Consider the following 60,435-nt stretch of genomic DNA (forward strand, 5'->3'; position numbering starts at 1 on the left):
TTTTTATAGCTAAGTATTTACTTTAGCCTGCACAGGGCCTTGCCAATCCTCTGTTATTGCAAACAGGGTGTGGTACACTCCTGTCTTTTATCTCGGGAGAGCGGATGCGGGGGGGGGGGGTCACGGGTTCATCCTCGCAGGCACTGGCTGCTCCTGCAAAGGACAGGAGTTTGGTTCTCAGCACCCACATCAAGTGGCTCACACCCCCTGCAGCTCCAGCCCCAGCAGATCTGACACTTCTAGGCACTCTGACGCTCTGAGGACACCTGCACTCATGGCTCCTGTGCACTGATCTGCACAGACACACAAACAAACCCACCTAATTAAAAATAAATAAAAACAAACACATGCGCGGTTACCAGAGCCTTCTATTGAGAGCACACTCAGGCCTAGAGGGAGAAAATAAATAGTTCTACTCATACTGAAGGCTTCAGTCTCTTACGTTTACACTGCCATAGGGTATCACTCTGTAGACCAGGCTAGCCTCTTTCTCACAGAGAGAGCCACTGCCTCCCAGGTGGTGATCTACAACCCCAAGCCTATTGTTGTTGCCTTGGTGTTTTCGTTGTTTCTCTGACTCTCCTTATACAGTCCAATCTGGGTTCAAGTTCACCATCCTTCTACCTCAGCCTCCTGGAAGTTGGGAGACATCACCCCCACCCCCACATGGTTCAGCAGTATATCAGTTATTTTCTTTTACGTTTACACATTTACTGTGTGGAGAGGTGCATGCGTGGAGTCAGAGGTCAGTGCTCAGGCCCGGATCTCTCAGGTCTCTTCATGGGTCAGAGTCTGGTAGAGGAGGCCACCGATATCCAGTCAGATGTAGGAAGCACAGGCAGGCTCCAGGAACTTGGAATGTAAGGAAAGGATGCAGGAGTGGATGAGGTTAACAGCCTGGTGACCTTGGCAGGAGACCACACTGGACCCTCCCTCCCCAGACCCTTACCATGAGCTTGGTTTTCTCAGTAGATAGCAGCCCTCTTTATGGAAGGTGTCACATGTACTTTACAAAGAGCTTCGATGTAATCACACCTGACCTTTACAGCTTTGGTTTACTGTGTCTTTATTGGGCACACAGAACTGAGTTAGTGATCACCAGGAAAGTTTTCCATAAATTGTGCTCATACAGGCCTAAAATAAAGCACTGAGAGTCAGACTCCAAAGTCTGAGCCAAGTACAGAAACACCCTCCCCTGCCCCCCCGAAGATCGTTACTGAGCTGGTCCTGTGGTCACAGAGACAGTCAGCAAGGTGAGAGCCTGACACACATCCAGAACCTCCCATGTGTCAGAGAGGAGCACCTACGCTTCCTCAGGGCACACAGAACATTCTCCAGGGGTGACCACGAGTTAGGCCATAAAACAAGTCCTAATAAATTTAAAAATAGCAAAATCATAGGAAATATAGTCTCCGGTTTCAACTGAATGAAACCAGCAGAAGGCATGGTGGTGCATACCCAACACCTGGCACTTTGGAGTACAGGTAGAAGATCTGGAGTTCAAGGTCATCTTCAGCTACATAGGGAGTCTGAAGCCAGCCTGGCCTACATGAGACCCTGTGTCAAAAACAGAGAGGGTTGGGGATTTAGCTTAGAGGTAGAGCGCTTGCCTAGCAAGCGCAAGGCCCTGGATTCGGTCCCCAGCTCCGAAAAAAGAAAAGAAAAGAAAAAAAACAAAGGAGCGAATACAACGTTCCACAATACCTGAATAGTGCTGTGACACTGGAACAAGGGTCTAGAGAAATCATGAGGTAGATTGGAAAGGATTTAACTATGAATGAAAACAAACTCAGTCCAGGTGTGGTAGTACATGCCTTTATCCTCAGCCTTTGAGGAACAGAGAAGCAAGAGGATCTCTGTGAGCTGGACACCAGCCTGGTCTACATAGGAAGCTTCAGGCCAGGCAGGACTACACAGAGAAACCCTGTCTCAAAAACAGCAGCAACAAACATGTACGTTACTGAATACAAGTATCACAAGTGTTACAGGTGACACGCACAAGTGTTACAGGTGACACGCACAAGTGTTACAGGTGACACGCACAGGTGTTACAGGTGACACAGCACAGATATTAGAAGAGATCTGAAATCTGTGGCCTGACCTGTTATCTAGAGGAAGTAGAAGGAGAACCAGGAGAGAGAGGAGACTGTAAAGATCCTGTGGGAGACACAGCAGAGCCACCCCACAGGCAGTGTGGGGAAACAGCTGTAGGAATGGAAGCCTAGGGTGCCAGGCTCAGGAGGCTGAGGCAGGAGGATCAGAAGTTCAAGGTTATTCCCTTATATACAGTGACAGGGGCCAGGCTGAACTACATCTGACCCTGTCTCAAAAATACACATCAGACAGCTAGACCAGCACTGAAGAGAAGGAAAATGTACAACATAAATTATAACTAGAGTTACAACTAGAGTCATGGAGACAGGGAGCCAGCACTACCGACTCTATAGGTAAGAAAGTGGGAAACCCTAAGACTGGAAGGAAAAAAAAATCAGGATGCAGCAGACACAGCCCTGGAAACTCTTGTTACCTAACAGGACTCAGGGAAAAAGGGAAAGGTTTCCTGAGAAGCTCTAGAAAATAGAGCTGGGATCACAGACCAAGATTCTAAAATGCCAGGCATAGCCTAGTGGCCACGCCTCCAACCCCAACACCCTGGAACAGAGACAGGTGGATCCTGGAACAGAGACAGGTGGATCCTGGAACAGAGACAGGTGGATCTCTGTGAGTTGGAGGTCAGCCTGATTTACATAGAGAGGTCTGGGACAGTCAGTTGCACCCAGAACTCTCTATGTAAATCAGGCTATCTCCAAAACAATAAACAAATAAATAAACAAATCTAAAATCTCAAGGCCTGTATCGAAACAGGGCTGGAGCTGATAAACAAGATCTGAACCCTGGGCTGAGACTCTAACTTGGTTGGTAGCGTGTTTATAGATCAGCAGAGTGCTTGTAGGTCAGTTGGTAACGTGCTTATAGATAAGTAGAGTGCTTATAGCTCAGTTGGGAAAGTACTTATAGATCAGTAGAGTGCTTGTAGCTCAGTTGGGAAAGTACTTATAGATCAGTAGAGTGCTTGTAGCTCAGTTGGTAACGTGTTTATAGGTCAGTAGAATGCTTGTAGCTCAGTTGGTAACGTGTTTATAGGTCAGTAGAATGCTTGTAGCTCAGTTGGTAACGTGTTTATAGGTCAGTAGAGTGCTTGTAGCTCAGTTGGGAAAGTGCTTGCTTCACATCCAGGAGGGACTGCGTTCAATCCCTAACACTGTCTGAGTGTGGTGCACCCTTAGCTACACATTAAGTTCAAGGGCAGCCTGTGCTACATGAGAACCTGTCTCACAGAACAGAAATGTTGAAATTTCAAAAATATACTTAGAGGAACTAGAGAGATCGCTCAGTAGTTAGGTGAACTCACAGCTCTCTCTGGGACCCAAGTTTATTTTTTAACAACAGGTCAGGTAGCTGGCCACCTGTAACTCTAGCTCCAGGAGACCCAGTGCCCCCTCTTGGCCTCTGCAGGTACCTGGGCTCACACATACACACACACATATATATACACAGAATTACAAATCAAGTGAGTCTTAACATTTTTCTAATATCTTGAGATCTATAATAAATAAAGAGCTGGAGTCACTAATCAAGAATCTCTCTGGGGGAAAAAAATCTCAAATAAGAATGGTTTACTGGTGAATTTTACAAAACCTTTACAGAAGAATTAATATCCAGTCTTTGACTGAACTCTTTTCAGAGGGAAACTCAAACAAAGCTGCCACTACCTTTCTTCCTTTTATTTCATTTGAGACAGGATTTCAGCAAGTAGCCCAGTCTGGTCCAGAACTGGTCATCCTCCTACCTCAGCCTTCCAAGTGACCACAGGTGTGGACTGCCATCATTGCTCTTATTTTCAAGCTAGAAGAGAGACAGGGTGGCATGGAGGTGTGGATCAACGCCCCCCACCGCTAGCAATATAGGTTTCCTAAACCAGCCACCAGCGCACCATTGTGTGCTGATTAGTGTGCTTGATTAGTCCCTAGGACCCAGGATCCGTCACCCCAGGAATTCAAAAGTGAGTCACCATTAAAATCAGTTACGATCATGCAGCCCTTAATACCACAAAGGAGAACCTCACATGACCACATTAATTGACGCAGAGAGGTTGGTCATAAAATCCCAAATTGTTTCCTGTTTTAAAAAATGCATCCAACTGGGAAAAGAAGAAAATTCTGTTCATACCAGAAAGTACATTTATGTCATCTGGGGATGGTGGGTACTGATTCCCCAGGACCACACAAACGGGGGAAACTGAGCCGTGACTGAGGCTGAAGCTCACTGGGCAGAGTGCTTGTAGCTCAGTTGTTAAAGTGCTTGTATCTCAGTTGTTACAGTGCTTGTGACTCAGTTATTAGAGTGCTTGTAAGCTTAGTTGTTAGAGTGCTAGTCTGCCTTAAACCCTGGGTTCCAGCTCCAGCACTGCAGATACCAGTCCCGAGGGTGCTCATCAGTCATTCCAGAACTTGCAAAGTAGAGATAGGAGGATTAGGAGTTCAAGGTCATCTTCAGCAATAAAGTGAGTCTGTAGCCAGCTGTCTCACAGAAGGGAAAAAAAAAAATCAGCGACAGGCCATAAAGGAAAGCCAGAGATACTGTCATACATGATGGTAAAAGATTATGTCTCCCTGGAGTAAAAAAGAGTTATTCTGTTTGCTCTAATAAACTGTGAGAGCTTCTGCTCTGGGATCTTCTGGGCACTTTTACTGCTTCTCAGTGGCTCTGCTGACTTCTTGGAGTTGGTGGGAGTCTAGGAGGGATTGAGCTCTCCAGCAGGGAGGGAACTCAGGGCCTGCCCATCAGACTCCTTCCCCGGGGTGTAGGTGACTCAGCAGAGACTCTGGGGAAAGTGGCCTAGCCCCTGTCTCAGAGGCCACTGGGGGACGGTCAGCTGACCCTCCGCAGATCCCCACATGCCTCCTGCTGGAACCCTGAGCAAAGCATTTCCCAACATCAGCCCCCCATTCCCTGACCCTGGTTCCCATGGCCACTCCTGTACTCTTGCTGTGCACCCTGTGAAGTGCACGCTGGCGATGGGCTGTGGCAGATGTATGCTCAGTGGTTATCAGGGAAACTGAGACCCACAGCAGGCCAGACCTGACCTGGGTCACCCCTCATCCCACATCCTCATCTTGACTGACAGGGCTCCTTGAGGTAAAGTCAGACCTTACCCCAGACTTGGTCTGCAGGCAAACGGAGGTTTATAAATGGTGATAAAGGAGAACCCCTGGGTTCATATGAGGTCGGATTTTAATTGGGTGTGTTAGTTAGGTGAGCCAAAGGGGCTTTTGGTTGCTGGACTTCCATATTTGGTAGCATTGACCTTGGTGGTCAGCCTCAGGGGAGGAAGTGGCCCAATAAGGGGAGATAAGGGGAGAGACCTTGGGGGTTCACCTTAGGAGTGGAATCTAACAATTAGCAAGGGGTAACCGACAAAGGCGGACAAGGGCCCCCAGGCTGGCTAGAGCCCTCACTAGGACTGTCACAACCATTGTAACTCCAGCTTGAGTATCCAACGTCCCCTTCTGGCCTCCATGCAGGCAAAGCACCCACACGCATAATACATATATAAAAAGTTTAAAAGTCATGAAATCCTTAAGATAAATGTCTAAGATATCCTGCTGCTCTCTCTGCCTTCCCAACTCTGTCTCTGGCTCGATTTTATTGTGCCCCCCCTCCCGCAACCCCCAACGGCCCTTATCAGTATCGCGCAAGGCGAGGCCAGAGCTATCTGGCCCCAACTCCAGTTCCCGGGCACCTGGGACATGTCTGGGCAGGTCTGAGACACTTGAGGCAGACGCCTGAAGGTGGACTGTGGGGTGGAGGAAGGACTGTTTTAGGTCCATGGGAAGACTGTTTGTCCCGCCTCGATCCCACTCCAGTCAATCACATTAAACAAGTCCCCTTTGTGGCCCTTTCCCTCCCAATGGGGTTTTAAGTGTCATATAGAAGTTTACAGTGTGAACCTGTGTCTGAGAGAGGGTCTTGGCCAGGCATGGTGACACACACCTTTAATCCCAGCACTCAGGAAGCAGAGGACTTCTGTGCATTCAAGAAGAGCCCAGGGTAATTCCAGGCTTTGTTCTGTACTCCATTTTACTGCAAACCCTCAAACCCTGGCCTCTTCTCAGCTTCAGAAAAAGCGCCTCGCCTGCCTCAGAGAAAACCTCTGCCTCGGCAGAGCAGGCTTGAGCTCCCATTGTACACGGTCTCACCCCAGGACTAGCCCTCCATTTACAAATTTCTTTAGTTTACACTTCAAAAGAGACTGCTCCTGCCGTCCAGGCCTTTGGACCTCAGGACCCTAGCCTGTGAGAAGCGCTTCCTCATGGTGAACAGTTGCTTTTGGTTTATCTCTGAGGTTCTATGTCCTTTCCTCATTATTTGTGTGCCCGGTGACCCCAACACTCACTGGGGTTCAAATTCAGATTCTCACCTGTTGGGCCATCTCACTGGCCCAAGATTTATTCCATATGGGGGCGGAGGACACAGAGGCACAGGGCACCCCAAGTTCTTAACGTGAGGCTTTGGGCTAAGCACGGATGGAGAGTGTGCCTGGCCACACGGTGCCAGCCAGACGGACACCGTCCATCATTACTAACCTATCACGCTCAGCTCTTCTCTCCAGCAAGGTGGTCTGACCGGATGTTGGAGCTGTGTGGAAAGTTTGCCAGAAGCAAGTTAAGTTCCTGCTCCGACTGCCCGGGGCTTCACCTTCCTCCTTATAGTATGAGACTCCTGGGGAACTTCTAATGTTTTGGGGTCCCTTGTTTACTCTTCTGATAGAGGCCCAGGTGCCCTTCACACATTTCTACCCAAGTCTCACAATGCCTGATGGCCCAGCTGGGAACGTCAGCAGGCCCCTGTAAACCCAACCAGAATCCTTCCTGTGTCCCTACCACTGACTGTTAGTTTATGACTTCCTATGACTATAAAAGTTTGCAGCGCGTGACAGGGTGACAGGATGACAGGAATCTGTGTTCCCAGGCCAGGGTCACAAGCCCTGGCTTGGCAAGAAACACCCCGTTTCTTCCTTTTTGTCAAGCAGGGATCAGCTGACCAGAGAAATTTCAGTCAGTGAGGACCATAGGATATGGGGAAGCTGAGGTCTGGCTTCCACCTTGGGATTCTCCAGACCCTTAGAATAACGCTAGGTTTGTATAAAGCTGGGGGTCCATCCCAGTCTACTCCAAAAAGAAGTTAGGGGTGTTGGTTCATACCTTTGACGGCAGACCCAGGAGAGCTGAGGTAGGAAGATAGCTTTAGGCCAGTAGTCAGAGTCAGCTATGGTGAACGGTTGAGGGATCCCAGTCGTTTGAACCTGCTGTAAGTCCCCCATAGGTGACACTGGATGCACAATGACAGGTTTCAACAACTTTATTGGTTTCTGGGTAAAGAGTATGGAGTTTCCCCGAGTGCAACCTGGCAGGCCCTTCTCCCTTCTATTCCCAGGGTCCCGGACCCATCAGGGTGTTTGGTGGGTGCTTTGGGGTCAAACAGAAGGCACACTGGGCAAGAAGGGTATCAGAGGGCAGAAGAGCCCCTGCTGAGAGGACAAAATACCTGAGGTACTGAGGGGTCCCATACACCAGCCAGGCCCTGAGGGGAGGGCAACCAGGAAGCACTTCCTAAGGTGTGGCTGTAGCTGCCCTGGGTGGGGCCACACCCACCGGGCTTTGAGGGAAAAGTGCCACCCAGCACTGGTGAAACCTCTTTTATAAAAGAAGAGCAGAGGTGGTAGCACAGGCTAGCCTTCCTCTACCCTGAGGGCAGAGGCAGGAGGGCTTAGGGGCTTCAAGGCCTACAGAGTAAAATCACTAAAAAACTTCAAAACACAACCAAAACCCTAACCTCCAAACCCAGCTCTGTAAGTCTCTGGAACCAGGCCAGGATAGGAAGGCTGTGCTCCAGGGTGACTGGCCACCACTGCCCTGTGGTAGGAGGCAGCTCTCCTTCCACCTGGCTCTTGGGGAATAAAGCCCAGCTTTTAGGTTTGGTGGCAGCTGACTCCCCACTGAGCCACCCTACCCACCTCTTTCTTACTCTCTTCCTGATGTTTTGTTTTTTTAAGACAAAGTCTCTCAGATCCCAACCTGTAGGGGAGGCTGGCCTTGAACTCCTGAGTCTCTGCCTCCACTTCCAGTGCCTGGATGAGGTAATCCTTACAGCTTGTGACCAGTGTCCCTGACACTAGGCACTGGCACCACCAACAGGCATGTTTAGTGGCTGTGGCTGCTCAAGATTTAGCTTCTGAAACCCAGACACAGACATTGAGATGGTTTGGTTCCCCTACTGCTGCATACAAAGAAAGGGAAAAGAGCCATCTGCCCTCTCTCCTCCCAGACACTGTACTTCTTGTGTGTGTGTGTGGGGGGGGGATACCAAACCCCTTTTCTTTGTTTGCTCCCTCCAGCCTGTGGGTGCAGAGAGATGGTGGGCTGGGGAGGGGGGCAACCAGCCTGGGTCTGCATTTGAGAAGCCATTGGCACTGGCATAGGGACCCCCACAGCTCCCACACAGAGAATAAGGCTTTGTCTCTTAAGTTCCCAGAGGAGACTTCTGGGCTCAGACACTCCGAGGGGTAGAGAGGTCAAAGGTAAGCTGTCTAGACAGTGGGAGGGAGAGGGCAGGATGGGGGCACTCTGCTAGCACACAGCAAGGTCATGCCTGGGGCAAAGGAGTGAGCAGCCTACACACACACACACACACACACACACACACACACACACACACACACACACACAGCTGGCCTGCCTTCCAGCCAAACTCCTCACACAAAGCACCTAGAGTCAGCTTCTCTAGCCTTCCCCAGCCTCCTTTCCTGAAGGTTTCCACGCCAGCAAGTGTAGCACACGAGATTCCCCATTTTCGCTGAAGCTATTAATTTAACTTCAAAGATCTGCCTCCAGAGCAGGCTTGGAGGCTTAACCCTGTCATCCCTGGGGCTGACGTGTAGGCAGGGGATTCAAGGTCACCCTCAGCTACATAGTGTGAAGCCAGCCCAGACTACACAAGACCCTGGGTCACCAACCACCCCCCCACCCCCACGCCCACCCAAATCCAAAAGTTGGTACCCACTGTGGTGATTGCAGTCTGGCCCTCCTCATGGCCTTGGGGAACACTGGAGTGGCCCAGGGCACAGCATGTTAGTCTGAAAACTCCATTCCCACGCCTAAGTTGATAGGCGTAAATCACTTTCTCCGGCTGGCTGAGTCCTAGACACCACCTTCGCTGTCCCTGCTCATGGCTTCAGGTTTATGCCAATGTTGCCTCTCTTCCTCTACTGGCCTAGCTTTCTATTTTGCCATTGCTGGTAAGGGTCAGCCAGGCCCAGGTCAGGCCCGCCCACACAGTGATCTACCCCTCGAAGCCCCACCCATCTCACCCCAAAGGTAAGAATGGGAAACGAAGGTCAGGGTTGGGGTGACCTGGACCTTAAGGGTCAATGTGACCAGCCTAGGCTGACACTTGGCAACCACAGACCCTGAGTCCCACCTGCCAAGAAAGAAGGAGAGAAAACAAAGGGTTTTGGGTCAGGGCAAGGGGTGTGTGTGTTTACACAATGCTTAAATAAATACTACGAGCCCAGCCCCCGTGCCCCAGGATCCCTCTCAGATCAACAGTGGGAACTAGAAAATCAATACGCCCTCCCTGTGACCACCCTTCCTGGAGGTCTCTGTCCTTGAGCTGAAGAACATGGTACTCCCAGCAGGGCTGGACCAATGAAAGCCAGAGCTGTGGTGCGGGGTGCAGTGGCTGTACCCTCCAGCCCTCCTGCCTCCACCCCCCTGTCTCCTCTCCAGGGTCCTGCCCAGGACAAATTGAGAGCGGAGCCCAGCCCATCGTCCTCCTGTGGAAGTCGTGCCAGGTCCTGGGTACATCTGAGGCAGGAGGACTCAAAACACAAAAAACCAAGGCATATGGGAACCAAAATCAGACCCATCTCTGTCATCACGGGGAGGCTGAGGCTAGAGGGCCAGGAGTTCAAGGCCTGCCTTGTCTACATGATGTCTCCAAAGCCCAGGGCCCCACAGGCAGAAGAGCCATACTCCTGCACACAGCTAGCTGGGAAGCTGCAGGGCCTCTTCCTCTGGGAGAAGGTGTTAGCACAGGACTGGAGTGGAACTGCTGACCACACCCATGCTGGGATGATAGTTTGCCCCACCATGCCTTATCTTTCCAGTCATTGTTTATACTAAGCAAGCTATTGTCTTCTTCATCCAAAGATTTTAAACATTGTTAGACATTCTTATACTCAGCTTAGTGAAGTGGGGTGGGGGGACATCAAGACATGGGTTCTCTGTGTAGCCCTGGCTTTCCTGGAACTCAGAGACTGGCCATCTCTGTCTCTGAGTGCTGCGATTATAGAGTGTGCCACCACTAACTAGCTTTGCAGTAATTTCATAAATAGTGAAGTTTCTTGTTGCGGTAATATTAAAAAGTGGAGGAACCGGTTCCCGGGAGTCCTCACTCAGCGCAGATCTGTGGGAGCCGCGCGCTCCAGCTGTTTCTCTGCCAGCCGCTTTCACACTGTCCCCTTGGTGAGTAAAGTCAAAGTTCCAGAAACTTGTAATTTAGCAATTAGATTCATATGTTAAATACTCAGTCCACAATAAATTCACACAATAAATTCACTGCCAATTAATAAAGACTTAAACCGCCCACCTAGACAAGGTAAAATCGACCCAAATCGACCTAGTCCGCCTGGATCTGGATCGTCCTGCTCCGTTGTCTCCATCTTGATTTCTCTCGATCCTCCTTCTCCTCCTTCTCCTCCTCTTCCTCCTCCTCTTCCTCCTCTTCCTTCTCCTCCTCCTCCTCCTCTCTCCTTCCTTTTCCTTGACAACCTTTCCTTCTCATCCAATGATAGGCTTCACCTTATCCTGGATCTGCCTTGCTGCAAGCCTTAGTAAGCGTTTTATTGTTGTGAACAGACACCATGACCAATATAAGTTTTATAAAGGACAACATGTAACTGGCTTACAGGTTCAGAGGTTCAGTCCATCATCATCAAGGAGGAGCATGGCAGCATCTAGGCAGGCATGGTGCAGGAAGAGTTGAGTTCTACATCTTCACCCAAAGGAAGCCAGGAACAGACTGACATCCTCAGGCAGCTAGGAGGAGGGTCTCCAAGACCACCCCACACAGTGACACACTTCCAACAAGGCCACACCTTCTAACAGTGCCACTCCCTGGGCCAAGCATATGCAAACCATCACATTCCAGTCCCTGTCCTCCCTAGGCTTGTTTAAACACAGGAGTCTATGGCAGCCATACCTAAACATAGTATAATGCAAAATACATTTAGTCCAACCATCAGTTTCCACAGTCTATAGCAGTATCAACAATGTTAAAAGTCTAAAGTTCAAAGTCTCTTCTGAGATCCATCCAATCACTTAACTGTAATCCCTGAATTAAGACAGGCAACCAGCTGGGCAAACGTCACACTCTGCCATCTCCATGTCTGATGTCAAAGTGGTCTTCAGAGCTTCAACTCCTTTTCATCTTTGTTGACTACAACAAACTTCTTTCTCCTGCACTGGTTCCAGTCCCTGTTAGCAGCTTTCCTCAGCAGATAGCCCACGGCTCTGGCATCTTTAACATCTTTGGGTCTCCAAGGCAGCTTCAATGTTACAGCTTCTTGTTTCAATGTCTGGGATCCACACAGGATCCTCCAAAGGGCTGGCTTCACTTCTCCAGCTCTGCCCTCTGTAGCACTCAGGCTGACCCACTCCACTGCCTCAGCTGTTCCTGGTGGTCATCCCATGGTACTGGCCTCTCCAATACACTGGGGTCTCCCGTTGCAACCAGGCTTCACCAATAGCTTCTCATAGGCTCTCTTCACGGTGCCAAGCCTCAACTCCTTTGCGTGACCCCTTCAGTCCTGGGCCATCAACTGAGGGTGCATCTTCACCAGTGGCCTTCCATGGCCTCTCACAGTGCCCAGCCTCAGCTGCTCTTCATGACCCCTTCATGCCTTCACAACCAGTACCACTTGGGTGACTCTTACACACGACCAAGTCAAACCACAGCATGAGTTACAACCTTGGCATCTCTGGAACACAGCTCTCAAAAAACACTTCCCAGAAGATTTCCCCTCAGTGATGTTGATCTCTTCCTTAGCTCCAGCTGACCAGCATCAGTTGTCCCAGTAGCCTCCTTCTCCTCTTGACTATAAAGCCAGAGACACATGGCTGAAGCTGCTGAGTTCTGCTGCTGCAGGAGCTGGAACAACGCCTCCTTGTTCTATTACATTATCACCAGCTTCTTTTCTGCCTAAGCTTGGCTGTCCTGGATCTTGCTCTGTAGATTGACCTTGAATTAGAGAGCTGTGTGCCTGTCTCCTGGGAGTAAGGGTTTGTACTAACTTGCCTGGAGCTGATTTAGCTGCGTGAGATCTGTCCCCAAGGTCATTACTCCCTTAATTCAATTTAATATTCTTGAACACAGGATTCAGCTGTGTCCCTTTAAAACTCGAACCATATATTTTTTTTTTCTTTCTCAACTTCCCTTTTTCCATTAAAATGATCTTCATGAGACTTAACCAGAGAACAAAGTCTATGATGGGCATTTCTGAGACTTCCTTTGTCAATGTAATTCATCTGATTCTTTTCACCTTAGCCTCAGACAGATTCTTTAGACAAGGGAAAAAAGCAACCATATTTTTCACCAAAATACCACAGAAGCAGTCTTTACAGCACATACCAAAATTCTTCTCCTTGGGGTTGGGGATTTAGCTCAGTGGTAGAGCGCTTGCCTAGCAAGGGCAAGGCCCTGGGTTTGCTGGGGGGGGGGGGGATTCTTCTCTAAAACCTCTTGGGCCAGGCCTGCACAATTCAAATCACTCTCAATAACAAACATACTAACATAACATTCCTACTAAGATAGCCCATTAAGCCCCATTTAAATCGTTCCACTGCTTTCCAAATCCAAAATCCTAAAACCCACTTTCTGCCAAACAGAAGCACGGTCAGGCCTATCACAGAAATACACCAGTCCCTGGAACCAACTTCTGTCTTAGGGTTTTATTGCTGTGAACAGAGACCATGACCAATGTAAGTTTTATAAAGGATGACATTTAATTGGGGCTGGCTTACAGGTTCAGAGGTTCAGTCCATTATCATCAAGGTGGGAGCATGGCAGCTTCCAGGCCAGGCATGGTGCAGGAGGAGCTGAATTCTACATCTTCACCCAAAGGAAGCCAGGAACAGACTGAGCATCCTTAGGCAGCTAGAATGAGGGTCTTCAAGCCCACCCCACAGTGACACATTTCCTCCAACAAGGCCACATCTTCTAATAGTGCCATTCCCTGGGCCAAGCATATGCAAACCATCACAGTGCGTTATGACATCATCCTACATTTTCTATCACTCATTTTAAAAAAATACTTTTGGGGATTTAGAAATACTTTTTTTTCTCCAGTCAGTATAATGGATTCTGTAGCTTTTTTTTTTTGTTTATTTACTTACATTTCGAATGTTATCCCCCTCCCAGTTTGCCCTCTGAAAATCCCCTAACCCATCTATCTCCCTCCCCCTGCTTTTATGAGGGTGCTCCCCATCTACCCATCCACTTCAACCTCACTGCCCTAGCATTCCCCTATGCTGGGGAATCAAGCTTTCACAGGACCAAGGGCCCCTTCTCCCATTGATGCCAGACAATGCCATCCTCTGCAGCATATGCAGCTGGAGCCATGGGTCCCTCCATGTGTACTCTTCGGTTGGTGGTTTAGTCTCTGGGAGCTCTGGGAGTCTGGTTGGTTGATGTTGTTGTTCTTCCTATGGGGTTGCAAACCCTTTCAGCTACTTCAGTCCTCCCCCTAACTCCTCCATTGGGGTCCCTATGCTCGATCCAATGGTTGGCTGCAAGCATCCACATCTGTGTCAGGAGGGCTCTGGAGAGCCTCTCAGGAGACACCCATATCGGGCTCCTGTCAGCAAGCACTTTTTGGCATCCACAATAGTGACTGAGTTTGGTGGCTGCATATGGGCCACAGATGTTTTTGTGGGGACAGCAAGTCACCCCGGGGCACTCCAGGGTGCCCTTACTCCTGAGACTCAGAAGGAGAGTCAACTGCTCAGATCTCCATGTGACGACAGACACAGGATCAACAGGAAGATGACATGAAGAGACCACTTCAGAACAAGGAACGTTAGAGCTTAAAAAGTAGCCGGGCCCAGCAAACATGCTACCATAAGCCCTGCACTGGGTAGGTCGAGGTAGGAGTCAGCCTCAGCTACACAGTGACTTGGAGACTAGCCTGGTATAGGAGACCCAGTCTCACAAACAAAAAGATCCAGGGATGAGAAGTTGCTTCAGAATTCACATCCATCAATCCCATGGGGACAGCGAGGCCTCCGACCACCCATAAAAGAAAGGCGGTGTCTAAAATATTGTGGCTTCACTGGCAGGGACTAGACTTGGTCTTGGAAGGAGTCCAGGTCACATGTCACATCCCACCCTTCCTGAGAGCCCCTCCCTCCTGGCCTGGAAGTTCAAAGTCAGCTGGAGACAAAGGCTGGCAGGCGTCCCAGACACACTTCCAAATGCACTTCACCCAATATCCCTGTGGCCGATGCGACATGTTGGGACATGCCTGGGCACCCCAGCCTCTGGTCCCAGGTCCCTAACAGGATATTAGAGGCTGTCTATCTCAGGATGCGGAACATCCACAGAGCCTGGGTGACGGTTCACTGTAGGTTCTAGGTCCCGGTGGGCCATGTGTGTGGCAAACACCTTCCGACTCCCAGCACTTAGGAAGCTGAGGCCAGAGAATTAGGAGTTCACATGAGGCCGGCCTGGATTACAGAATGAGTTCAAATGGCCAGCCTGAGCTACCTGAGACCCTGTCTCAAAAAGAACAACAAATACTCTCAAAATTTTAGAGTCTCTAAATTTTTAGTCGAAAAAAATCAGAGTTCTGGACGGCAGCACGGGTCCTGACGAACTCCCTCTGCCCCCGCCAGCCAGCCTGATCCCAGCCTGCGATCCCAGCTGCAGCGTCACGGCGCGGTGGCAGATGGCACCTGTCAGGACACGGCCATCGGCCATTGTAGGCTACAAGGATTTGCCCCCTCCATCTGGGCTGCCATCTCTGGGAAGAACTTCGTTAGCATTACACCAGCTGAGTTTGGTCCTCACGGTAGGCAAAGACAGGTCAAGTTTTTTCATGAATAGCTTGACGCTTGGGGGCCAGAAAATGTTCTGTGATCCAGGACTCACTGCTGCAAGTCGGGGAATTTACAATGGGTCTTCATACCAAGAGCACTGGAGGAACCCCCACCTTCAATGACACTGCACCATGACTGCCAAGATGCTCCTGCTGATGGGCAAAGGAGGTGCCCACGGTGGTTGGATCAACAACCACGGTGGTTGGATGTTGTGAAATGGCCTCTCAACTGCGGCACCCCCTTTTTTCCACACACACCATTATTTTTGGGGGTCGTTACCCCATTTCCCTTATTGCTGTCAAAACCACATGGTCTGGGGCTGGACGAACAGGTACTTCCCCCTACCCAAACCCCCTCTCCTGGGTCTGGAATACCCACGCCAAGTTTGCTGACGGACACTCACCATCCGCTTCTAAATACTGAGAATGCACAAAAGCTCAAAACAAAGTTTGAAAAATGCAGGAAAGAAATTGAAGAGAGAGAAAAGAAAGGACCAGGCAAAAACGACAATGTCGAAAAGGCGGCTGAGAAGCTGGAAGCCCTTTCAGTGAGGGAGGCCAGAGACGGGGCTGAAGAGAAGTCTGAGGAGAAGCAGCGAACCACTTTTTCCTTTCCTTTTTAAAAAATTGACCCACCCCTTCAGGCCCCCCGCCCCAGCTGAGGACCGAACCCAGGGCCTTGTGCTTGCTAGGCAAGCGTTCTACCACTGAGCTGAATCCCCAAAACCCCTGCCCCACCCCTTAAGGTTTGTTTTTATTCTGTTTTGTTTCTACAAGGAACTTTATAAAGAACTGAATTTCAACCTTAAGGTTTTGGGTTTGTTGGTTTTTTTTTTTTTTTTAACTTTTTTTTCCTCCAAGTTTTGACACCATTGAACATGACTTCAGAAATCCATTCCCCCGTCATGAAAATGTACTATGCTAACTTTCTTTTCCATACAGGAAACACTTATTTATAGTCATCAAAAATAGTGAATAAAAATGCCTTTGAAAACCTGGAAAAAAAAACTAAAAAAGAGAACAAGAAAAGTCACGGCAGGGTCAGCTCCCCACAGGCACCGGAGGCCACTGCGGCCTGGCCCTCGGTGGCCACAGCAGCCTGCTCCCCGAGCAAAGGGAGCCCACAATGGAGCCCCAAAGTATGATGGCATTTCAGGATAGGAGGCAAAAGAGGCCTCCCCTCCCAGGAGACAGAAAAGACACTTGTTGGTTAGGCCTGAAGTCTTAACAATGGGAATATAAATTACTCTGTTCCCTAATCTAGCACAGATGGGGAGGTGGGGACTACAAAGACAGACAGGGACAGAGACACAGACAGGGAGACGGAGACAGAGAGAGGATAGAAAAGGCTGCCGAGTCCCACGTGGCTTTGGTAGGGACGTCCAGGGTTTGGGGCAGAGATTACAGCCAATCTACTTTATGACACTCTGTGAGGCCCCCGCCACAAAGAATGCTTCAACTCCTTATCCACACAGCTGAAAACGCAGAGTGTGTCAGGGGGTAGCGGCAGGGCAGGTGTGCAGGCCTCTGGTCATCTCACCCTAGCCCTGGCCTTGGGGCACAGCAGAAGTGTCCCCAGACACAGGATGATACCCATCACTCCCCTTGTGGTCCACCAAGAGGGGCAGGTAAGTCAGGACCCTCCATGAGCCCAGTTGTGTCCCCTCTCACAGCATGGCACCCAGATGTACATGGCTGTCAGAGCTGGTGGCAGCAGCTGATGTCTCCCTCTGCCTGCTCTAGAACACCCAGCATCTCTTCAATGATGGCCCGTAGTGCCCGGCCTAGCTGGTCAGCATTGTAAGGCTTGCCCAGGGGGGGCACATGGACAAAAGCTGAGCGGCCGCGGCCCCGGTAGAGCGATGTGTAATATGTGAAGTCACACAGGTATCTGAGAGAAACAGGAGGAAAAGTCCCAGTCAGTGAGTCCTAGCCGAAGCCACCAGGCTTCTGAAAAGCCCTCCAAAGTTCTGTGCTATGGGATGCAGTTGGGAGTGGAGGAAAACCTAGGGGTCAGGAATTTGGGTGCCCCTGGACACCTATTCTCCGTTTTCTTTCTTTTTTTTTTTTTTTTTTTTCGGAGCTGGGGACCGAACCCAGGGCCTTGCGCTTCCTAGGCAAGCGCTCTACCACTGAGCTAAATCCCAACCCCTCCGTTTTCTAAAGACGTATTTTGCTGGACATGATAATCCCAGCACTCAGCAGGCAGCAGCAGGTAGATGTCAATCTGAGGCCAGCCTGGTCTATGTAATGTAAGTTCCAGGCCAATCTGGGCTACGCAGAGAAACCTAAGGTGAAGCTGATGGAGGAAGTTATTACTGTTGCACCCCAGCCCCTGCTGGAAAGGAAACCCTGTGGCCCCTGGAGCCCACCTGCCAGCGTCCTGGGAGATGGTAACAGACACGTCCAGCCCCAGTGTGGTCACCCTTTTGCACACAGCGTCCATGTCGATGATGGAGTCAATGCTCTCTGGACCATCCTCCACGCAGCACTGCGAGCCGGGGCAGAACCGGCAATTATCCAGTCCTTTGTAACCCTTGTTGTGGCCACATTTTTCCAGCGTCACTGTGGTGGCCATGCCTGACACCCCGACATGCACCACGAGCTAGGGACAAGGGGGGCAGTTAGCAGGTGCAGACACCCACCCATGCACAGGGAATAAACACAGTGAATCTCTGTTGTTGCTAAAAGCGAGCTATCACACGGCTACCTAGGAGCCCAGAGCAGGATTTGGCTTTGCCTTTGAGACAGAGTCCCAGTCTTTCATGTGGCCAGGCTGTCCCCGAATTCACGACTGCTGAGATTAGCTATCTGCCACCACTGTGCCTTGCCTGAAGTCTGTTTTGAAAATTATTTTTTATTACTATTTTCTTTGGTGGTGCTGCGTGGACTCCAGGTGGACACCTCACACACTCCTATTTAACTGTAACGTACTCGAACCCATCCTGACCAGTGCACAAGCACAGAAGGCTCGGCGCCCTGCCAGGTCCCTTGGTCTCTGTCTTCCTCTCTCCCTTCTGTAAGAATCCACAAAAGCTTACATGTGTGGTGTGGCACTGGCCTTATGGCGGATGGGGGTGGTGTGGCAAGGCGACTTGAATGAGAATCACCCAGAGGTTTGATTGGGTGGGTCATTTGAACGGCCCCAGAAGTTCATATATCTGAATGCTTAGTTAGCAGGGGGCAGTGGGACAGATTTGGGAAGGATTAGGAGGTGTGGCCTTGCTGGAAAAGGTGAGTCCCTGGGAGTGGAGAGTGTGTGTGGCATTTTCCAAAGCTCAGGCCAATCTGTGTCACTCTCTGCCTGCCTGCCTGCCTGCCCGCCTGCTTCCAGAAATGATGATTGGGTGTGGGCTAACCCTTAGAAACTGAGTATACCCCTAAGTCAGATATTGGCCTTTATGAGTGGCCATGGCTGTGGCCATGGTGCCCACTTATAGTGACAGAACAGTGACCAGGCTGTAGGGAGTGAGGAGTGCTTTAGGGGGTGCACCCGAGGGTTGCTTACCTGGGGGCTGTGTTTCTCCCACAGCGCTGGGATGAGCCTCTGCACAGTTTGGTACTCCACGGGGATCTCATACACGTGCAGGTCCACGCTGTCCCCAAGGCCCAGTTTCTCCAGCTCCTGTGAGAAAACCGGTATGAGGATGAAGGGGCTATGAGGAGCCTTCCTGTCTCCAGACACCAGACAGACAGCTCGGCTGGGTGTGGTACATGGGGGTCACACCACACGTGTGATCAGGAGTTTGAGGTTACAGAAAAACTGAAGGCAGCCTCGGCTACATGAGACTCTGCTCCCCCTCAAAAAACAGCCGTGACTGTACATAACCCACTGAGCACCCCAGTCCATCAGTGGCTTTTCCTTGTGACCACTGCAGGGCTGCCTGGGAAATGCCTTGCTGTAGAGCCCAGGAGCGCAGCAACTGTCTGAGGAGATCAGAATTAACTCAACTCTGCAACGGCGGCAAAGGCCTGGGGTCAGGGCAAGTTACAAAAAAGTAAGTTAAGAAGGGTATCACTGGGGTTGGGGATTTAGCTCAGCGGTAGAGCACTTGCCTAACAAGCACAAGGCCCTGGGTTCGGTCCCCAGCTCCGAAAAAAAGAAAAAAAAAAAGAAGGGTATCACTGTCATACTACTGAGAAATGTCTTAACACTTGAGAGGCAGGAGAATGGCTGCTACATTAAGGACAGCCTCCTGTTCTACAAAATAAATTCCAGGCTAGCCTGGGCTATATAGTGAGACACTGTCTCACACAAACGAGAAACAAAAAAGCAAAAACGGTTTGGGGCTGAAGTTCAGCTGGCCAGCATAGTGCAGCTCAGTTGGGAGAGTGTTCAACCAGCACGCAGGGAAGGTCTGGGTTCCTTCCCAGCACCGTGAGAACTGGTGTGTCAGTGCATGGCTATCATCCCAAACACTTGGGAGGTGGAGGCAGGGGGATCAGGAGTTCAAAGAGACCCTGTCTCAACAAACATACACCCTAAACTCAAACATAAAGACAGAATCTGAAGAAATTAAAAATCCCAAAGGACTAGTTTCTTTGGGTTTGTGCTGGGGCAGGGGAAGTGCGCCACCTGCTGGGTGAGTGGGGAAGGGGCAAAGGGCCAAAGCCATAGCCATGGCAACTGTATCTGCCAGACTCCGGAACTTCGTAATGAACAGGAAAACAAAACAAGCCTCCTCCAGCAGAGCAGAAGTTGTGAAGCTCCCACAGCAGGCATTTACAGGTGCACAATTAAAGTAAAAAAATCAAAATAAAACAAAAGGACATGGGGTTGGGGATTTAGCTCAGTGGTAGAGCACTTGCCTAGCAAGCGCAAGGCCCTGGGTTCGGTCCCCAGCTCCGAAAAAAAGAAAAGGAAAAACAAAACAAAACAAAACAAAACAAAAACAAAACAAAAACAAAAGGACATGCCATACCCTATTAGGTACATGAAGGCGGGAGGCTCAGGAGTTCAAGGTCAGCCTGGGCTACATAGTAAGGGCTTTGGAGGCCAGCCTGGGCTACATAGTAAGGGCTTTGGAGGCCAGCCTGGGCTATATGAGACTCTGTCAAAAAATTAAAAAAAACAAAACAAAACAAAACAGATGTAGCAATGCACACATTTAATTCCAGCACTTGAGAGGCAAAGGCAGGAGGATCTCTGTGAATTTGAGGCTAGCCTGGTCTACAGAGCATGTATAGCCAGGGCTATGTAGAGGGACTATCCCAAAAAAGCACCAAAAGCAAAACAAACAAAAACTAAAATAACTAAATCACTCCATAGCCTTCACCCCAGGTCCCTTTTCAGTGTTTGCCCTGGGGATGCCCAGTCGCTCCCACAAGCTGGATTGAATCGGGGTGTAATCTGTAGTCCAGAAAAGCAGGAAACGAAACCAGAGTCCAGGCACCAACATCCCAACTCTTAGGGATGCACTCAGGGCAGGACAGGGCCACTCCACCCACGGGCACACGCATCAAGCCACCCCAGGTGACCGGCCCTCACCAGCACTAGGGACCACAGTGTTTCACAGTTTGAAGCTGACTGAGCCAACACACACCTGTCATGCCTGCACTGGAGTCTGAGACAGGGCAACAGAGTGTGGGCAGCCTGGGCTATAGAAAAAAACAGTGTCTCCAAAAAAAAAAAGGTTAAATTTTCTGCTAGGGAATAGTTGTTCCTGTTTCTAGCCAGGATTAAGTATGTCCCATGCCAGTGAAAGCTTCCTAGTAGTCTTGCCTCGGCCTCCCTAGTGCTGGGATGGCAACTGTAGGCCACCACACTGGGCTATCTCACCGCCTTTGTCTTTGAGGAGCTCCCCAAGAACAAACTCAATGGCACTGGCTCCCTCAGGAGTCTGTGAACACTGCTCGAATGGCTGCCTGCACCTCCAGAGACTCCTCCTGCTGTTCCCACAGGTCCCACACTGTTCCCAATGGTGGCCTCAGTAAAGTGCCCAAGGCAAGATGGAAGGACAGACACAAGGATATTAATGAAGGTATAGACCTGTCAGCTCATCATCTCTTGTCTTAAAAACAAACAAACAAACAAACAAACAAACAAAATACCAGGCATGGTGGCACACAGCTTTAAACTCAGCACTTGGGACACAGGGACAGAAGGATCTCTGACTTCAAGGCCAACCTGGTTTACATAGTGAGTTCCAGAATAGCCAGGGATATACAGATAAACTGTGTCTCAAAAAACAGACCAAAGACAGCCCCCATACACAAACTTGATGGCTGAGATCTGGCCGGGCGGCTCAGTACTCACCCTCATCCCATGGCTGGCATCTTCAAACAGCAGGACTCACATATGGACAGGGTAAGTGGTGTGGAACTCAGGGCTTCATCTAGGAAATCTTAAGGTTTCGAGCCGGTATTTAATGTCCCTGTGAAGACTAGGAGCTTCCAGAAGACTGGAGCCCTTCAGTGCTGACACTTTTTGTGAGGACTCTATGGCTGAGAAGGCCAGTGTAGTGGGGACCGGTCGCAGATGTGCAGAAAGTCACGTCACCCTTCACCAGGTTCTGCTTTTGCCCCTGCACACCTGGTTCGGACCCTCCTGGAAGAGGGCTGTGAGCCCCAAATCCTACTTCCTGAATCCTGGCTCAGTACCCAGCACCCTGGAAAGCACCAAGCAGGGGTACAGCTGTGGCATTGTCCTCGGTCATCTACCTGAAAAGACCCTGTCTCAAAAGCAGGCATGGCTGCATCTGACCGATTGATTCCCCTGACCCCAGCACAAAGCCCTCTTTGTTTGCTGTACCCTCAGCAGATCTGTCTAGACTTGTGGTGGCAGGCTGTCACCACGTCTGTAGCCCACTGAGGGAGACTGTGCAGAAACAAGGCAGAGTCAGCCTGGTCCTTGATACCCAGCCTAGGTCTCCCAGGAAGCAGCCTGCAACCCCACTGGGGGGCGATGAAGAAAAAGCTGGTATGAAGGCACTCTCTGAATCCCAGCACTTGGGAAACCGAGGCAGGAGACTCATTCAGAGTTTGAAACTAGCCAAGATACAGAGTAAAACGTGATTCATTGGTCAATCAACCAAAGAGGGCAGGCAGGACCATGTACACCTGTCACCTCAGTGCTAGGGAGGCTGAGGCAGGAGAAACAGGTGTTCGAGGTCAGCCAGGGTAAGATCTTGTCTCAAAACGTAAAACAAAAAGTAAGGCTCAAGGGTGAGGGATCCGTGGCTGGGCCTGGTCTCCATGCTTCACCCTGAGGACCCACACCGTGGAAGGAGAGAAGTTGGCCCAGCAAGCTGCCCTCTGACCTCACATGTGTGCCTTCCACACACTCAATAATCAAATACATAAACAAATACAGTATTTTAAAGACATAAGTTGAGAAACAGTCTTGGTCTCTTCACAACATGGAGTTTCCCCTAGCGCCCTAAAGCTCCAAGGGGATATTCGAAAAGATTGTTTAATTGATTTTCTTTCCCATTTACATGCAGATGGTGGTGTCTGGGGCCCAGGAATCCAGACACTGGCTTTGTGTCCACTCAGCCCATGAAGCCTCCTGTCTGTAACTCGCACAAAGCCAGACACACAAGTCTTCTGAGACACACTGGGGCTTTTTGTCTGCTGCTCCCGGGAGTAGATGTGCAAGCAGGGGCCCGGCCACACTCCCATCTGCGAGGTCCCCGGACCCTGGGGTCCTCTATCCGGCCCGCAGAGTGAAGGCAGAAAGAAAGGAGGGTGATGGTAAAGTGGCTGAGACTTCTGAGTGTGGGGAGGGTGACAAGCTGGTGTGTGGGGGGGGACATGGGAGGCTTGGGTGAGAAGAAGAGAGAACCCTTAAATCACACAGCTAATGGGCTAAAATTAATCCTGGTCCGGCCGCCATCTCAGTCGGTTATTTATCAAAGAATCAAACGTCTGTCTCTCTCCACTCAATTGTTCCCTAGTCTGTCTGTCTGAATGTCCCATCTGGCAAGCAAATACAAGTTAGTGGAGTCATTTCTTGGATGGGATTCTGGGAAGAGACACCCCCTGGGGTTCCCAGTAAAGAGACTGGGCCTTTGCCCAGGACGCCCGGCCTGCCTGTTCCCCAGCCTCGGTGGCACCTGCTGGGACACACCCCATCTTTCTTAAATCAGTTTTATCTGTGTTGCAGCTAGGGTCTCAGTGCCTGGCTGTCGAGGAACTTGCTCTGCAGACCAGGCTGGCTTGGCAAGACACTCAGCTATGGGAAAGGCTCCCCTAGATCGGAGTTACCTGGACAGCGATCCAGCTGGCATTCACAGCATGCTCCCCAAAAGGGCCGAATCCTGAAAACAGGAAAAGAGGCATTACTGTTACTTTCTCTCCCTACCTCAGAATTCTGAAATCTCATCCCTGGACACACCCCCATTCTAGTTTCTTACCCAGCCCTTTCCGGTCTGCCCCAGCTATGGGCCTTGGCCTCCACTTGCTGAGTCCTGAGGTGGCAGGCACAGGCTGCAGTGCATGGCTTCCTGTTATCCCCGCAACTCGCCCCTGCCCCCCTTAGGTCCTTACACCTGGGAAGGCCCAATCAGCCTCTCTCTTCACTGCTCTCCAGGCAAACCCAACTATTATCATTGTCTGGGTTGGCCTGGGGTTGTGGGCCACCATGAGTCACCACTACTTTAAGATTAGCTCACAGAGGCTGGGGGGAAGGGGGTGTCTCCAGGACAGGCTACCTGGACACCAGGCTGCTTCTGCTTTTGGTCAGTTCAACCTTCAACCTCCAGGCCCTATCTCTGACCAAGACAGAGCCCACCCCCACCCCCAAGGCACTGTGGCACTTGGCTTCATTCCCTCTGAAGACAGGGCTTCCAAGGGCCTAACTATCATGAGCAAGAAGTGATGCAGAGAGAGGGGACTAACTCCATCAGGTCACACAGCACGACTGTGAGGAGGCTGGGATTTAAATCCACTGGGTTGCCAAGAAAAGTTCAATTGAGGAAACAAAGACAAACAAAAAAAACAGCCCACCCGCCTCCGGGTGTACACCTGCAGACCCAGAGGTCCGAGACTGCTGCAAGAGAATTGGATGTTAGGCCCTTCCACGCCACATGAGACCCTGCTTCAAAATAAATAAACACAGCTGGAAAAATACTTCAGTAAGTTGCCACACCAGGACCTGAGTTCAGCTCTCTAGAACCACATATTTGCACAGTGCAGTGGTGGCACACGTTCCCCCAAGGGCTGGGGAAGTAGAGACAGACAGACTCTCTCAGTCTCAGTCTCTCAGTCAGAGTCTCTCTCTCTCTCTCTCTCTCTCTCTCTCTCTCTCTCTCTCTCTCTCTCTCTCTCTCTCTCTAAGAACCTTGATTAATGTAACTCAGGTGGGTAGGGTCCCACCTGCTGCCAGTGTTTAGAGAGGGCCATCAAACCTCAGGACAGCAGGTAGAGGCCACATGTTGGGGCATCTCATCATGGTGGCGAATCTGCTCACCCTAACATTTGGAAGGTTGAAGCTAAACAATCACCCTGCGTTTGTAGCCAGCCTTGGTCAGAGTAAGTTAAAGGTCGGCAGGGCGGTGCATTAGAATGAGACTCTATCTTAATAAACCAACCAACCAAATCAACACCCCCCCCACCCTCACCCCCTCCCCCACCCCGGAAGGCTCAAAGGTATCACCTGTACTGCAGGGAACAGCGGTGAGAAAGGCCCACCCTCCCTCACCTGTAGGAGTGGGAGTTTTCCCTGGCTCACTCCCTGTGGCCTCTCAGGGCAGCGGCTAACCTGAGTGCCCTCCTCCAAGGCCTAGTGGAGTTGACTAAACCAAGTGGCCCCAGGCTGAGTCTCAGGAAATAAGAACAGTTGGCTTCCGGGGGTGTTAGTGATAGTAGAGCTGGTCCCTGGGTCATTCCGGGGTCAGGTGGACTTAGGCCCAACACCTGCCCCCAACCGGGTTGCAGGCCCCTCCAACAATGCAAGGTGCCAGGAGCAGAAGCTGAGTGGATCATATGTCACCGGGACTTTTCCTGGCCGTAAACCAGCCTTTGTCCCCGGGGTCAGCGGGTGGGGACAGGCAGGAGCTCTGGAGGGGTCAAGAGGGACTGCAGTGTGCGAGGTGACCTGTCTGCACCCCAGTCCCCGCGCACTCCGAACTCCCGGCCGCGTGACCCCGGACTTTTCAGGTTACCCGGACCGAACGGTGCTATCGCAGGAGGCGACAACTGCAAACCTGTGGCAACCGCGAGCACCTGCCCCGCCGCCCCCGGTCAGGCCGCACCTACCGGTCACCACTACCGCTTTCCGCGGCTGCTCCATCGCGGGATGCGCTCTCTCGGATCCTGGCGATGGGGACTTAAGCGGACACCGACCCCCGAGCCCCGCCCGGCCACCCGGCCCCGCCCCCTAACGCTGGGCCTGCGCGAACACGCCCCGGACACGCCCCCGGACCAGCTGTACGCGTCCCTGCGCGGCCCCGCGGGTTCCGCTGAGCCCCACGCACACCGCTACACCCTAGACCCTGGCTCCCCGGCCAGGCCATTTCTAGACCACGCCCCTTAGAAACCACACCCCAGCCAACCCCGCCCCCAACCTTCCAAAAACCCACTTCCAGGTCCTGTAAGGAACCTACCAGGTCCCCAATAATCACACGCCTCGAGCCTTCCAAACTCTCAGGCCCGGGTCACGCTCCAGCCAGGTCCCAAGCTCCCAAGACACTCCTAAACCCATCCTTGAAACAACTGGGCCCAGGTCACGTACTCCGGCCTCCCCCGACGCAAGTGTAGATTCGCCCTGATCCTTCCAAAGCCCCTCGGCCAGGCCGCAGTCCACGTTCCCACCCGCGACCCAAGATATCCCTGGCTTAGGCCACATCCTCCGAAATTTCTTCCTTCTAAAATCTACTCCGTCCCGAGCCCACCTAGGGCAACGACTCCCTTTCCCTGTTTGCCGCTGATACGCTGGGCTAGGCGTGCATACAGAATCTCCATCTAGGCTCCGCCCCCAGTCTATCCCCGCTGGGTCCCCAGTGGCCGCGGGGCTCTCAAGTCTACCTGGAGCCCCGCCCCGCCCCAAGCACGGACCGGCCCTGGTCACCTAGTACCCCTGCCTGGCCACGCCCATTCTCAGCCAGGCCCCTCCCCCTACTTGCTCTTAAGCCCCGCCTCCAACTCGTAAGGGAGCAATGGGAGTGTTCCCAGCCTTCCCAGCCTCAGTTTCTCTTCCTGTAAGACAGAGACACAGAGGGCTGGAGAGATGGCTCAGCGGTTAAGAGCACTGACTGTTCTTCCAGAGGTCCTTAGTTCAAATCCCAGCAACCACATGGTGAGTCACAACCATCTGTAGTGGGATCTGATGCCCTCTTCTGGTGTGTCTGAAGACAGCTACAGTGTACTTATATATAATAAATAAATCCTTTAAAAAAAAAAAAAGACAGAGACATAGAGTAGGGGAAACAATTTGATTCTGTTCACTCATCACCGTTCACAAACAAGGACACTGAGGCATGGATCTAAGTTCTTTTGGCCGAGGCCGGAGGAAGACAGAAGGGTCACTCCAGCAGAAAACTGAGGGAGGGGTTCAAGAGGAAGGAAAAACCGCACAGTGCTTTTGCTCACTGCCAACATGGCTAACTGGCCACTGGCCACAGGGACTGCTTCCTTTCCGTGGCTCCTCGTTGCACATCTAGCTGTTCGTGGCCCAGACTTCCTCCTCCTGTGGTCCTTCTCCGACTGTCACCTCCTTTAAAGGACATTGTTTTTCCACCCCCTACCTAGACATCCTTTGGGCTCATCTTTCCCCTGGCTGCCCCTCCAGCGGGATTTGTCTTTATTTTGCCTGCCAACCCGTTCTCTCGCAGGGACCCTATTTTTTTAATTTGTTTTGTGTTTTTAAAAGTCTTATTCATTACTATGGTGTCTGTCACTTCATCTGCTTTAGGGGTTAGGCTGACAGGGCAGGGCCTTTTGCTGAAGGGTGGTGTTTGGCCTGATGCACCAGTGACCACCACTTGGGCACCTGGGGCATTCCCTGCCTACCTTGTAATCCTTTATTGTGATTTCTGCAAAAACACTAGAAAGAGAAAGCAGAGGCCCGGACTGTGTCCCCAGAGGCTGGGTGGGGCCTTACTGAGCCACAAGCATCTTGTTTCAAGCAGCTGTGACCCCTGTGTTCTAGGACACTGGGGGACACTGGCTCCCATACACCAGCCAAGAACCCTTTCTCTGACTGCACAGCGTATAAACAGACATAACCACCATGGTATGTTCTTGGGGGCCGGTTGGAAGGGAGAGAGAAAGACCGGGTCGGGGGAGAGAAATAGAGAAATAGCAGGGTAATAAGGAGAGTGAGTATCTGGGGCGAGGGCTTCATTGGACTGAGTTTAAGCTCGGGGAGAAGGTGGGAAGGGCTAGCAAGCATGGTGAATTGTTGCTTGTGACCTGGAGGCCAGCATGTGCTTCGGTGTGCTGATAGGTGCCACTGGTAGCCATGTGTCCCTTCTGCCAGAGTAAGAGACGTGACTCCTTTTTGTAGATGAGAAATAATTTCCAAGTTCTTGCGGAATTCTGGCATTTACCTAACTGCCAGAAATCTTCCCGTAGCCCAGGTTGAACCCATTTCTGGATATCTGGACTGCCATTTGGGGTTTGGAGAAGTAATCTCCTTTGGACCTGACAGCAGGGTGTCCTGTGTACAAACCTAGGCTGGAAGCCACACTCATCACAGCTTGTTTGAGCTCCTGCAGCCTCAGGAAGGCTTGGAACATCTGAGAGCTCACACAGTTCCTGGGTCAACTATACAGCGCCCTAATACATCCCAGCCACACTCATAACCCAGAGGTACCCAGAAGGCTGCAACCAACTATAACTTTAATTTTTTTAAACTTTATTTTTAAAGATGGTTAGCCCAGCACCCACCGGAAGCAGTGAAAAAGAACGGATACAGTAAGGGGGGGGGCGTTGGGGCAGCAGTGGCCCTGTTTAGAAAGGTTCTTTGGAGCAAGTCCAGGCTGTGTTGCCTGGAAATCAGCAGTTCAGTTCAAAGGTCAGCAGCAGCAGCTCCATCCACTCACAAACACTTCACGGATGCACCAGCTCAGTCCAGTTCAGTAGAGTTGGGATGGCAGAGTCAGCAGCTGTGGCACAGCCTTGCAGAGACAGCCAGGCCTCAGCCCCCTCAGGAGTCAGCAGGAAGGGCCCAGAGAGACTCCAGAAGTTCTCCACTGTGCCTCTCTCAGGGAAGTGAAGATCAATGAAAACTAGAGACCCACAAGCGTTGCACAGATAGCTCTGTAAGCAAGCCCAGCTCACTCACTCCGTCAGCCTCCATCACTGCTGGGCCTGTTCATACCCTCCAAACCTCACGCCTCCATGGATCTCGCCTCAGCACGGGCATCTGTCCCAGCCAACATCACTCTGCCAATCAGCAGAGTCCGCTGAAGCGGCGAGAAACTGCAGCACACCGCCAGAAGTTTATTGGTGCACTTCTGTGGAGTCCAGACAAATGCAGCTCAACTGTGTAATGTAAGATGGGACAATACATGCGTGTCATTAGAGAGGAATCCCTCATCATGTGTCCTTTCACGTGCTGTTTTAGCAGAACATCTTTTCTCCTGTGTCTGCTTCAGTGGAACGTTTCTTCACTTGTCTTCCCCCTCAAAACACCATCCAACCAACTTTCCAACAAACCCTTAAGTTTCTACTTCAACTAATTGTGGATCAGAACTCCCCAAGGGGAACAGAATACCCTTGGCAGGGAATAGGGAGGCAAAGTTTAGAACAGAGGCTGAAGGAACACCCATTCAGAGCCTGCCCCACATGTGGTCCATCCATATACAGCCATCAAACTAGATAGGATGGATGAATCAGGGGGCTGGAGAGATGGCTCAGCGGTTAAGAGCACCCGACTACTCTTCCAGAGGTCCTGAGTTCAATTCTCAGCAACCACATGGTGGCTCACAACCATCTGTAAAGAGATCCGATGCCCTCTTCTGGTGTATCTGAAGACAGCTACAGTGTACTTATATATAATAAATGAATAAATCTTTTAAAAAAAAATGGATGAATCAAAGAAGTGCAGGCCGACCAGGAACCAGATGTAGATCTCTCCTGAGAGACACAGCCAGAATATGGCAAATACATAGGCGAATGCCAGCAGCAAACCATGGAACTGAGAATGGGACCCCTGTTGAAGGAATCAGAGAAAGGATTGAAAGAGCTGAAGGGGTTTGAGACCCCATATGAACAACAATGCCAACCAACCAGAGCTTCCAGGGACTAAGCCACTACCCAAAGACTATACATGGACTGACCCTGGGCTCCAACCTCATAGGTAGCAATGAATAGCCTGGTAAGAGCACCAGTGGAAGGGGAAGCCCTTGGTCCTGCCAAAACTGAACCCCCAGTGAACGTGATTGTTGGGGGGAGGGCGGTAATGGGGGGGAGGATGGGGAAGGGAACACCCATATAGAAGGGGAGGGGGAGGGGTTAGGGGGATGTTGGCCTGGAAACCGGGAAAGGGAATAACAATCGAAATGTAAATAACAAATACCCAAGTTAATAAAGATGGAGAAAAAAAAAATAACTCCCCAAGGGAGCAGATGTGGGGGATCTAGTTTAACAGAAACAACGCCCCCCAACAAGTATAAGGATCCAAGTTCGAATCCCCAAACCTGCATGAGTAGATATGTATGGCTGTGCACACTTCCCTCTAATACCGCACTAGGGGCGGAGACCAGAAGATCCCTGTGCTCACTAGACAGCCTGCCCAGGCGATTGGAGAGCTTTGTGCTCAGAGAGAGACTCAGCCTCAAAAACTAGGGTGGAGAGAGTAGAAGACCCTATAGTGATCTCTGGCCTCGGTGTGCACATACCCAAAATCACCCAATAGGGAGAGGGCAAAGAGAGCTCAGGGAGGCCCAGGGGATAGGCAGGTCTCTGGGCCGATGGTGGGTGATGGGGAAGGAGAGCAGTTATCCTCAGTGGCATAGCCACCAGTGCAGCCATCAATGCTTCTTTTTTTTTTTTTAAGAATTATTTATTTATTATATATAGGTACACTGTAGCTGTTCAGACACACCAGAAGAGGGCATCAGATCTCATTACAGATGGTTGTGAGCCACCATGTGGTTGCTGGGATTTGAACTCAGGACCTTTGGAAGAGCAGTCAGTGCTCTTAACCACTGAGCCATCTCTCCAGCCCCCCCCATCAATGCTTCTTAAGGATCCTAGTTAAACTCAGTGAGAATGAACAGACAGAAGAAAATGAGCCAGGAGGAAAGGAAATGCAGGAAGGGACTGGACACACCCACCAGTCCTTCCGGAACAGGGCTGGAGGACCGGGGAAACTGCTGCCCAGAGTCACACTGTGTGCCAAGGCACCGGTCTTCAACAAGTCTGGCCTGGGACTCAGAGGGTAGAGTGCTGGCCCATGAGACCTTGTCTCAAAGCGGCAGTCATAACCATAATAAAATTAACAGTACTTAAGTCTGGGTCAGGAGGCAGAAGCAAGAGGATCCCTGGGTTCTAGGACAGCCTGGTCTACAGAGAGAATTCCAGGACAGCCATGGCCATGCAGGAAACTGAGCTGAGATCCTTATGGAGAGCTCTGGTTGTGTGGCAGCTGCCAGGACCACTGTCTTCCTCTCTGCTTTCCAGCTGTTGTTTTTCCACTATGGGCCTTGTCCAGCCTTGCTACAAAACCTGCTATTTTAAAGTAAAATTAATACAGTGTTTCATGTAGCTCAGGGTAGCCTTGAACTCTCTACATAGCTGAAGATCTTCCTGCCTCTCAGGGGCCGAGATGGTAGCTGTGGCCACAGTGCCCATTTTTTGTTTTTGTTTTTAAAAGTTTTTGCTTTGTATTAGATTTCCTATTTTATTTGTTTGTTTGTTTGTTTCCAGTTTTATAGGTTTTTGCCTGGTGCCTATGAGTTCAGAAGACAGGATCGGAACTGCTGGAGTTACAGCCGGTTGTGAACCCCTGTGTGGGTGCTGAGACTCTAAGCTAGGCCCTGAAGAACAGCAGTGTTCCTGACTGCTCTCTCCAACATCTCCCGTGAGTGTGGAAACCGGCCTGTGCTGGCCTGACTGAGTGACAGCCAGCACCTCTGAGGTTGATTCCAGGACAGACTACCATTTCCAGTGTGGGGTTGCTTGGTGACTTTGAGCCTCTTTTCCTGGTCTGATCTGCTGGCTGGTGTGTGCCCATCTTGGGGATATTTAATGGAAGTTCAGACCTCACAGAAACATCAGGTGATGTTTTGGGAGGGGCCTAGGAACTCTGACACCCTCCTGGTCAAAGTCCTTGTGATGAAAGCATCAACCGTGACCGCCTCCTGTGTGTACCAGACTGACCTTCGTTTTCTGTCCAACCAGGTCATTTATGCCTAGACTAGCACATTCCTGGGGCAAGGGCCAAAGCACCCTGGCCTGGGGGTGAGGCAGACTGAGTGCTCAGGCTTATGTGTTTTCTTTTCTTTTGTTTTACTGAGACAGGATCTTTGTGTAGCCCAGGCTAGCCTTAAATTGATTATGCAGCCTAGGATGCCCTTAAACTAATATCACTTTCTGACTCTGGGGTAACAGGTAGGCATCCGCTGAGTCAGGGGGTGTCCCCAGGGTCAGGTCATATCTCTCTTGTTCTTGCCCCCACAGCTAGGTCAGAACTAGTTGACCTGTGAAATTCTGGCAGAGTCCTCAGCCTCCACTCTCCATCTCACCGCAGGAAGGATTACAAATATGTGTTGTGAGTCTGGCGTTTTTTTCTGTGTCCCAGGATTTTATTCTGGTCTACATGGTAAGACTTTCATCCACAAGGGGCTGGGGATTTAGCTCAGCGGTAGAGCGCTTACCTAGGAAGCACAAGGCCCTGGGTTCGGTCCCCAGCTCCGAAAAAAAAGAACCAAAAAAAAAAAAAAAAAAAAAAAAAAGACTTTCATCCACTGAGCCATCACCCCGCCTGGCCCCACCCTCACCCCAACTCCCCTAGAGAATGCTGGCAGGGACCTTTAATTATCTGTATGTGGGAGAGTTTGAGCACACAAGTACAAGTGTCTGGAGTCAGAACAGAGCGTCAGGTCAAACGCCCTGGAACAGAAGTTAGTATAGGTGGTTGTGAGCTGGTATGTGGGTGCTGCTGGACCAGGTTCTCCTCCGTCTTCACCCCTGAGCCATTTCTCTATCCAGGGAAACTTTGGGATTCTGTTTATGCAGGTGTCAGACAACCTGTCTTCAGCTCTCTGTTTTCTACATCTGGGTGTGGAGTGGAGACCACACATGCTTTAAGTTCCCTGTCTAAGCTCATTTCCCGGCAAACCAGTCAGTTGCTCCCTGCAAACCAACAACCAGAACACATCCCTGCTGGATCACACCCCGCCAGGCTACGCCCCCGCCAGGCCACGCCTCCACCAGCACTAGCAGTCTGGAACACTCTGAACACAATGAGGAAACCATTCTAGTGCAGCCAGCAGTCCTGGCTCCCGGGGCTAGGCCGGCCTGTGTGGGACAGTGTGTAACAGATCTTTGCGTGTCATGGACCAAGTCACCCAGTCTTTTTTTTTTTTTTTTTTTTTCCCGGAGCTGGGGACCGAACCCAGGGCCTTGCGCTTGCTAGGCAAGTGCTCTACCACTGAGCTAAATCCCCAACCCCCACGTCAACCAGTCTTGACAGCAAGTGTCTTTACTCACTGGGCTTTCTCACAACCCCCACCTTTTGTTCATTTTACTGTCTGGTCTACTTCCTGAGTCATCTCCCTGACTGCCTATTGCCCAGAACTTGCTATGTAGACCAGGCTAGCCTCTAACTCACAGATCCACCTGGCTCTGTCTTTTGAGTGTTGGGATTAAAGGCGTGGCCATTACACCCAATTCACTTACTTCCTCCTCTGCTTTCAGAAGTGTTTTGCTGGGGGTTGGGGATTTAGCTCAGTGGTAGAGCGCTTGCCTAGGAAGCGCAAGGTCCTGGGTTCGGTCCCCAGCTCCGGGGGAAAAAAAAAAAAAAAGAAGTGTTTTGCTATGCAAACCAGGCTAGCCTCAAATTTGGAGCTTCGGCCTCTTCTCCTGAAGGTGGTAACAGGAGTAAAGGGGTAACAGGCATTGTTAGGGGTTGTTATTTTGGACCTTCCTCTCCTCCCTCTTCCCCTTCCCCTTCTCTTTTCCCCTCCCCCACTTTGCCTCCCTCTCCTTCTCCTCCTCCTTCTTCTTTTTTTCCCCTCCCAACGTGCTCCCCTCCATCCTCCTCCTTCTTGACAGGACTTCTATTTGTGTAGCCCTGGCTGTCCAGAAACTTGCTCTGTTGACCAGGCTGGCTTTGAACTCACAGAGATCCATCTGCCTCTGTTTCTGGAATGCCGATATTATTTTAAAAAAAAAAAAAAAAGGGTTGTTATTTTTGGCTTGGCTTATGTTGAGGCAGTTTTGCTTTTTAGCAGAGGCTAGCCTTTACTTGTGGCAATAACCCTGCCCCTTCCCTGGGTGCTATATTAGTGTGCGTTCAGTCACAGGATGATGGCTCTCATACACTTCTGACACATTCCCATCACATCTCCTCTCCCCCTTTCCTGTCCATTTAGGCAAACAGTAGCTTCCCCACTGGGTCTATGAGGTCCCCAGCCACAAGTGTGGAGCCACAGTCTGTTTGCAGCCACAGACAGGTCTTCCCCTGGTCCAGGACTCCAGTCTACGCAGTAAGTGTTGGTGATGCCTGTAGCGATCGTGCGGCTGTTGCCCCAGTGTACCTGTGGCTGCTAGCCCCACATCTCCCTGATGCCCGTCCCTGCTAACAGTCATGGCGTCAACCTGACACACGCTAGAGTCATCAGAGAGAAGGAGCCTCAGTTGAGGAGACGCCCCCATGAGATCCATCTGTGGGCAATTTCCCAGTTAATGATCAATGCGGGAGGGCCCAGCCCATGGTGGTGGTCCTGGATTCTATAACAAAGCAGGCTGAGCAAGCCATGGGGAGCAAGTCAGTAAGCAGCACCCCTTCATGGCCTCCGTATCAGCTCCTGCCTCAGGTTCTTGCCCTGTGTGAGTTCCTGTCCTGATTCCCTCAGTGATGAACGGGTGATATGGAAATATGAGCCCAATAAACCCTTTCCTCCCCGACTTACTTTTTGGTCATGGTATTTTGTTGCAGCAATAGAAACCCTGACTAAGACAACCGGTATGAGCTGCTATCCCCAGCTACTTGTTTTGTGACCCAAGGGAGATGAACTGGTGGGGAAAAAGCAAATGGATCTGAGTTTAAAAATCCCTATGTAAAAGTAAGGCACAGCCATACATGAGTCAGTGTTTCTGGGGAGTCAGAAACACTGAGGTAGTAGGAGATCACTGGTCGGCCAGCCTAGTCAGAAAGGAAAGCCTCCTCACCTCAACAAGCAAGGCGGAGAGTGATGGAGGAGCACCTGATGTCACACCTGGCCTCTGAGGCCACAGGAAGCCCATGTGCCTCCCTCACACCTACACACGAAGCACAAGTGTTGCAAAACAAAGTGTTAAAGAAAGGAGTTAGGGATTTAGCTCAGTGGTAGAGCGCTTGCCTAGTAAATGCAAGGCCCTGGGTTCGGTCCTCAGCTCCCCCCCCCCCATAAAAAAAGAAAAAAAATAAAAAACTTAAAGAAAAAGAACTTTTTTAAAAAGTTATATTTATTTTAGTTTATGAGTAGTTGTACAAGTAGTTGTCACTGTCTTCAGACACAAGAGGGCATCCGATCTCATTACAGGTGATTGTGAGTCACCATGTGGTTGCTGGGAATTGAACTCAGGACCTCTGGAAGAGCAGTCAGTGCTCTTAACCACTGAGCCATCTCTCCAGCTCAGCTGTTTGTTTTTCAAGACAAGGTTTCTCTGTGTAGCTCTGGTTGTCCTGGAACTCACTCTGTAGACCAGGCTGGCCTCTAACTCACAGAGATCCATCTGCCTCTGGAGTGCTGGGGTTAAAGGTGTGAGAAGCCTCAGTCTGTGCCCGGTTGTTCTTTACCCACAGAGTTTGGAACCTGCCCCTATCTTCTTGGAAGAACAGACACTCAAGTGCACCTCTCATGATGATGCATCAGGTGCCGTTCAGGCCGCACTTGGAAGCTCAGCACTGGCTGCTGTATCACCTGCTGGCATCTGGGAGCTGTAGGCGCAGAGAAGTGAGGTGTGAGGTGCGTTTATTAAGGCTGTTGCTGGGGTTTTCCCCTGGCCATCATGCACACAGGCCCATTTGGCCAATCAGAGACAGCTCCTCTGATGGTGGCTGGAGCCAGGTCAGAGGGACATTTCTCCCTGCAGTGATGGCTTCATTTAATCCTGGATGTCGCCCTGCCTGATGCTTCCCACCCTCCCTGTCTTTTGAACCCAACTGCTGTAACCTCGGGAACTCTCTAAAGGTAAGCTTGTGCAAAACTCACTTAGGTCAGGACAGTGGGGACTGGGGAATGGCTTATGGACAAGGCCCTAGGTTTCATTCCCAGTTGTTGAGGGGAAAACAAAACAAACAAAAACAGGAAAAGAGAAAGAGTGTTGCCATTGCGTGGTGCCCTGAAGCAGAACTTTCAAGCTTGAAAGGAGTATTGGAAATGGGCAAAGAAGTAAGACTCCTCAGAGAACAGTCCAGAAGAGGCACAGAGGGGTGGCCCAGACTGGGATGGCCTCCCTACTCCACAGCCACACTGACACAGATGTTCTTTGTAGCCACCAGGGAGCTTCGACCCTTCACCCAGGTGATGTAAGTAACTTGTCACTGAGCAGCAGGACCTCAGGTTTCAAGGCTCCTGTTCTCGCCCAACCCCCCGCAGGAGTATGGGCTAGCCAAGGTACCCACAAAGGCAGAGGTTAACTTTGCAGGAATTTACCCAGTCTTGCTGTGGGGGTTCAAGTTTCCCATCATAGGGTGCTCCTCCCCTGGGTGTCTCAGTACATCACAAATATAGGTACCATCTCAGAGCTGGATTCTGGGGTGACAGGTGCTCTCTAATCTTAGACGTGACGTCAGCGGGTCCCTTGCCACATTTCCCTTTTGTTTTATTAGTGACAGGGTAAAGTGGATCAGGCTGTTCTTGAACCGTAAGTGTAGTGGAGGATGGCCTCGAACTCATGGTCCTCCAGCAGCACCTCCTCAGTGCTGAGATGGCAATGCTGCCCACTCTCCTCAGGTTCTCCTCGTCAGTATTTACTGATTTTTATTTTATTTTAGTTTTAGCAGTGCGGGGCAGGAGCTCAGGGTCTCCACCCCTCTCGCTGAGCTGCAGTCCTAGTGCAGGAGTCTCACTTCATCACTTAGAAGAGCCCTGGGTAGTGGCGCCCAGGGAGTCTCCGGGGGCAGAGGAACCGCACAAGTGAGCTCATCACTGACATTCTGCACCAGGCCTTCCAGCAGCTTGGTAAAACAGCTGTCCTGCTCGGGACAGCTCAGGGCAGAGCTCCGATTCCATCGCCAGTAGCCAAAGGAAATAAAAATAAATAGAAGGGCGGGGGAGTTGGATCCGTGGGTAAAAAAGGCTGACTGGTGAAAAGGCTAGACTGATTCCATGACAGACTTCAAACTGGCAGTTAAGGAGAGTAGGCCTAAATCAGTTTCCAAGAACTGGGCAATTCCAGGCAAGTCCAGGCCTCAGAAGCTGCCCTGCCACCTGGCCTGAGGCAAGGACAATGGCTGGGTCAACAGCAGTTTCCAGACTTCCTCAGCAGCAGTTTCCAGCCCTCCCCAGTAAGTTTCCAGCCCCCACACCCCAGTAATGGAATGTCCGTAGAGATGGACCCAACAGATTAACATAGAGGTCACCTACCCCAGAATTCCCTAATGTGCTTTAAATCAGACTTCCAAGTTCACTTGGGTGTCTATTCTGGTAATGGGAGACCACAGCATGCTGGACTTCTGCAGAATAAAACATTCATTGCCTTTACATACTATTTGAGTCCACGGTATCATTCTTCGGTGGCGAATCATGGACCCTAACACTGGGCAAGCATGAGAACCTAACTTTGTATCTCAAGACGACAGATTAAAACACACCTGCAATCCCAGCACCAAGATCTCTGGAAGTTCGAGACCAGCCTGGTCAACACTGAGTGTTCCAGGCCGGTTAGGGCTGCACAGAGAAACCCTAACCTCTTCCCAAAATGATAACGATTAAAAAAAAAAACAAAAACAAAAAAACAAGGCGCTGGCTTGGTAGCCTACAGCGGCCATGCCAGCACTGAAGAAGTTGCGTACCAGGCTATTGCGAGTTCATGATCAGCTTCAGCTGCCACAAGAACCCATCTCAAAACACGAAAATTCCAGCGATTTGTTTCCTGTCGCCGGGGAACGCTGGCCCTGACGTTCGCGTTCAAGGATTATATTTGGATTGATAAAGAGAAAGAGCTCCATAAGGGCGAGGACGGATAGGAGCGCGAAGAGGGTATGAAGCGGGTTTCCCCAGCCCAGCGCGATTCACATGCATTAGCCAGTTTCGCCCACAGTGTGGCGCCGAACCAGTCAGGAGTGCACATCTGCGCAGGCGCCATTTCCCAACATACACCCTGAGTGGGCGTGAAGAGCACCGCGGCCTTTTGCGTCACTCCGGTGTCAAGCTTTACGGCCGCTCCTCAATCCCACGGTGGGAATACGACGCGACACGCCGCCGCGTTATGTAGGCACCGCCTTATCCCGTTCCGATTGGATAGGTCCATTTAGCCACTCGCTGATTGGTCATAGTTTCTGCCAGTCTTTTTCAGGCTGGAGCGCGCGGTAGACTGCCGGTGGGAGTGCGAGTGGCTGTGCAGCGGCGGAAGTTATCTCTGCAGGGAAGATGGTGAGGGCCGCGAGGCGGCGGGGCGCGCGCTCAGGGTCTTCGGGCTGCTGAGAGATGGGGAAACCTGAGGCCGGAGGTGACCAGTGTCTCTCTAGGGTCCCAGTCCGCCACCGTTGCGGATTTATCTCTTGAATGGACAAGGTTTTTTGCGGCCGGAAGGACTATGATCGCTTCCGGAGCTTGTCACAGTTTTTGATAGGATTGCTGTGTTTCCGGGAAGTGGGCGGACCTAAGGACTCACGTGGGTTCCATTGCCCACTTGATGCTTATCAAGTGTCTGACCTCAGCTGCCCACGCCTTTGGCCGAAAGTCCAACCCAGATTGAGGGATGTTTCTCTCCCTTGGACACATAGCAGGTCCTGCTCGGGAGGAAGGAAATTTTTTCTCCTAGTTCAGGCTCAGGCCTTCCCAGTTGTGGGACCTGACATGATGGAGTAGAAGAGGCCAGGTTTCCCTGCTACTCTATCGAGGGGCGCGTTGGCCCAAGTTGGGAGAGCTGGACATGCCCATCTCAGTTTTTTTTTTTTTTTTTTTTTTTTTGGTTTTTTTTTTTTTTCGGAGCTGGGGGCCGAACCCAGGGCCTTGCGCTTCCTAGGCAAGCGCTCTATCACTGAGCTAAATCCCCAACCCCCCATCTCAGTTCTTGATGGTAGAATATTTGGTTTTGTTTTTTGGTTAGGCTTTCTGATCTGGACTTAACGTAATCCAGGCTAGCCTCAAACTCATCCTCTTGCTTCAATCAGTGGAGTATGGAAAGGACACGTGTATACCTCCATGTTTGGGTTAGGACGGGAGGCAGATCTCATATAGCCCAGGCTGCTTTTGAACTTCCTTTGTATTCACATATGACTGAACTCCTGATCCTACCTTTACTCCAGAGCGACCCTGGGTTTTGTGGTGCAGGACCTCAGGGCCTAACACATGCTGTGTAAGCACTCCCCACTGGGTGTACCCTGAGCCCCTGAGACTCCTTCAGTCTATTCCCACCATAAAGCACCCGCCCAGCCTCTGAGCCTCCCTGAAGGCTGGACACCCTCTCCACGCAGGTATGCACAGACATTCCCATATCTCTGCGGCCCAGCTGGTACAGGAGTGTCCCAGCCAAACATTTCTGAATTCGGAGCCCAAGGCTTGATCCTCCAGCCGTCTCATCTACACGCTGGATCCCAGAGAGGCTGGAGGGTGGCTGAGAAGGAATTTCCTTTCCTGAAACTGCTCCTCTGATGGGAGGTGCTGGGACTGGAGCCCAGAGCCGGTGGCCATAACACCTGCAGGTGCAGGTGCTCCGTGTAAAGCTGTATCTCCCCACTCAAAAGCCTGTGACTATCCCAGCTCCACCCTCCCTGTCCACCCTGGCCCGTTTCACTCTGAGCTTTTTTTTTCCTTCGTTTTGGGAGGCCTGCCCAGCTGGAGCATGGACTAATTTCTTCTCTATGAACCCCATTCCTTCCATTCCTCTGTATCCCACTGCACACGCAGATCTGTGGGTGGCGGCCTGTCCCTACACCACACTTACCTGTGGCTCTGGACAGGATGCACCTGTGCTGGGTGTCTCTACCCTGCCTGTTCAGCAAGTGTTTACTGCCCCTCCCTGCCGCAGGAGAGCCCACGCCCACACTGACCTTCTGTCTAGCCAGGGAGACTGGTGCTAATCACCCCGTAATTAGAGAGCGGCCCCTGCTGTGGTGGGTGGAAACAGGCTGGCAGCCCAGGGTGGCCATTAGGGGCCTAGCCACAGGAGGGGACATGCTCAGCAGGATTGGGCAAAGAAAGTCTGGGGAAGGGCACCCTGGGAGGTGGCTGGGGCCCGGGCAGGAGGGACAAAAGCTCAGTAGTAGGCTGGACCTTACCATGGCTGCCTCACAGCCAGACTAGCCTGTGCTGGCCATAACAGCTCCGGAAGAGCTGTGTATGTGCGCCTGTTCTTGTTTAGTGATGTTTGCCCCTGAGCCTTTGCTGTGCCTTGTCTTCAGGGGTTTGACTATTCTATTTGTTCCTTTATTGAAACAGGGTCTCATGTAGCCCAGGCTGGCCTCACATTGTAGCCAAGGATGACCATGGCTCCAGCTCCCTGGAGCTTAGCCACAGGCTGCCAGGCTGTGCCTCTTTTTCACTGTTTATTTGAGGGTCAGGCTGGACACCATTGTCACTGATCACCAAGGCCACCCTCCCACCACCCATTTTCACAGAAGCCATCCTCTGCCTCCTACCCTTTCAGGAAGCCTCTGCAGGAAATGGGCTCCAGCCTCACTTCCTGCCACTGAACCCCCACCCCCACCCCCAGCTCTTCTCAGGAAGGGCCTTGTGCTGCAGGCTCCCCCAGCCCTCTCGTGACCCAGAGTCACCAGGCTGGGCACGATGGCCCTGAGGATCTGGGTCCTTGATATTTGTTTCTTCTGTTTTAAATGATTTTTTTTTTTTTTTTTTTTTTTTTTTTTCTGGGGACCCAACCCAGGGCCTTTTAAAAATCCCAGCCCCTTAAATGATTTATTTTTATTTCATGTGCATTGGTGTTTTGCCTGCGTGCATGTCTCTGTGAGTGTGTTGGTTCCCCTGGAACTGGAGTTATAGGCATTTGTGATCTACCATGTGGGTGCTGGGAATTGAACCCAGGTCATCCAGAAGAGCAGCTGTGCTCTCAACCACTGAGCCCTGTCTCCATATTGTTGTTGTTGTTGTTGTTGTTGTTTGTTGTTTGTTTTGCTGTGTGACCCAGCTACCCTGGAACTTAGATCCTCCTGCCTCTGCCCCTCAGTGCAAAAATTAAGTGCCTGGCTGTATTTTTATTTTTGGGTGAATTTTGGAGACATGTCTAATGTAGTCCAGGCTGACCTCAGACTGTAGCTGAGAATAATCTAAAACTCCTTATCCCCCTGCCTCAGCCTCCCTGGTACTGAGGCAACTGGTATGTTGGTCTTTATGGTGCTGGTACTGGAAGATATAGTGTCCCCAGCCTTGCTGTCACCTTGTCCTATAGCAGACCTCAGCCCTTCCCACCTGGGACCCGGGGGACTCAAATCACCCCTTTTGGACGCACAGGGACAGGGTGTGGAGCAGAAATGCAGGTGTGCAGCCCTGGGCATTCAGAAGGCTGTGGCCAGCATAGGCTGTATGACAAGGCTCTGCCTCAGAAAACCTACCAGGTTGCTACCTCCACACATTGGACTGTGCCCCCTTCTGTGTTTCTAGGTGACAGGAGTTGTGGAGAAATGACCAAAATGGTCCGGGATGTCCAGGTGGCCAACACCTGTAGAATGGGATGATGTGGGGTCACACAGCCATGTGCATTGGGTAGCCATGCCCAGGTTGTCCCTGAATTGGGGGGACACTCCTCACACTGACATTTGCCTTCCAGCTTCCCTTGTCGCTGCTGAAGACAGCCCAGAATCACCCCATGGTAAGCAAGGCTACTCTGGGCCACCTCCCTTCATGTGCCCTCATCCCTCCTTTGCAGTTTACGCTTGAAAGCCTGGTATGATGGCTCAGTGGATAGAGGTGCCTGCTGCCAAGCAGCAGGACCTGAGTTCAATCCCCAGGACTCACACGATGGTGGAAGGGAGTCATGGCTTCCCTCTCTGCACACAGACAGAAATGCAATACAAAGTAAAATGTCTAAGGAAAATCTTTTAAAAGTAGTGTCAGGAAGAAACTGGGGCACAGTGCAACCCATGTATTCCTTGTCCCATCCCAAGAGTCCCCAGCACAGACAGGTCACCTGTCATCCCAGCTGCCTGGGAGGCTGCAGCAGGAGGATTGCCACTGGTTGAACCATTTTTTTTGAAAAGGAGCAGCAGTATGGCTGCGTAGTCAAGACTTGGCCCTGAATGCTACGGGACTGGAGGAACTACAGGAGCGCTGCCTCTGATAGGCAGTGTGTTCCTAGACTTCACACAGCCAGAGCCTAGCCTTACACCTGTCAGCACCCATGTCAAGTTCACCCCAAGCCCTGGCTGCTTGTGTCCTGTGACCACTTGCCCTCTGCACCTGCCTTTGCATCTTGTGAACATTTCTGAGTGAGGAGCGTGTGGCTGGCTCCGTGTCACTCAGAGGTTTTGAGTCATCCTTTTCTTGGCTGTGTAATATTCTTCCTGTAGGTGACCAGACTGGGCTTGCCCATTGTCCCCTCACTATCCTCCTGTCACAGCCGCCAGAGTCCTGGAATCACAGGTGTGTGTCACCATGCCCACCTAGTGTGGAGTTTTAATTGTCTCTGTCCACACACTGGGTAGGGAACCTGGGCGGTGCCTGCTCATCACAGCACTTGCAGGTGAATGACAGCCCAGCCTTAAAGGTTGATTAGTTGCACAGAAACTGTAGTTTGGGATGCGAAGCCAGGTGTGTTTGAGCCCTGGCTGCTTGGCCTAGGCTGACGGGGTCTCCTGCAGCTGGTGGAGCTGAAGAATGGGGAGACTTACAACGGGCACCTGGTGAGCTGCGACAACTGGATGAACATCAACCTTCGAGAAGTGATCTGCACATCGAGGGTGAGTGGTTACGCTTGGAGGGTGCATGGTTGGCCTGGATGGACTGTGCCTGCCTGTGACACTTCCCCTCTCCACAGGACGGTGACAAGTTCTGGAGGATGCCTGAGTGCTACATCCGAGGCAGCACCATCAAGTACCTGCGTATCCCGGATGAGATCATTGACATGGTGAGGGAAGAGGCTGCCAAGGGCCGAGGGCGAGGAGGACCGCAGCAGCAGAAGCAGCAGAAAGGCCGAGGCATGGGTGGCGCTGGCAGAGGTAGGGTCACGATGAGGGTGAGGTGGGGAAGGGAGGGATACCTGGACACTCTCCTCTCTGCACCCTGTACAGTCTCCATGGAGGACATAGTGGTGTGGGCTCCTGTTGGGCTGGGGAGGGGAGGGCCCTTTTCCTAGGCTGAGTACAACCTGGAATCTCCCACAGGCCCCTTGCACAGTGGTGTAGGGCATAGAAGGGAAGATCCTTGTCCCTGCCCAGGGAAGCTGGTGTCTACTCTACCTCTTCTGTCCTGTGCAGGTGTGTTTGGTGGCCGGGGCCGGGGTGGCATCCCTGGTGCAGGCCGAGGCCAGCCGGAGAAGAAGCCAGGGCGGCAGGCAGGCAAGCAATGAGCAGTCCCAGCCTGAGCTGAGTCCAGGAAGGTGGGCGAGGAGACCTCCGGGCGCCTTTGCGTGAAGCCCCACTTGGCGTCTGATCCAGTGAAGTCCCTGACTGGCCACTTACTCAGTTTCTGGAAGGTTCCCAGTCTGAGTTGACTGTTAAGCCTTGGATGTCCTTTGAAGGGCTGGCTTCTTCTAGGCTTGTTTGAGTTTCATGTTGGAGCTGCAGGCTCCGCACATGGTGGTTTACCTGTCCTTTCCCAGCCCCACCCCCTACGTTTTCTGTTGGAAAAAATAAAGGCAAACACCACAGAAGGAGCCAGCCATCCCTCTGGTTACACGGACCCGACTTACAGTCCTAATCCCTGAGCACAGTTGTCTCACCAGAGGAAGCCGTTCCCTGGGTGTGGGGCTGTCTGTGTGTCCTGCCAGCAGAGGTGAGAGTGCAGCAGACAACACATTTAGAGGGCAGAGAGGTAGGAGAGCCAGAAGTTTTAGGCCAGCTGGGGCTACACAGCCCTTAAAAAGCCAAGCCTGTAATGGCTGACCCGCGGGGACAGGCAAGAGTGTGGGAGGTTAAGGCCACGGCTGGCAGGCTGCTTCAGCAAGCAGAACAGCTCTGACCCTGAGCAAACCCAGCACACTGCAGGGAAAGTGCACCTAGGGAGAACACACCATGGGACGTGTGTGAGAGTGTGCAAGTGAGAGACTGACTGTGTGTGTGAGTGTCCGTCTGTGTATGTCCCCAGCACATGCATACCTGGTTCCCAGAGAGAGCAGAAGATGCTGTTGGAAAGGAAGTTACCCTGGAATGCTTGGGATGGAGCCCAGGGCTTTACGAATGCTTAGCTCCACCACGTGGGCTCTGTCCGCAGCGTCCACAACTGCTCGTGACCCACATGAACACACGGTGAGGATAAACATCTCAGCATAAGCATGGTGCATGGCAGCAGATGCAGGGCCAGCCTGGTCTACAGAGTGAGTTCTAGATCAGCCAGGGCTACACAGAGAAACCCTGTCTCCAAATACAGAGTGCAAGCCAGCTAGCTGTGAGGGTCAGTGCTGTCCTATGTCTCCTCAGCTGAGCCTGAGTGCCAGGTTGTAGGTGACCCTGGCATTTGGGCCTGAACTTGATGGGGTCTGCCACAGGGCCCTGTAGTTTTAGTGACAGCAGCTCCTGGCCCTATCTGTGAGTACCCTCTAGGTCCCAAGTGTCTGTCTCCTGGGTGCCAGTCCATGCCACAGTCCCACCTAAACCAGTGCTTTGCTCCTGTGGCCCTGCAGCTTCCTGCCAGCTCAGCCTGGTCCTGAGTGCTCATTCCATGCTTGTCCCGCCACCCTCCTGCAACACAAGTCAGAACAGCCAATTCTGCTTCCTGGGCCATGCACTGTGGCTTACGCGCATTGACTTCTAGAAGCTTCTGGGCTGAGTAAGGCTTCTGTGTTCTTCCTAGTGAGTTCCAGGAACCCAACCTCAGCCCCTCACAGAAGAGAGGAAACCAGAAGCCAGACCTAGTTCCTGAAGCTGCCTTCTAGATCCTTCTAAGCCCGGCCTTCAGGGCTGCTATCCACACCCATCACCTGATCTCAGCTGCTGTCCTGTGGGTGGTTCCTCGCCCAGGACTGAACTGCAGGGTGACTCACCTAGGTCCAGGGACTGCAGAGGGCCACTTTCCATGGTGGGTGTCTTCCCACGGTATTTATGTCCCAGTTACCCCTAGCAGCCAGGCCTGAGTAACACAGCTTAAGGGGCACTAGAAGGCCTGGCCACTCACCTTATGGTCACCAGAACATCTTAACAAAGATTGTCCAGTTGTGGGAGGACTGGCACCTAGCCGACAGCGAAGCCCCCGCCCTGCTGCCCTGCCCTTCCCCTAGGGGGAGCCTGCCACTGATAGACCAAATACACCGCAGAAAGAAGGCCAGGGAGGAAGTCAGCTGAAGAAGCAGCCAGAGAAGGGGTCAGGTGACATTCAGGACAAGGAGGGCTGACAAGCTGAGTTTGATCTCCAGGACTCATATGATGGAGTTGGAGAAGAAGTTACAAATTGTCCTTGACCCTCAGGTGCCAGGGAGAGTCATCCAGCACCACTAGTGTGTGCAAAGCCCTGAGTCTGATCCTGAGTACTCGAAGTCTCAGGTTATTACAGGGCCAGCCACCATGTTAGTGTTGCCGGCCCTGTGGCCAGCAGACATGAGCTGCAGGAGTGCACCCTGGGTAAACAGATGAGGAGGTGGTGGGGCTCAGCCAGGGAGAAGGAGGCTCCTCCTTCCCACAGCAAGGAAGAGTAAGGGCAGCCTCACTGGGTGGAGCCTGTCAGTGCCTGAGAGAAGTGCATGGTTCAAACCTGCTGATGGCTAAGCAGCGGCTCCTCCACAACCACCATTCCTCCATCAGAGACCTGAGCCAGGGTCTGTCTGTCCATCCTATCCATGCCCCAGGCTTGCTCAGCTCTGTGGCTAATTCCAACACAGGTCCCCTCAGTACCTCAGATAGAGAAAGGAAGACTCCTGGGACCTACCTGTCCCTAGTGCATGGCCAAGGCTCCTGACACCACCCACAGGAGGCATCCTGTTCACTGCCCAGGAGCAGAGAGAGTAGTTGTTGAACAGGTACTCCCTTTAATCCCAGCACTGGAGGCGGAGGCAAGCCAGCCCCGTCTACAGTGGGATCCCGTCTCAAGACACCCCATGTGCATGTGTACACACACATACACGCACATACAGTGGGTAACAGAACTTGATGTGGTCAGTAGCCTCCAGCCTCAGCTTCATCAAAGGTCAGGAAGGAGCCAAACATTAGCCAGGAGCCGGATTGTGAGGCCTGCTCTTGTTAAGAACTTTAATTCTGTGGGCTCCTCCGCCTGCGTAGAGCTTGCTGGGATTCTCAAAGATAAACTTGGAAAAAAATCCTCCCCTGGGCAGGGGTGTGGCTCCCTCAGCCGGCACGGAGGCCTGGGGTTCCCTCCCCAGCACGACATAGCAAAACAAAGCTCTTCAGCCTAGCCGTGGTACCAGACAGGCTCCGAGGCATTAATTAGGTAAGGCGCTGGACCACTTCAACCCTACCAGGCCTCAGTTTCCACACTGCGCCAGCTCCTCAGTGCATGCTCAGTAAGTGGTGTGCTGATCACCCAAAGGCCAGTCCGCTATGCAGTAAGTGATTAGTAAGTGCACACTGAGGACAATTTACTGGCCTAGTGTCCAGCAAATGTGTGGCACAATGATCATCACTGCTAAGATCAGCCTGGTATGCAGCAGGTGCTAAATAAATGTGTGCTGTGAATAAGCCCTCAATCAGCTCACAGCATGGACCGAGTACATGTGTGGCATGGCAGTCATCACTGTCACCATTTTGGCATATATAGTGTGGCAGACTCCTAGGCTAGCCTGGTATACAAGAATACATGGTGGTCATCCTAGGGCCAGCCTAGTAGAAGGTAAGCATTAAGAACTCAATAAATGCGTAGACCCACCCAAGAGTGCCATCTTTGGAACCTTCATGCTGTCCAGACGTTGCTTTTTACAAGCTTGGGAGTCGATGAAGACCGACTGTCGACTGTTGGCTGAGCCTCCCCTGGGCAGCACCAGCCTGCAAGCTCCCTCCCTCACCCGCCTGGCCTCCCAGCCACCAGGCGGTGACTCACGCCCTCCGTCCCATCCCGCCTTTACTGGATCCAGGCTCCTAAACAGCCACCCAGTCTGCCCTCGGGAGGGGCCAAGGACATACTTCAGAGCTTCGTTCAGCGCCTAAAAATACCCGCGTTCCGTAGACTCCACCGCGCCCTCCCGGCCCCGCAGCAGCCCTCTGTGAGGGGAACCATTTCTGATCTCCTTTGCTCCTGGAGACTTTGCTTGGAGAGATCTCTTCTAGCTGAGGCAGGAGGGTTGCCAGTCCCAGGCTCTCACCGTCCTGGTTGCACTCGGCAGCTCCACGTCCATCCCCGCCCCACTCCCCACCCCCCCTAGTGGCCCTGTCTGCCCTCACAGGCTAAGCCACAGATCTTTCTGGAGGCCTAAGAAACCCGCAAGGGGAGGGACAGGGTGGGGGTGGGAGAAAGCTGGGACAGCCAGGAAACCTAGGCAGCTCCCCGCACGCACAGGCACCGGCTCTTCTGGCAGCCAAAGCAGCACGTGCAAAGGCCCCGGGGCTGGCACGAGTCGCCTGGGCGCTGGCCTCAGCTGCCACTCAGCAGGTGTCCCATCGGGTCAGGCAGTACCCGGGCCCCACCTGCTTCTCCCTGAGGGAGGGTGAGTCACCCTAGACAGTGCAGTTTAAGGAACCGGCCTCCCTGACCCCAGCTTCTTAACAAGGGCAGGGTTTGTTTCATCTCGTTTTTTTAGTTTACTGGGAGAATGCTATTCTTTGATATGCCTTATTTCTGTGTAATTAATCCCTCTGTGTGTGTGCGCATGCACGTGCTGAAGTCATCACACAGTCTCTGGGTCATTCCTCAAGAGGTGTTCAATTTGGTCTTCCTTCCTTTCGTTTTTTTTTTTTTTCTCCAAGACACAGTTTCTCTGGGTAGTCGTGGCTAACCTGGAACTCACTCTGTAGACCAGGCTGGCCTCGAATTCAGAGATCCTCCTGCCTCTGGTTCTGTAATGCTGGAATTAAAGGTGTTCGACATCACCTCCTGGCCACTTTGCTTTTTGAAAATTATTATTTTCTTCTCTCTCTCTCTCTCTCTCTCTCTCTCTCTCTCTCTCTCTCTCTGTGTGTGTGTGTGTGTGTGTGTGTGTGTGTGTGAGTCCCTCCCTTCACCATGTGGGTACCAGGGACTAAACTCAGGTTGTCAAGCTTGGTGGCAATGGCCTGTAGCTGAGGAGTTATCTCACCCCGCCCAGCTTCCCTTTGCTCTACGTTTTCCAGTAAGCTCAGGGATCCGGCTGTCTCTCCCTCCCCACTTCTTCAGTGACCCAGCATTTACAGGTCAAGTTCAGGACCACATGCCCCAGTCATCCAGATTAAGACAGGGTCACTCTGTAGACCAGGCTGATGTGAATCTCAGAGAGACAGCCCTGCCTCCACCTCCTGAGTGCTGGGTGGGTGTGTACCACCCATCGCTTTCATATATGCTCTGACCCTTTTATTGTGTCTGGGACAGTGTCACTGTGTGACCCAGGTGGTTGGCATCAGCCTACCAGGTGCCATCACCTAGGATGGAAGATGATAAACCAAGAATTCAGAGGCCCAGAGAATTCAGAGGCCCAGAGTCCAGCTGAAGAGAAAAGCAGGTCCTGGTGGCAATTGGAGGTGCAAAGGCCCTGGGGCAGAAGTGAGCTGATAATGGCTGCCGGTGGGTGAATGGTGGAAAGGGTGTTAGCTGCAGCTGTTGTGGCTGTGGTGACCTGAGGTGTGGAAATGGAGGGCAGCAGGGGACAGGGACAAAAAAATGAGGAACAGGTGGGGTCTTAGCCAGCACCAGGGATGGGTCCGAGTGACCATGAGGTCACTCAGCACAGCCCCCCACCGTGACTGGGGGTACATTGATGCACAGGACATGTTTTGTAAGTGTGAAATGAAGGAATTGACAGGATAGATGAGGGAAGGGTGGGTGGGTGGGCAGACGTTGCATGTGTGTGCCTCCTGTTGGCTCCACTCACGGTCATTAGAAGCCACAAACCACATCTGTCATCTTCCTGCTGTGACAGGTCAGTGTCTATGGGGAGTGTAGCCCGTGCGCTCTCCCCGCCCCCATAGCGACCTTGTGGGGTGGGTGCTGGGCAGGATGCTGAGGGCTGGCCGTGCAGAGGCGGGCAGTCGGGTACCAGATGCCCCTACCTGCCTCTGCCTGTGAGTCAGCATCACCATGGCAACTGGCTCTGCCGGATGCTCCCTGGGCTCAGCATCATCACTGCAGCCCAGCCACCGTCATAGCTGCCTCCCTGGCAGGGGGCACAGATATTTTTAGCAGGTTTCAGGCATCACCAGAGACAGGAAGTCTGACTTCTGAGCTGTGTCCACCTCAGCACCTCAGTCTCCTGGAACAGGTGGCAGGTCTCATGGGGTGGGCAATCGGTCTGCAAACCAAGAGTAGCCAGGGCTGGGCGACCACATCACAGGGCAGCACAGCTGGGGTTAATGAGCTGAGAGCCCACGCCTTTCCTGGGCAAATGCACACTGGTGAGGAAACTGAGGCAAGGAGAAAATTACGGGATGGTAAATATAGTCTCATCCCCTGCTGAGGAGTCTCTGAGGACCCTGAAGGGTTGCTCCTCCCCTTGTGCGCTCCACCGACTCCAGGTCCCCCACTGAAGTCTGTCACATCCCTCACTTTCTGATCCAGAATCTTTGCTCAGGAATACCTCCCTTTGAGCCTTCTGGAACTATCTATCCACCAATGTCACTGACACTAGCAAGTTCCCTTCCCGAGCCTTTTTCTTTCTGTTCTGATTTTTTGTTTGTTTTGTTTTTTTCCCTAGTTAGGGTTCCTTTTTGTAGCCAAGGCTGGCCTTGAACTTACTCTGTAGACCTGGCTCTGCCACCCAGGTGCTGGGACTAAAGGCATGTGCCACCACTGCTGTGATTTTTAGACTATTGGTGTTACCACCCAACTCTAAGGCCCTGCTTTGTTTTGAGCTATTTCTAATCCCAGGATGTGAGGCTACTAGCTAGACCTGTTTTCCCTTGCTCCCTGGAAGCTTCTGGTCACTCAGCCAGATGTGCCAAGGCAAGGAGAAGAGGTAGGAGTATTGGAGGTCCCTGGCCTCATCCAGGCTACAGGGACAGGTTGGGCTCACTTAAGAAAAAGTCCCCTGGGCAGAAAAAAAAACCCTCCAGGGCAGGTCCAGTTTTAAAGACAACCGACAAGGATAGAAAGACACTCATGCTGAGCATCTCAGGCGAGCGGGGTCCCTGTACACTCCCACACACCCATCCATAGATCTGTCTAAGACACGCATACACAGACAGATACACACAGAGATACACAGACAGACAGACAGACAGACAGAGAGACAGACAGACACACAGACAGATACACACACAGACATACACACACGCACACAGACAGATACACACAGACACACACACGCACCCAGACAGATACACACAGACACACGCACAGATAACAGACAGACAGACACACATGCACACACAGACACACACACATACAGACACATACACAGACACACACATAGACGTGCACACACAGATACACACAGACACACGCACACAGATAACAGACAGACAGACACACACACGCACACACAGACACACACACACACACACACACACACACACACACACACACACACACACACACACACCCACACACACACACACACACACACAGACACACACACACACAGATACACACACACAGAGACACACACACAGAGACACAGACAGACAGACACACACACAGAGACACACACACAGACATGGCACACACAGACACACAAACACAGACACAGACACGCACACACAGACAGATACACAAACACATACACAGACACACACACAGACAGATACACATACACACACACAGACAGATACACATAGACAGATACACAGACAGATATACACACAGAGACAGACAGACACGTACACACACAGAAACAGACAGACAGACACACACACACACACACTAAAATAATTTAAATTAAAAAAAGACCAGGGTCACAAGTCACCCAGTTGAGATGGGTTCGGGTTTTGGCGAAGCAAGCTTAGACTTCTGTGTACAAGTGTTCAGAGTGACCGGGCGCTGGTGAGTCAGCCCTGGGTCATGGCCAGCGGCTTCCCACTGGCTGTGAGTGGGCACAAAAGGAAGATAAGAGAAGGGTCTAAGAGACAGTGTCCAGTGAGTCAGAACTGCAGAGGAAGAACCTGAGAAGTTCAGGCCAGCCAGGCACACACAACAGTCCTTCCTGATGGAAGACCAAGTCCTCACACCTATCTCATTCACAGTCTTCGCATGGTACTCACTGCTTCTGGAAGCTCTAGACTGGGCCACTAACGGGTAAACCAAGTCCGGACTCAAGTTATGACTAAGAGTGTGGGAGAGATTCTTCCTTGTCTTGTGGGCAATTCTCCCAATAGCTGCACGGGCCATGCACCCCGTGCTACTCAGCAGGCTGTACTCTGAGACACGGGGCCCTGGATACAGTCCTGTCAGAAGCTGTGCTGTGTGCAGTGTGTGCAGTGTGTGCACTGTCCGCCAGCTGTGACACAGACTCCATCGTTTTCAGCTAGAACCATAGCTAAGGCTAATCTGTTGCCTGCAGCCATCGGCCTGGTAACCATGGCATCGTCTCGGTACACTTCAGACTGCTGGCTCTAAGAGTGAAATAGCTTCTGTCCATACTACATACAGTGTGTTGATGTCGGCAGCCAGATCTAGGCTGGCTCCAACAGGACTGCTTGCTGCTTGGTTTCAAGGTCTGTGTGTTTGGGACTCCCCAGGACGCTCCTATGTCACCTACCTAATGTGGGGGTCAGAAGAGCCCCCTGGAGTTAAGGGCTCTCTCTTTCGGAGGGGGTTGAGGCATGCTGGATGTCTGAATGTCATGGTGAAAGGGACAAGTGGACTGACATGTGAATCTCACTATAGTCACCAGCGAGGTCTTCAGCAGGCCCCAGACCCACACCAGACAGCTGCTCACAGGGCCCCTGGTGTGGAGGCCTGGCCATTTCCTTGCCAGAGGTTTTGGCGGTACAGAAAAACAGGAAGCACTGAGCCTGTCTTCCAGAAACCCCCTTATACCTGTCAAGACAGGACTCACACCCAAAGACCCCAAGTTCCAAGGTTCCTTTTGGATCCCCAGGGGCACCCCACAAATTGTTCCCCCTCTTTGGTGACATTGCCAGCCCAGATGAAGCACTTAGTTAGCATCCTTGCCCTGAGAGGCAGGTCTTGTAAGCCAGGCTGACCGAAGATATAGACCAGGATTGACAGAGTCACTGACGTGGCCAACAGAGGGTTCAGTGGGGGTCAGGCCCACCACACAGGTCTTCTGGCACATAGGGTGCCAGGTATTTAACTATTCTACTGTTAGTCAATCATTATTGCCCCTTGTTAACCCCTGTCCCACAGTCAATCTGTCAGCCTGTGTCACTGAAATGCCCACAGGCAAAGTGGCCAGCCTGCGATGACCAAGGGGCATGGACTAGATGGTGCCATAACCCCAACATTTGGGTCAGGACCCTCGCTGTGATACCAGGATCATGCTCATGGCAGGCAAACATGGACATGTCCCAGGCTGGGCGCCGCTGATCTGGCATGAGGTTGAAGGAGCCAGCATCTGGCCCACAGCCTGCTTTCTCTCCAGACCAAGTGGAATCTGTCCTAGGGGTAGGTGAAAACCAAGAAACTTGACGCTTCATTGGCAGATTTGTCCCCTTCCTTTCACAGCCTGCAGCCAGCCTCCTGTCGGCCTTTAGGGCTCCTGCTATGGGGTCCATCCCAGGACAGCCAGGGGCATCGCCCTCAGCTCACATCCTACATCCCTCTCAGGGACACTCAGCCGTCCATAGCAGCTGCTCCCTGAGGGTCTCGAGCGTCATTCTTCTTGGAGGGTGCTGAAGGTTGTGAGTGTTGACTCTGGCTTCGTAAAGCCAGGGTAGCGTGTCTGTAAGAGTCACAAGAGGCCATGAGGGCCACAGGACAGAGAGGGATGCATGGTCTATAGGGAAGGACTTCATGGCTGCCTAAAGGACATCTTAGATATGGTACGAAGGGGACACAAGCCTAGTTACCCAGGATGATGCTACTATCTGGCAGTAGGCTCCTGAGCCTGCTGTAGTCCGCTACATAGTTTCCCACAGTGGCCAAAGCAACACCATCCTCAGGGGCCTTGTCATGATGTCCCATGTTGGTACATACTAGACTCAGCGACTCACCCCTGCTGTCCCTATCTGGTAACTCTGTGACCTCAGTGGCCTCTGTGGCAGCAAGCACATGGTCATTCCAATCTCATCTCTGAATTAGGTGGCCCTTCCAGTAAGGTCCTTGTCCTGGCCCAGCCAGGCACCTCCTCAGGAGTGTCCTAGTCTGTCCCCTCTCATCACAGTCTGCAGATCTACTCTCTGTTCCATTTCTCTGCTTCTGTTTCAAGTCCTCCTGGGCCTGGTTGGCAAATGGCTCCAATGAAGCCTCCTTTAGACACTGGCGTTAATGCCAGTGAAGCCTTCAGACGTGTGTAACTTGTGATAGACGTCTCCCTCGGCCTGGCTGACCAAAGGTCATCCTGATCCCAGGGAGCTTCTAATCTGATGGGGGTGTGAGAGTTAAGGACCTCCTGTGCTTCTCTTAGAAACCATTCGAGCTCTGCTGGTCCCTGGAGTGCTTGAGGCCCTCTTCATGTTCAAGACCTTGTGTCCTCTTGGAGGCAAGCGTGGTGGGGCACACCTTTACCCAGCATTCAGAGGACAGAGGCAGGTGGAGCCCTTTGAGTGACAGCCAGGGCAACACAGTGAGCCAAGCAAACAAACACATAAGAAACAAGAAAACCCAAACCAGCCACCACTAGGGTTTCAGCAAGGGTCCTCAGGGGAACTAGTTCTGGGCATCTGTTGTCCCTGCCTGGCAGTGCCCCTCCACCACCTCAACCAGCCAGAGCAATTCCTGATATCCTTCAGTGTCCGGCCATTAAGAGGGGCTCATGACAGTCAAGCCAAGCAGGCCGGAGGGCCAGTCACAGCCTGAGGTCCTCGCACTGGTGGAGGGATGACATGTGACTGTGCGTAGGCGCCCTGCATCTGGCCATCCATCCCTGTGGCAGTACAGGGACCAGGCTTCCCACAGCAGCAAGTACAAGGCACCTAGGCACATGTAGGGAAGGGGTTGGACGGGTCTCTGACTCCTTGAGGTGTGGGTGGTGGCCTCTGGCACAGTTCCTGCCGTACAGGACACACAGCAGAGGAATCTCCTCCCTATCCCAGACAGAGGAAGCTCCATGGGTCTGTGTTTTGATGGGGACGTCACCAGGACCACCGTGATTTTACAGCCACTGTGGTACCTATAGAGGCTCTGTCGAGGTGTCCTGGGTTCTCAGGACTGGAAAGACTCTTAACTAGCTCTTTATTTAGAGGCTCTTGGGGTCAGGGCACCCCACCCTGATAGGGGGAGACAACAAAATAAATTCCTGAACATGTGTTCATAAAACTGTAGTTTGTTTGTTAGTTAGTTTGTTTGTTTGTTTTTTCAGACAGGATTTCTCTTTGTAGCCCTGGCTGTCATGGGACTCACTCTATAGATCAGGCTGGCCTTGAACTCACAGTGATTTGTTTGTTCCCTTAGCACTTGCTGAGGCTGTGTAAACCCCAATGTCAGAAATCCCCCACTAGGAGGGCCCCTCTCACCGTGTGAGCCTTGCCACGGATCCTTGGTCAAACCAGGACTTCCCATCACCCTTCTTTGCTACCTACATTCATAAAAACCCCACCCACCCCTCCCAGTGCCACAGAACCTCTGTCTCTCCTGTGAGACCAGGAGAAAGCTCTGAGAGGGGATCCGGCTTCCCAGAGTCCACTGGTTCTTCCCAGTCACCCTTGGCTGGTTCCCAGGCCTCCCTGGGATCCTGGCCTTGATCTCAGAACTAGTCCCATACAGATCAACCAGTCTGACAGTACAGGGGAAGTTAGGTCACCTCTCCTACAGTGACACAGAGGTGATTTCACAGTCTGTGTTCCCCAGATATGAGCAGCAGAGGAACACTGCAGGATTGTGAGAACAGAGACGCCGAGGCTTACATCCGAAGGGTGGACGCCTTACCCATCCTCAGTTTCCCAAACATGTTATTCCCAGGGTCTCCCCTGTGTGCTGACACACCCCCACCAGCTGCTCTGTGCTGCAGGATGTGACAGAGTCAAGCAGGGGCACACAGATGCTGGCTGTCCTGTGCTGCCCCCACCCCCGGCCCCATCACAGGGCTGCGTGGTGCACACTGCTCTCTCCAGCTGCAAGGCTGGCTCTCTGCTTTCCAGACCCCTCCCCTTTCTGCCCAGATCTCACCACCCGTGGGCACATTTGGAAACAGATCCTTCTAGGCTTCTCTAGCATCCCAAACCCTGGGTTAGAGCACACGATTCCCAGGCTTGGACCAACTGCCTACTTGACCACCTGCCCATCTCTTGCCAGCTGAGTCGCACATCCATCCCAGAACTTCAGTCCCAGAACTTCTAGCTGCACACAGCCCGAGCTCAGTTCTGAGGGGACTCTCCCTTTTGAACCATGAGATCTTTGTTTGATATGCTATGAATTTCAAACAACGGAGTTCTATTTTCTTTAAAGACTTAACATCTCTAATTTAAAAATTAAACTAAAGGCTGGGAATGGTAGCCATGCCTTTAGTCCCAGCACTTGGGAGGCAGAGGCAGGATGGTCTCTGTGAGTGTGAAGCCAGCCTGGTCTACATAAAGATAGCCAGGTGGGCTGGGACTGCATACACCGCCCCAAAAACAAACACCCAAACACACACGCAAACAAATATAATCCTGGGACTGATCAATCTTGGCACTCATGGCCGCCTGATATTTCAGGGTCATAGCATCCCTGAGCCTCTTCCCCACCCTGAGTGACTGTCAATTCAACCCAACAGTTTTTAGTTTTTTGTTAAACTTGGTAGAGGCTAGATTAGACACATGTGGCCAGCTCTGGTGCGCCTGCGCCTGCACACTGGGTGGAGTTGGCTGGGTCCTGTACTTGAGGTTGTCCAGGTGTTTCTGAGTTCTCAGGTCAGGTCCCCAAATACTGCCCCTTTATTAACTGCTGTGGCTCCTTTGACCCCAAAGTGGGTCTCTGTAAAGAAGCAGAAGCTCCAAGCTTTCTAAATTCAGGAGGAAGAGGTCCTTCGCAAGCCCTGCCCCATTCACAGCCCTCATGCTGGTATATGAATTGGACAGCAGCCTCCAGTTTTGTGGGTACTGTTTCTTTGGGGATTGTGTGTGGAAAATTCTCAACAGCGCTTTCCCCATGTTCTTGCTTGGGGTTCAGTGATGGCTGCTATTGGAGGCTAGGTTGGGTGGGTTTCACAAAGGGGCTGTCCCCATGGAAAATGGGGACAACAGGAGGGTCTGCAATCCGAGGTGACGGTCAGCCAGCCAGGATCATTTATGGTCTTGATGTCTGCTTCTGTTTTGTGGTTTCTTTTAAGATTCCTTGTTCTTTCTTATTTTTTTTTGTTTTGTTTTTTTTTAAAACCATTTATTTATTTATTATGTATACATCATACAGCTTTCTGCCTGCATGTATGCAACTTCAGGCCAGAAGAGGGCACCAGACCTGATTATAGGTGGTTGTGAGCCACCATGTGGTTGCTGGGAATTGAACTCAGGACCTCTGGAAGAGCAGACAGTGCTCTTAACCTCTGAGCCATCTCTCCAGCCCTCTTTCTTATTTTTTTGTTTATATTATTTTTGTTTGTGTTTTTTCAAGACAGGGTTTCTCCTGGAACTCTGTATGTAGACCAGGCTGGCCTTGAACTCAGAGACGCACTTGTCTCTGCCTCCTGAATGCTGAGATTAAAGGCATGCACCACCATGCCCAGATTCTTTTAAGTTTTATTACTTTTAATTATGTATGCATGTGTGTGGGTGTGTATATGCACATGCATGGAGTGCCTACAGAATCTGGACCAGGAATTACAGAGGGTTGTGGCCCACCACGTGGGTGCTGTGAACAGAACCTGGACCCCAGCATGTGCTTTTACAGGCTGAGGCAGCCCTCCAGCCCGGCACATTCACTATCTTCCAGCAATAGGGAGGCAGGAAGTACAGCTCACCCTGCTGGTCCTGAAAAGCTACAAGGAAAGCAATCAGAGGGGGTACCTCAGGTCCTCTCCACGCAGGGGCCAGGGGAGCCGGGCCACACCTACCTGGCTGTGCACTGTGGCTCCCTCTCACTTTTGGAGTCCTCAACAGGCCAGACAGACAGGGCTGCCTCCAGCCTTGGGCAGAATTCCGGAAGGGCTGGGAGAGGGGTGCTGGACCCTAAGGCCAGGGCTTAAGCTGCTCAAGGTCCTAGAAGCAGCCCCATGATCTACAAGGGATTGGCTGCTTTGAGGAAAGGCGGGAAAGGAGGACAAAGAACGGGTGCAAGGAGGAGGGGTGAGGAGGAGGGAGGAGGGGTGGAAGAGGGAGAGGGGTCTGGAGGAGGAAGGAAGAGAGGGACTGATTGTTGCTGCGGGGTCAGGAGTTCAGATGCGAGCCTTAGGGATCTAGGTCACCCTGGCACGCGCAGGTCGAATTGACTGGACAGACCAGGGTCCTCACGCCACCCGCGTCCCCTTGCAACTCTTACACCCCCCAATCCTGTTTCTCCGCCCCTCCCCCAGAGCTGGGTTCAATTAGGAGGCGGGAGGGGGGCGATGTGGTTGCAGTGGAGGCAGGAGGCTGCCGCTTATTGTAGCCTCGCCCTCTTCCGCCCTTCCCCAGATGCGCTGTGCTCTCTCCCACCCCTGGACCAGTGTGCAGTAAGGGAAACTGAGGCATGGGCCACACAGCTGGGGTGGATCTGGGTAAGGACACATGACGCTCTGAACACACCAGAAATTCCCCCAAATAAACCCTAAGTCGGTTCCTAGCAGCCATAGCCCAGGGAGGGGACAGGATGAGGCCCTGTGCCTCGGTTTCCCCTGGGCTCCACCCCACCCCACCCCTGCCAGCATCTTCCTCTCTGAAGTTAACTAGCAACCGTCTGGGTCTGGCCACCTGTTCTGCTCTGAGGCTGGAGCATTGGTCCATAAGTTCCTGGGGTCCCCATTTTGCTCAGTCCTGAGCCTTTGCGCTTTTTTCTCTCTCTCCTTTGTTTTCTGTTTTTTTCGAGACAGGGTTTCTCTGTGTAGCCAGGGCTGTCTTGGAACTGGCTCTGTAGACTAGGATGGCCTTGAACTCAGATCCACCTGCCTCTGCCTCCCGAGTGCTGGGATACAGGCGTGTGCCACTACCGCCAGGCTGGCATTTCTCTTTTGAAGAGAGGGTCCATTTGTAGTCCAGTCTGGCCTTGGCTGTGGTCATCCTCCTGGCCTGAGCTTTCAGAGGTCTGGTTTGAAAGGCTGGAAGGCATGAGGTGTACAACAACCTGTTTCTCCACCTCTCCTCAGCCCTCCCTCCTGGCTGTGTGTGTGTGTGTGTGTGTGTGTGTGTGTGTGTGTGTGTGTGTGTGTGTGTGTGTCTTCTCCCAGGAACCCCAGAGCTTGGTTCTACAAATACCTGCCTCCCAGTTCTTCAAAGACAGGAGGTCTCTGCATGGCTGCCTTAGTTTCTTCCACCTTCCCCCTCCTGGAAAACCTTTCAATGTTATTCAATCACACAGCACAGGAAGTCCGTCAATGGCCTTCAGGGGTGTGGGTGGGGACAGTCCTGAGACCTCCAGATGAAGACTGAACTTCCTTTTCTACAGTGGGTCCTTGGTCACAGCCCCTGTAACCTGGAGGTGGGTGAGCGATTCCATGGGGCTTATGTCAGACAGAGGCAACCCCTCCCTTACAGGGGGTCCAACATCACCCTGGAGGCTGGACCTAGTAATTGAGTGCACAGTGTGTGCTGGGTCCCATAACCTCACGGGAGGGGACAAGGACACCTAGCTATGTGTGGCTCAGGGTTTGAATATCTTGAATACCACCCCATGTGAGATGCCAGCCTGGCCCGGTTGCATAGGAGGGGAGCAGCCTACGTCTGGTATCAGATCATGACGTTTCCAGTCTTAATTATGGCCTTTTACCCTTGTGATCCACAGTGTACTTTGAAGCAAAACCAGAAAAGGGATGTGCTTTTAAAACTGAGAGCCAGGGGGCTGGGGATTTAGCTCAGTGGTAGAGCGCTTACCTAGGAAGCACAAGGCCCTGGGTTGGTCCCCAGCTCCAAAAAAAAAGAACCAAAAAAAAAAAAAAAAAAAAAAAAAAAAAAAAAAACTGAGAGCCAGGAATGGGGGCTACGCCTTTGATTCCAGCACTCCAGAGGCAGAGGTAGGGGCATCTCTGAGTTTGAGGACAACCTGGTCTACAGAGCAAGTTCCAGGACAGCCAGGGCTACAACAGAGAAACTTTGTCTTAGAAAAAAAAACTTACTACAGAAAACTAGCTTACAATGAAACACTTCACTTATTCATTCTTTTATTCTTGTTTTGTCTTTTGAGACAGGGACTCATGTAGCCCAGACTATGCTCAATCTAGCTGAGGTTGCTCTGGACTCCTAATGACGGATGTGCCCCGTACTTGGCTTAGGAAGTGTGTGAGGAAGACTAAGGCTCCCTTCTGGCTGCTAAGATGGCACCAAGACTAAGTTCAGTGCCCAGGACCCACATGATAGAAGGCAGAGCTGACAGGCTGTCACAGGTTGTCCTCTGTGGCTTGTGAGCATGCGCGCGGCCCTGGGTTCGGTCTCCAGCTCCAAAAAAAAAAAAAAAAAAAAAAAAAAGAGCCTATCTTTTGTGAAAGGGCCTAGAGAAAAGATGGTTTAATACACCCCACTCCAGTATATGCTCAGTAAAGCCTTGTGAGCGGTTAGGATGGGCCAAGCAATAAAACAAACACTTGGGCAGGCCACATTCAGGGATGACCACACAGCAGGTGCATTTTAATGCATGCTTGAGGTGGGTAGATTGCTATGGGAAGGTTTTCTGCCCTTTATGGTAACTATTGACTGTCAACTAGTCATCAACAAACATCCCAGAGACACTGGGCTGGTGAGGAAGCTGAGGGTGCGCTTCGTTTCCTCATTTTAAAAAGGTTTTATGAGGCTGGAGGGAGCTGGCAGCAACCCAGAAAACAGGACGTGGGGCCCGTCGGAGAAGCTGCGCAAACACCTGCGGTCACAGCCCCGGCGCCGGCGGAAGCAGCGCGGGAGGGGCGGGAGGCCGGGTCTTCCCGGTAACCCGACCCTCAGGAATGCGGCCGCCCCTGGGCCCTGCCACCTGCGGACAATGCCCACAAACTCTGCCCTCACACTCCAGGGACAGTCCCTTCTCTGCCTCAGCCCCTCCCAGGGGCCCCCTTCCGATCTTCCCACTTTATAAAGTTGATCATCGGTTTCTGTCTGATCAAGGAAAAAAGCACGAACTAGAAAAGTCAAATTTGTCTTCGCACTGTGGTAGGGTTCCCGAGAGCCTGGGGATTCGAACCCTGGCCCACAAGATTTCATGTTCAATGTGAAGAGTGCGCAGTCTCTAGCCATGGCGCTCTGTACAAGTCACTTCCCCAGAGACTGCCCAGAGAAGACAGAAGCGAAAACAGAATCCTGAGTGGGCGCTGTTTGTGCCACGGACAGGACACAATGCACCGCCTCCAGTCCAACCCAGCGCCTGAGACTTTCTGATTCCCTCCGCTCCTTATTGCGGTGGTTTTGAAGGTTGAGTAGGAGTTTTCCCCAGAGGCTAAGGGCACCCCAAGACCAGCAGGTCAAGTTTCTCCAAATAACAAAACTAAACAATGACTGATGGGTGTCGAGATGGCTCTGCGGGTAAAGGCGCTTGCTGCCAAGCTGAGAGGCTGACTTGAGTTTACAGGAT

General features: G+C 51.9%; 2 protein-coding genes across 4 annotated transcripts; one reads left to right on the forward strand and one right to left on the reverse strand.

The window, feature by feature from the left end:
• Positions 1-16,059: 16,059 nt before the first annotated feature.
• Pgpep1 (pyroglutamyl-peptidase I) lies at positions 16,060-26,083 on the reverse strand. 3 transcript variants are annotated; one of them, XM_032919210.1, is made up of 5 exons: positions 25,887-26,083; positions 23,420-23,472; positions 18,723-18,839; positions 17,587-17,819; positions 16,060-17,105 (listed from the first exon to the last, which is right to left on the reverse strand). In XM_032919210.1, the coding sequence occupies exons 4-5, from the start codon at positions 17,790-17,792 to the stop codon at positions 16,913-16,915; spliced, it is 399 nt and encodes a 132-aa protein (XP_032775101.1). In that variant the 5' UTR covers positions 17,793-17,819; positions 18,723-18,839; positions 23,420-23,472; positions 25,887-26,083; the 3' UTR covers positions 16,060-16,912. The 3 variants fall into 3 exon arrangements, with proteins under 3 accessions (XP_032775101.1, XP_032775100.1, XP_032775099.1); XM_032919209.1 differs by lacking the exon at positions 25,887-26,083 and adding an exon at positions 25,759-25,871; XM_032919208.1 differs by lacking the exon at positions 25,887-26,083 and adding an exon at positions 25,412-25,518.
• Positions 26,084-37,820: 11,737 nt separating this feature from the next.
• Lsm4 (LSM4 homolog, U6 small nuclear RNA and mRNA degradation associated) lies at positions 37,821-43,303 on the forward strand. The gene is made up of 5 exons (XM_032919178.1): positions 37,821-37,905; positions 41,261-41,302; positions 42,291-42,389; positions 42,467-42,647; positions 42,906-43,303. Exons 1-5 carry the CDS (start codon positions 37,903-37,905, stop codon positions 42,995-42,997), a joined length of 417 nt encoding a protein of 138 aa, XP_032775069.1. The 5' UTR covers positions 37,821-37,902; the 3' UTR covers positions 42,998-43,303.
• Positions 43,304-60,435: the final 17,132 nt, after the last annotated feature.

Source organism: Rattus rattus, chromosome 13 (assembly GCF_011064425.1).
Source record: "Rattus rattus isolate New Zealand chromosome 13, Rrattus_CSIRO_v1, whole genome shotgun sequence".
Lineage (NCBI taxonomy): Eukaryota > Metazoa > Chordata > Mammalia > Rodentia > Muridae > Rattus > Rattus rattus.

Coding starts and splice junctions, on each gene's coding strand:
- Pgpep1 (XM_032919208.1), bottom strand. CDS start 25,445: ATGGAGCAGCCGCGGAAAGCGGTAGTGGTGACCG. Junction 23,473..25,411: donor GAAAGCGGTAGTGGTGACCG/GTAGGTGCGGCC, acceptor TCCTGTTTTCAG/GATTCGGCCCTTTTGGGGAG. Junction 17,106..17,586: donor ATCTCCCAGGACGCTGGCAG/GTGGGCTCCAGG, acceptor TGTTTCTCTCAG/ATACCTGTGTGACTTCACAT.
- Lsm4 (XM_032919178.1), top strand. Junction 41,303..42,290: donor CAGCCCAGAATCACCCCATG/GTAAGCAAGGCT, acceptor GGTCTCCTGCAG/CTGGTGGAGCTGAAGAATGG. Junction 42,648..42,905: donor CATGGGTGGCGCTGGCAGAG/GTAGGGTCACGA, acceptor TGTCCTGTGCAG/GTGTGTTTGGTGGCCGGGGC.